Raw genomic sequence first — 71,600 nt, 5'->3', positions numbered from 1 at the left:
TTGTTTGTTTGCTTTTAACGCAGTCCGCTGTGGGGCTGGGAGGGAGGCGCGGGCCGGGGAGCATCCGGTACCCCGGGCTTTTGGCGAGGGCGGCCGGGCGATCGCCAGCCCCGTCGCTCGGGCCGTGCGGGCGGGCAGGCGGGTTACCGGTGAGCCGGACCCCCCGATGATGTCAGATGTCACATTCGCTGTCGCTGGAGGTGATGGAGATGGCGGAGGTGGCCGCTTTGCTGGAGAGGCTGGCGGCGGGGCTGGCGGCCGCCCCCCCCGCCTCCCCGCCGCTCTCCTCCTCCGTTTGCAGCGATCGCACCGAGCCCTGCGTTAGGACCTGCTGCTGTAGCCTGCAAGGAACCGGCACACACAGCATCACCGCCCGGCCCTCCGCCCCCCGGGGACCCCCTTACCCCCACCCCGGGGACTCCTCCGACGGCATCCCCATCTCCAGCTCACACCAGTTATCCCAGTCTGGCGGCTCTGCCTCAGAAACTTGATGCCCACCCCAGGCTGGGAGGGGGCCAGCTGTGTCCCCCCGACCCCTCAGCCTGTCCCCTCAGCCTGTCATTCCCCGCAGCATCTCCCGGGCGCGGGCGAGGTCCCCTTCCAGCAGGCCTCACACCCCTCGGCCCATGGAAAAGGAGCTGCGGAGGCAGCACCCATTTCCCGGGCGTGCGGCTGGTAGGGCTGCAGGGGGACGAGTGAAACCCCCCCCAACACCCCTCCGTGGGCCCAGGGACAGGACATAATCGGGGGACCCTGCTCCCTTCCCCGCTTCCCGGAGGGTTCTGCTTGTGCCACGGCTGGCGGGGTGACACCGCGCACTCGGAGCCGTGATTTTGATGTCTAAGATTTAAAAAAAAAAAAAAAAAAAAAAGGAGGAGCAAACAAATAAGAAAATGATCCCAAGGAAGGTTCCCGGCTGGAGGTTTAGGGCGAGGCAGAGGCGCAGGGCCCGCAGAGGGGCATCGCCGGGCGGACATATAGGAAATAGGTTTCTGTATGTCCGGGAAAAACTTTGAAGGGGGTGGGGAGTGGGTTTCTCTCCACTTTTTGCCGCCCGGGTCACGGCAGCTTCGCTTTTCTCTCCCGCTCCCCCAAAAGCGGCCAAGGGGGAGCCCGGGCAGGGACCGACCCCCCTCCAAAATTAAAAATAATTGATTTTTTTTTTTTTTTTAAGCCCAAAGATTTTCTCTCCGCGTTTTACCCCGGCCTCCTTTCTCCGTCCCCCGACGGGGCGGGCAGCACCTTACCTGTTTTTAGCAGCCGCTGCCCTGTCCCTTTGCCGGCGGTTTTTGAACCAGTTGCCCACTTGCGTGGGGGTAAGTCCCGTGGCCTGAGCCAGTTCCCGCTTTTTGCTGGGGTTGGGGTAAGGGTCCTGCAGGTACCACTCCCGCAGCAAATGCCTCGTCCGCTCCTTGAAGCAATGCGTCTTCTGCTCGCCGTCCCAGATGGTGCGGGGCAGCGGGAACTTCTTCCTCACCCGGTACTTGTCCACCGGTCCCAGGGGTCGACCCCGCAGCTTTTCCGCCTCCTGGTAGTGGGCTTCCAGCCAGAGGGCTTGCAGTTTGGCGTGGGATTCCTTGGTGAACTTATGATTTTCCAGGATGTGGTAGAGCTCCCGGTAGTTTCCCGTGTGGAAAGCCACGATGGCCCGGGCTCTCAGCACCGATTCGTTTTTGTTCAGGGCTTCGCAGGCGGCGGGGGCCACGGGCAGGGACCAAAGGAAACGTCCCAAGCGCTCGATGTCCCCGCTTTCCTCCAGGGTCTCGCATACCCCGGCCACTTGCTGCGGGCTAAAATTGAGGATGGGCAGCTGGAACATGGAGGCGGCTCCGCTCAGTTCCCCCCACCCACCCACCCCCCCAAAAAAAAACCTCCCCGATGCCCGCCCGCCGCCGCCGCCGCGCACACCCCCGTGGAGGGGTAAGCGGGCAGCGGGCCCGGCGGCCGCCCCTCGCTCCCGCTTCTGCCTCCTCCGGTACCGGCGGAGCTGCCCTGGGAGGGGAGGGAGGGAGGAGAGGCGATGGGGAGCGCTCGGCGGCTCCGGCGACTGGGGGGCGGTGGGCAGGGGAGAGGAGGAGGAGGATGGAGAGGAGGAGGGGAGGGTGGGCGGAGGGGTGGGGGGGAGGGAAGGGAGGAAAAAAAAAGGAGGAAAAAAAAAAAAAAAAGGAGGGGGAAAAAAAAAGAGGAAAGGCACAAGCCCAGCTCCGCGCCGCCGCCGCGCTGCTGCGGGAGCGGCTGATTCGCTGCCGGGCTCGGCAGATTGGCTGCTGGGTTTCCATGGCGGGGCTGCCACTCACTGTCACCCGCTGCCAATCACGGCGGAAGGCCCGATGCTCCCCCCCCTCCGCCGCCAGCACCGCCCCGCCCCGGCCACCCCCCATCCCCGCTTCCAGCCCCGGTCCCGGCCCGCACCCCCCGGGGGCCGCCACCCCGCACCGGGAGCCGCAGGCTATGCAGAGGGGGAGAAAGGGGCGGGGAGGGGGGCACCGGCTGCGGCTTGCTGCCGGGAATTTGGGATGGCCGGGACCCCCCTGCACCCTCCCCGGTAAAGCGGTGGGGTCCGGCCCGGTGCTGCAAACACGGAGCTCGGCGCGACCGGGCTGCGAAACCGGATAAAAAAACCCGGCTGCGTAACAGTGACAGTGACGCTGGGAGCGACAGTGACAATGGATGCAGCGGGAGGACCGCAAGAAGAGCCGAGGTTTAGGGAAAAACTCTCCCCCTTCCACCCACAGGTGCCTTCCCGCCTCTCTTAAGACGAGGAATTAACTGCAAAGAGCCCAGCGCCCTTCTCCGTTCAACTGAAGCTGTATAAATACTTTTTTTTTTTTTTTTTAACATTTTAAACCTTATTGTTTTCGGCTGAATGGCCCTGAACAGACGCCGAGAATAGTCGCAGGGAGTGAGAAGTCATTTACAGGTCAGGACAGCGACTTAAAGCAGATTTCAGGAATCTTTTGAAATATTGATCACCTACTAGTAATCAGTCCCTGCGGGTTTTTTCTCGCCCGTTCGAGCGGCTGACCGTGGGGTTCGTGGGGCTGCCTCCTTCGAAGGAGCGGGGCAACCTGCAGCCGTCTTGGGGCAGGGGTGAAATCACTTTCGGGGCTGTGAGGATAAGCATTTCTGGACAGAAGAGGGGGAAAAAAGAATAAAATCAAAAAGCCACTCTTTATTCTACATTGCTCGGTGGCATTTTCTTCCCGGGAACATTAGGGACCACGCTCGGGAAGGCAGCATATATTTTGAATTAAGCTCAAGATGTTCTCTTCCTCTGCTCTTTGCAACGCTTTTTTTTTTTTTCCTAGAACGCTAGTCAAAGAAATGCCTTCTTAATTTGATATCTTGTTGTTATATCTTTCTCCCTTCTCTTTCTTCTTTGATTTTTTCTTATTGTTTTTTATTTTCCTTTCTTCCTTTCTTTAAGAAAGCTCCTTCGCTAGTTGCCCGTAGACCGAAATTAAACAGATTTACATTTTCTCCAATCATTTCTCTGCAGAAATGGAGCCGGACCGGGGCTCGCCGTCTTTTCTTTAGTATCAAGTACAATTTGTCTTTTGCTTGTGAAGATTTGGTAAATCAGAAGGCAGATAGATAGCGCAGATGGTCGGAGGTGTCGGGTCAGATTATGGTACGCCTCAGTACAGTGCTAAGCTCATTCTGACGGAAACCCCTGATATTATTTTCACAGATCTACACAGTTCACTTGAAAAAAACCCTTCGAGCCATTTACATCATTTATGTGAGGCTCACAGCTAGCGGGATGGAAAAGCTTTCAATACTGCTCATTTTCATAAAACCCGACAGAGCTGGGGAGGCATAAAAGCACAGACAAACCTCACGAGTTCAGAGAGACTCCACAGAAACTTATAAAAGAGGAGACCCCTCGGCTTCACCTTACAGACCCAGGTTTGATTTGCCGATCCGCTTACGGGGGGGAAATAGGGGGGAAGAAAAAAAATGACAGAAGAGGAAAATATCATCTGTAAATACTGCTATCCCCTTCTACAGCATCCCTGTCCTTCCTCTCCGTCAGGGAAAACCAGGAATTTGAGCAGCACAGTGAAAGATCCCAAATAACCACTTCGGATAGGGATTAAAAAAAAAAAAAAAAAACAAAAAAAAAAACCAACCCCAAACCTCCTCGGTGTGAGCATTCGGCTGCCCCGGCGAGGGGGTGAGGAGGCAGCGACCTGACCCGAAATCATCCCGGGATGGGGGCTGATGGAGAAGCCCCCTTGCTTTTGGTGGAGGAGAGAAGTGGAAGGGTGGAAAGCTTGTGTGAATGGGTAGCTAATTTACACTGGCCAGATGATGATGATTACTAATATTACCGTGGGTCTTTCTTTTTCTTTTTCTTTTTCTTTTATTTATTTTTTTTTAAAGCATGCACATGATCTGGCGAGGGAGTTGGGCTGCAGCCTAATGACCACGAACAGAGTGAGCCAGGCTCCATAATGAGAACCAGGACTGGGGGCTAAAGAAACGAATCCTCATTAGGAGCAGCGAGAGCAGCTCGTAGCGGCGAGGGGCTGCCCCCCAGCTCCCCAGCCTTTGTTCCCCACAAACCGGCCCGGATGGGGAAGATGCTGGCAGCTCTGCTGGAAGAGAAAGAAAAGGCAACACCGAATGGACCCGGGAACCCCGTGTGAACAATTTAAAGGGTGACCCGAAGGGGGAAAACCAGCCCGGCCCCAGCAGCTCCGCGCCCTCTCTATTTGGGAGGTGGCAGATCTGGCCCAGGGTGGGGACCGGCCTGTCCCTGCCTGGGGAAGGACCCGGGGGCTCCTTGCTCTGTGCCACCAGCACCGAGAGAGAGGGCTCGGCTCCAATGGGGTCCCACCGCCCCTTTTCCACTCCCTCGGGTGTTTTCTCTGCGGCCAAGACCCCGGCACGGTTACCCCCTGCCCCATCGCTCTGGGCCGGGCATTGCCTCCGCAGCGCGACCGGGGCCCCCAGGAGCGACCCCCCCATCCTCCTGGGACCCGGGGCCGAGCCGGGAAGAGGGGTCCCCGGGCGAGCACGGGGCCCTGGGGTGCTCAGGCTCAGCCCCCGGGTCCCAGCAGAGCCACCTACGAGCCTGGGTGTGCGCTCGGGAGCGCCCGCTTCGTTTCTGCTTCCACCCCCCTCTTTTTCTTCTTCGTTTATTTTTTTTTTTTTTTCCCAGATAACAGGGGCACCACTCGTGACATGAACAGCTGGTAATGGTAACTACCTTAATTTAGGCCACGGCTTTGCCCCTCGCTACAGGTAGCGTTCATCCCTGCAGAGATGAACCCACTGGAGAACGAGGAATAAACCAGCACAGAAACAAAAAAAAAAAAAAAATCCACATCCTCCCGACGGCCTGCTGGCACCCTCCCCCCCACTTAAAGGAAAATTTTTTCCTTAAAGCAAAAAAATGCTGAGCAACATATCTGTTCATCCTCATATCAGCAGTTATCCGCTACCCTGGGGCTCAGGATCGCAGTCCCTGGGGATTATTTATTCAGATGGGGTTTTAAAAGGCAGAAGCGCGAATACATTTTCTTTTAAACCTTTGATTGGCGTTAAGTATCGCATTAAAAAAAACAAACAAACAAACCACCCCCGGGAACGAGAAGACCCGCTTTAAAGGTCTCGGTCGGACTGCGGGAGATGTGGAGAGGGGTTCGTGAAGTGATGCTGACCGAGTCCGCGGCGTGGGCGGCGGTACCCGGGAAATCAGCCGGGATTTAAAAAAAAAAAAAAAAAAATTATATTTTTTTCTTTTTTCTTTTTTTGCCCGCGGATGGGCATCGGCAGGACCCGGGCTGGTGCCAGGGGAGCGCTGCGGGTCGGGCAGGGCTGGAGGGGGCACTGGGGACCCTGCCTTCAGCCCGGCTGGCTTTTACCAGGCTTTTTCTCCCACCCCTGGGAAGTGGGAGAGGGATGCTCAGCCGGAGGAGAATCCCCCCTCTCCCTTATAGAAAAGGTTCCCGAAAATGTCAGCCCCTCCGGGGACCGGGTCCGGGGTTTTCGGGAGCGTTTCCCACCCGGGAGCTTCGGTGGAGGGAGGACCTCAGGCTCAGGATGATGCGGTGGGGGACGCGTGGCAGGGAAAAGAGCCGTGTTCCGATGCGGTTTGCCTGCTTGCCCTTTTCTGTATAAAGAGGGCCATAATGGTTGAAACAGCAGCTATCCATCGCTCCCTTTCTTCCTAAAAAAAGGAGTTAAAGCTGCAGTCCGCTTAACATTAGGGAGAGTGTGCAGATTGGATCCCCGCTTAAATTCCTGATAACCGTCGAAAACACCGGAGAGTCCCTAAAATGCTGTCGGACCGACAGATATGTTTACGCACTTTCCACTCTCAGACCACGTATTTATGAAATATTTGTCCTTCGGCGTATTATTTTGGTCACCTGTAACACGAAGCACTAAAAATTAAAAAAAAAAACCTTGTTATTATTTTGAGACTATAGTAAAGAAAGACCTTCCTTGTACAGGGTCTTGGTAAAGGCCAGGGCTGCAGGCAGACAGGATCTACCGCCCCAGATTTATCTTTAATTTTCTTTAGGGTGTACCTTTGGGTCTTGTTCTAAAGCCTCGATCCATCGGGATTTGTTTGGCTGCTGCCTTTACCTGCAGGTAAATACGCACAGCACCAAATCTCCTTTTTAACCGGGATGTGCTCACAGAAGATCTTCACTCTGTTTAAAATCCTTGGGTTCCACTGAAAATTCCAACAAGAGCAATCAAACAAAAAACTCAAAGTATTCAAATAAATCTGGAAGTTTTGGACCATTCAGGTGAGTTTTTTTTTTTTTTTCCCCAATAAGTCCTTCTTTCTTTTCTTTTTTGCTTTTTTTTTACTTCCCCCCCCCCCCCCCCCCCCCCCCTGGGAAGCCGTCCTTTGGGAAGAGAAGGCATTTTTGAGGCTCCCTTCCCGTGGGAGGCAGGGAGCTGAGAGCAGCAGTTGTACGGAAAACTATTGTGTGTCTATGGAAACGGAAAAAAAAAATCCTTCAAATAATACACTTTCTCCCAGGATGGGGATGCGAACTGTCACAAAAACACTTATTTAGCAGAAACCTGGAATGGGGACAATTTGGGTATTTGGGGAAGGGTGAAGAACCAGGATTAGATATTCTGAGATAGTTTACTGTCTAAATGCTTCTGGGGCTGAATAAGTGGGGCTGAGCTCGGCAGAAATAATGTGTCACGGCCAGTCTGGGCACTGGCACCGGACCCCAGCCCTTACTGGAGGTTGCTTGCTGCAGATGAAGGCTGCTGGGGAACTGGGGTCCCTGGTTTTTGGTGTGGGAGCTCCTGCGCAGCTTTGGGTACCCGGTGGGAGTCAGCAGCATCGCACCCAGGCCAGTCCAGCTCCTGGTCCAGCTTCCTGGCATCACCTCGGCTTGGAAACAGGGTCGGGGTCACATCTGTCTGGGCTCCAGCACTCACGGCACCCACTTTCTTCTGGGGGGATTTGGCAGGGGTGTCCCTTGAGATCTTCCCACACTGGTTCATGGGTGCGGCGGGGGGCACAGGGTGCCCTGTCCTCACCGTAGAGGGGGAAGATCCTGGGGTTTCTTTACCCTCTCCATCAGATGGAGGAGGTGGTGAGGGCTGAGGGGAGCGGGTTTGGGAGCCCTTTCTGAGCCCGGAATTGACCATATCTCTTTTTGGAGAAACGCAAACCCATTCATCACTGATTAGAGATGATATTATGAAAGAGTCCTTCCTGCCTGCCAGTAGTGAAAGTAGTTGTTTATGACTTTGGAGTAGTGGGTTGGTTTTTGTTTTATGGGTTTTGTTTTGTTTTGGTTTTGTTTTGCTTTTTTTTTTTTTTTTTTTTTTTTTTTAAGAGGGATCCTATTGGGAAGCAAGGCAAAACAAACAAGGCTGGACCAGCAGAACACAAAGCTCTCCTTTCTGCAGCTGCAGAAACCTTTTTTTTGGTAGGTGCAGAGCGATAACCTCTGGCTGGGAGTCCTTGGAATAAACTGATGGCCTCAAGGAGCTCTCGGGCCCGGAAAAGCCCCAGTGGGGTCTAGTTCTGGGCAGAGGGAATTAACCGGGAAGTCCCCGCTGCTTTATCCAAAGCCTGTTGAAATGACTGACAACCTTCCGGGTGAGCTCGGGTCCCTGCATCTGTAGGAAGCCCAGCTTCCCCTGACACCGCTGCTTGAATCACTGAGAGGTGTTCATGAGCATCTTTGCAGTGATCTGCTACTCCGCTATGAAACTCCTATTTCTAGAAGTTTGTGGGGTCTTTAAGAGAATTGCTTAAGGGAGGCTAAAGCTTTTAAGCCATTTCTCCTCGGGTTTTCCTTAAAAATTTGGGAAGAGGGGTTGCAAACCAGCAACTGCAGAGGCTCTAAGGGCATTTAGGAATTAAAGTGTCCCTGGGCAGTTGGGCAGGGAGATGCTCTTGGAAAGGACAGAGCCCTGGCACCAGCCAGGTGCACGGAGCAGAGGCTACAGGCATGTGGCTTCCAAAAGAACATGCCGTTTTCCACTTCTCTCTTTCTCTTTTCTTTTCCCTCCTTCATTTCTGACCTGAAGCCAGGTAGGTCAGCTATTTCTCTTTGAAGCTGCATTTGTTGGTTGAATGGACCCTTCTGAAAGCTGCGCCGAATCTGACTGACACCCGAGCAGAAATAGTTTTCTGCTCCTCTCTCCCGTCCTGTTTCTATTTTCCCTGTCCTTTCTCCTTTCATCGGCCACCCTGATGTCCTGTCCTCCCCCCCTCCACCCTGTACCCCCCAATCTAATTTATTTCCCTTTGCTTATTGAGACTTTTAAATCCATCCTCTGCCTCAGTAATCCCAACAGGGAGGACTCTGAACCTGCCAGAGGGCTGGGCCGCACCTTTAGACGTGAGGTGCGGATGGAAGGCGGCTTTTTGCAACCGCCACACCATTCCCCCTTCTCCCAAGCCGGGCCAGCAACACGAGTGGGACCCGGAGGGCGGATAAAGCAAGTTCCACGCTGCAGCCTCATATTTTGGCGTGACATCCCGGTGGGCGGGTGGGTGCTTAGCCCCCCCCGCCCCAGCACGTCCCCAGGAGATGCCCGGTTTCAGCGGCGCTGCCTCCTCTCCCCGGCTCCCGCCCGCTCTCCCCGGTAGATGGAGCATCCTCATCGCTTTTCACCCGCGGCCGGCGCTGCTGCCTCGGCCGTCCGACCCGGAGCCCTCGGAAAGGTTCATCTTTTCCTCCTGACTCTCACTGTTAAGGCAAACGGGTGGGATTTTTAGGGGGGACGTGCACCCCGTTGATGTACCCCCGAAGGAGCGGACCCCGAAGGCTGTGGCCGCCGGCGGGGGCTGCTGGCTGACCTGCTCGCAAAATGCCCTCGGCCTCCTCTCCCGGCAGGTGAACCTGCTCCAGGTTTCGCAGGGGAAAGCACCCTCCAGCCGGCTCCTCGCCGCCTCTCCTCTCCGCCCCGCTCCCCTCCGCCCGCCCAGGGACGCGGAGGGCTACCCGGCCATTTTCTCCGGCCGCCGGCAGTGAGGGAGGGCGGCGAGGCGGTGCTCGGCCCGCACCCGGCCTGGAACGCGCCCTTCGCCGGCGTGCGGGACTCCTCCCGGGGTAGGTTGGCGGCCGCTCTGGGCTGCCCATGTTCCCTCCGGGGCGGCGGGGACGAAGCTGAGGGAGCGGGGCGGTGGCTATGCTCCAGCCCCCTCCACCTGACAGCCCTGGGTGAGGCCCTGGACGGCTTTCATGCCTCTCTTCGTCCTTCCCCTTCTGTCAGAACCTCAGACGGTGCAGAGCCAGCACGTCCTGGTCACTTTTCAAGTGTTGGTGGCCCCCCAAAGTGCAGAGGGGCCACCTGGCCTCCCCAGCCCTGTCACCCCTCTCTGCCGGGAAGGACCCACACCCTTCCTCTAGCGCCGCCATTTTGCGGCGCTCATTGCAGCCCCTATGGTATCCCCCAGGATGTTTTTTTTTTTCCCTACCATTTTGACAAAAATCAGCTTAATTTTTAAATTCCAAGAATTTAGGGAATAATCTGCAGCAATATCCTTTTGTTTGGTATGTGGCCGACGAAGTAAAATGTGGCAATCCAGAAGATGTTTGACTTTCTGAGGACTTGACAGACATGTCTGTAGCTAGTAATGAAGGCACAGTGGCAATGCATTTTAAAACATAAGTGTTGGAAACAGGGACTTCATAAATGAAGAGCCCTACAATTATGTTAACTCAGATGTAATAACTAGAATTGTCACTGGTCAGGAAAGGGCTTCGATGTTGTTAGAAACAGTGACAACTGTTTTGAAAAAGATGGCACGTCCTCGCCTTGAATGCAGGGTTCAAGTCTCCTCGCAGGGTTCCTAAAATGGTGTTGCAGAAGAGGGGTCAGAGGATGATAAACAGTACAACGAGAGGCACAGGCTTTTTTAGCAGAGATAAAAAGTTAGTCTAGAACTGTGAACTGTTTTAAATCTCAGGAAGAATCAAATAACCAGTCACTTCAGAGAGTCTTAAACAGTAATGGATAGCACAGGAGAGAAATACAGCTTGCTCTCAAAAGAGCCCTGCTGGAATGAAAATTATTTATATAAAGCCAACAGAAATTAATACTGTTGGATAGCTGACAATGGATAGAATTGAGTGTTTGATTTTAAGGAAGAAATTTACCTCACAGAATATGGGTATTTTTCACCTTTTAATGAAAAACCTAGAAACCCCGTATCGATGGGATGTGAAGCTCCTGCTGTAGCTCTGCTGTGAGAAGTGGCATGTTAGTATTATGATAACTCCATCAGACAGCTTGTTTGTGGTTTCTGCACTTAATGCATTCTTGTAATACATGGAACTTTATTGCCACAATTGATTTCCATATAATTACATTTATTAATGCATTGCAAAAATGCAAGATGCGTAGTACTATTTTTCTTTTGGCAGCGTTCTGAATAGCATCATTAGAAACGATACATGCCATTTGGAGCTCTTTTACCTGTTGCTGTATATTACATATTTATCTTTAATATTACAGTACAGAAAAATGACAAATGCTTTCCTGCCAAAGCGATCAATTTAATTACAACAACCTGTGAAATATATTACATCAGCTACAAGTTTTGATTTACAATTTGTTTGGAAAATAAACATCACAACATATCATAACCAGTACTTGATTTTTGCAGTAGCACAAGCTGATGGAGCCGTCCTCCTGCTCTGTAGTGCTTACTTAAGAAAAATAACAGCCCCATATGAGAACATGCTCTGAATTTGTCATCCAGAGTTGGCTAATGATTCCATGCTACTTTTCTCCAGTAGGACCAAGAATTAGTCTTTACCACAGTCATATCCTGGAGGTCATCAGTTGTCCAAAATATAGATGTCTCTTGTTTCAGGCTGGTGTTAACCACTGCTTTTAAAATCTACAGGCATCCTGTAGGTGCAGTTGAATGTCTCAGCCCTTTCTACCAGTGACACATGTATCCTCTTAATTCACAGAACAGCATCTGTCATTTGCAGTTACCTTACTTGATTTTCATGGTATCCAGAATAGCAGATATTTTAGATATGCATGCTTTCAGAAGCAATATTTTCTGCAACTTTATGCTTTAGATAAACTGTATTTTAAAATTACAGAAGTTAAACATGACTGTTTCTGTCTCTCTGTTTTATAAAAGCATTCAAAAGGTAAAATTAATAACTGTCTCAGTGACTAGATGATAGGATAGTGTGTATCTTAATAATAAGCAGCTGTACAAGGTGCACCTTCTTTGTACATCTCAATGTGTTGTGGTTTTGATGGGAACTGCCAGGGAAGCAACTACCAAATGTTGTGAAACTCTTTCTAGAGAACACATTTTTAATGTATGCTCCAAACTAATTTTAGCATCCGAAGGAAAAAAAAAAAAGTTCTGCATTGACCTGTGGCTTGAGGTAGTATTTTTCTTAGTATTTTCAGAAAATGTTTGTTTGCTATCTTAAGTGTTTCCAAGCACTGGTAACCAGGATTTTAAATACGTTTGGTAAAACTATTATTTCTTTCTCAGAGTTTTTATCACAGCCTATACTAATCCAGTCACTTGGATTAGGTATTCTGATCCTCACTTAAGTGAGGCAATTTAATTTCTGTCAAACATCCAGCATTTTACATGCTACCCTCTCCCTCTCCCGCTTCGATAGTCTCAGTGCTGCAGTATGTCGCCCTAATGCCACTTCGGTTAAATTCTGCAGTTGTTTTCTATTCCATTTTATCCTGGATTAGGATCTCATCCTCATCACAAATTTGTTAGTTTTACTTTTTATACAGTACTGAGGGTACGGCAAAGCCGTTGTGGAACCGTTAAGTATCAGACAACTTTGCTTTATTTTAAATATATCTCAGCTAGCTACCTGTATTTAGTATGTTCTGATAAAATGGTCATTGCATCTTTTTTAGAAGGCTACATGACTCCCAAACTGTTTAAAAACTCAGAACTGAATTTCTGTGCATAGCAGCACTATCCAAACAAAATAATGGATTTATAATGATCTGCTTTCCATTGTATGTGAGTTCTGTCTTTAATCACACATATATACTTTGTGATTTAAATGTACTTTACAATTACTTCTGGAGGAGTGGATGGAACGGATAAGTAGCTTTTCCATTACCGGTGTTGCAGTCGATAGGCTTAGTAAACCAGCTGGTGTAGAGGCTACACATTTTGTACACAAGCATCTTTTCTTGCTTTGTTCATGCCTTCTGAGAACATTAAGCCTCTCAAAGATAGAACTGCTCCAGAAACAAAGCTTTACCTAAATGATACGCCTCCTTTTTTTCCTAACTGTGATTTAAGACTTTCAATGAGTCTATTACTGCTATCAGTGAGAAATTTGATTCCACTACAGTGGTTTAGATACTAATTCAAATGCAGTTAAAACTTTTATTCTCTCTTTTTATCTTAACATGCATGATATTGTCTTGCAATTTTGACTTGTTTATTGTATCAGTAAAGCTTGTGACTGTAAATCCTTGAACTGCGTTTTTCTTTTGTAGCTTACACAATGAGTGACAGGCTTTTGAACAACTTAGACAAACTTATGCTTGAATTTGGTAGGTCATTATATGATATGTTTTTAAACTAATAATTACTAATGCAGTACATATAGTGATGTTTTCTACTTTAAACAGTTATATTAACTTTCAATAAATTTATAATATTAAGGTTTTGATGTTTATCTGCATAATGTTTTGCTAGCTGGGAGGTTATGGAGGGGGATACTAACAGCTATTTAACAGTAAAATTGCTATTTAGATATTTTGTTAAAATATTTGTTAATCGGTGTTTGTGCAATTAATGCTGCACAACATACATTTGTTTCACAGCTCAACACGTATATATGTATATATATGAAAAAGAGTTTATTTTCTTCTTAGTTTTCCAGCTAAAACAAACTTGTTATGCTAAGGAACATGTGAATCAACAGATAAATTGTGAGTAGCAATAAATTATCGTTTTATTAGAGATTGAACACACTGCTTTTGTTTAATGAGTCCTGGTACACGTTCTGTTTTTCAGGGACGGAAGCAAGCCTAATAACGAAAGCTGTCCCGTGTCCTGCTCTCACCCTGCCTCATCTTTTGCCATCAATACTTGCTCATTCTCCCTAGCAGACTTTGCTTTTGCTTGTGACTTTTAGCTAATGCTGTTCAGCTGTCTCATGGACAGCCAGTTTCATGCTGCGCCATTTCCTGCTCTTACTCTGTGGCTCCTCAGTCACTGGCAGTTCTTTGATTCAGCTGTGCTTGCTCAATACATCTGCCACTTGCCTCTCTTTCTTTCTTCATGCTTTTTGTTCTTTCCAGATTTGGACCTCTGCCTCACTGCTGCTTCTCTCTTTCTGTTTTCTTAGAATAATGAAAGTTCTCTCAGTTGCTACTACCTGCTCAAGCCTGGTACTTCTTTCCTGCAGTCACGCAGCTGATAATGTTACTTGAAATTCAAAACAGTAAACCCAATGAGAAAGTCCTGCTCCACATCAAATTCTTTTTCCCCAGGACTAACAGACAGCATAATATTACAGACTTAAGTCTGGACTGATTTTTTTTTTAGCATGCTACTGTGGGGTATCACTCATGAGAATAGTTGTGGTAGAGAGACTAGACAATCTGAGGACATCTGTGCTCATTCCTGGTACTTTACAGGTAGAAATTAAAGCTTATTGCCCTTAGGAAAAAGAACAAGAGAGAGTTCTGGTCTAATTGTTGTGCCTCTCAGTGGCAACACTTCTAATAATCTTGCCTGATACATCCAAGCGAGTACTTATTCATTAAGAAGATTATAAATATTAAATTGATACATCTTAAACATTAGAACATCTGCAACAGTAAATCTGGTGCACCTAGAATTCTGTTTTAACTCTTCAGTCACATAATTGAACCTTAGAGCTGAGTTTTTTCTTAGCATTTGTGCAAGCTTAAGGTAAATGACCATGCTTTTAGGGAAAAGCCAAAGGCTGTGTAGTAACATGGCATAGCTATTTGTGTGTTCAGTTCAGAGATACCTGAACATGCGTGAACTCACAACCAAGACTCAGACTTTAAAAAGTTTGGGTTAAATCTTTCCAAAACTTACCCGAAAATAGTTCCACTGATGTATTTTTTTTCTCTGTGTATTACTTGGCAGTGGAACAGTTGTAGCATTCAGCCTCAGACTTCTAGCGTGAGATTCATCACGCTTTTTGGCTACAGTCCCTTTATACCCAGTGGAGGGAAATAGGCACTTGTAGGGTGTGATTTGTCTCGTCTTGAAGAAAGAGTTTAAAGTAGGTTAAATAAAGTAAGCTTGAAAAATGTCCTCTTGTCTCTGCCGAGTGTGGCTGGAGCCATAAGTATCTAGTTTTGAAGCAGGTGCCGGCATTGTAAAGTTGGGTGAGATGGATCTCATCCACAAGGTCCTTGCGAAAGCAAAGGGTGAGTAGAACAAGTCACACTTGTCTCAGAAGTGCTTATCTATAGATAATACTAAATGAAATATTAAGTGTATAGCTTTGCTTATGTAATAGATATTTTGTTAATACAGTTATCTTATGTCTTGATAAATCTCAAAATGTCAACTGCAGGATACTTCCAAATACACCTCTGTTTTTTTTTTTAATAGAAATGAAGCTTATGTCACTTGTCCAATAGTTATGCTTCACGCTAGGCAAAGGCGAGTTACTGACTTAGGATACCGAAAATACTCAGGATAACTCAGGATATTAAAATCCGTTGAGAATCTTTTACTTTTTACTGACTGATGTTTCTCTCTGAGAAGTGTTTTTTTTTTTTTTTTATTGGTATAAATGCAGCTGGCATTGAAAGTGAATATATAGCAGGTGCTGCAAAACCAGACACAAACATCGTGATGACCTGAAGTTTTGAAGCAGTAATTTAAACAACTCAAGACACCTCTTGCATAACTAAGATGCCCTTCCTGGTTAAGTAGATGAGAAAGGCAGGATGTCTGAGGTTGACTTCTGTTTAGGGCCACCACTAACTTCGGCATGCAGCACATCAGGGCAGCAGTGATGGCAAGGGATGATTTGCCACTAAGAAGTCTGAAACCTTGTATGAAAAAATAAGAAATAAACAGCACAGAGAAAGAAATGTGCACCTGGTTGTGCTCGTTGCATTGCAATATGAGCATGCTTGATAACTCTCAAAGCTTTTACTCTTGAAAGAGAACACTGATCATGTTCGACAACATGGATTCTCTACTAACCACTCATTCACTTTTATATAGACTGAGATACACAACCAGCACAAATATTTTTTTTTCTTCTAAAGTCAGTTGTAGAATATTAGATGATAATTAAGGTACTTGCAACACAGCTGAAACTCCCTAAGTTTTTGACTCACTTTGTTGTTGGTTTGCTTAATTGCAGGCTATCCGCTCTTCTGGCGCTATTGAGATTAAGTATTTTGGAAGAATTTTTAAGTAATTCTGAATGTAGACTTTTCATTTCATGGAAATGTTGAAAAAAGATATGCTTACTTTTTATTTTTAATTTCAGTGTATACTGCAAAAATCGCGGAAAAAAAGAATGAAATCGCTAGGCTACATGAAAATATAAATAACAGCAGTGATGCAATTGCTGATTTGCACAAGCAAAATGAGAGCAGTAAGGCGAGCTGTAATGCGTAAGTATAACATAGCCTGAACTTTGAGTTATAGATGGCATTAAGAAAATCAGTGAGGAAGTAGTATAAAAATACATATGTGTGTGTTCAGACAGGAGTGGTGTTAAAGAAAACTTCAGGATTCTCCTATTTTTTCAAGCTAAAATCTTCAGGTACAAAAATTGCAGTATTACCCATCCCCTGAATAAGTAAATTATAGAAAAACAGACTACATTTAAGTTTGTTTTAATTTTTTATTAGAATCAACAGTTTTCGGAGATCACAGGTACTGTTTTTGCAGCATGCTAAAGTATTCAAGTAGTAAGGTAATAGAAACGTATTTTTTTCTATATTTGGATGCACCTGAGTTCTGTCAAATTTGACCATTATTAAAAATACTCTTAAAAAAAAGTTAATTTTTTAAACTAAAAAAAGTTAATAACTATCGATGACAATAAGGCTCCATTTTGATGTTCTTTGTTTAATTCTGAATTAGGCTTCCTGAAATTGAAGCACATTTCTGTTCTTTGTTCACAACATGTTTCATGTTACTTTTGTTCTATACATATTCTCTCCTAAGATGTCTCATAACTGCCTCTACATACAGAAACGTGTGTCTACTAGCAGATTTCAGGATAATTTTTGCTGCAGACTGCAAAATTGTTCCTGTAGGCATACTGTTTTCCTGAGTGCAATGGGCTACAGTTCAATTTTCTTCATAGACATTTTTCTATCAGATTATTAGTTTTAAATGCAGAACGTTTTTGAGTCTTAGTAATTAGAAGTTTCTCAAGCAAGAATTTGGCTACAAGGAGTTTTTTCTTGCTGACATGAAATGTCTAATTTTTAAAAATGAAAATCTCAGGTGTTTTCAAGGATAGCTAAAAAGACAGTTCTGTATTTGACAATACAGCGAGTTTGGCCCATATGATACAACCTTGCCTTTTTATTGCAGCGTTCATCTGTCCACAATCTGTCTAGTTCCTTGGCCGTGAAGTGATGATTTGTTAGCAAATTCTATCTTTTTTGTTTCCTTGCAATTCTATACCTAAAGTTAAGTACTTGAATAAAAATCCTTATAACATATATTGGAAATTTTTTTTTAGGATGTGAATGGAGAACGTGGGTGTTTCTCAGAATACAAAGAGAAGTAAAGATAGCATCAGAGTCCTTTCTAGGTTTATTTTGAACTATCTGAATGGAATAATTAATGAATTAAGTGGGTACAGTGGCTAGCTGTTTGAATTAAGTGCCATACCATACTGATTTGTAGCTTTATCATGAAAAGAGTTAGGAAAAGATTTGACCTTGACAAGAAAATTCCAGTTTTCCTTTATATTAAATTCTTGCCTCCAATGCAGTGTAAAATGAACACTTTTATAAGTTTCTGAAGCCATTCACACTACTTCCTTAGATATCTTTTGAAGTTGCGAATCTGTTTGCAAACCACAAACTGTTAAGTGATGCAAGTAAGGAAATAAAATATTAAGGATAGAACTAATGATCTGATCTAAATTTTAATCATTGGATTCAATGGGTTTTGGCTCTGGTCCTACAAAGAATAATTAATGGCATTAGTGTAAAGAGGCTGAAAATGAGAAGTGACTCATTAATGAATACATGTATTCATAGAAGGACAATGCTTGCAGAAGAGTAGAGACTTTGTGTCTTAAATTATTGAAAATGTCATTTAACGACATACTGGAAACTGTGATAAACAAGCCCTAGCTCTAAGATCAGACGATTGGGGTTACGTAGTAGAATCATCTTAAACTTCTAAAATTTATTCTAGCTGATACTCCATATATACTGGACATGATTCTAATGTTGATTTTGTGAACTCAAATATTGTTTTGGAGTCACAGTCAACCTCATAGCTGACTAATTGCCAGTAATGCTCAATACAGCTCTCAAAGAAACAAGTTTTTGTCTGGATTATTAGACATCGTAAGTATATTGAAGCATGTTTGAAGACTGAACAAAATACAGGATTCTTATATTCAACAAGTCTACAGAAAACATGATTTATGAGACAGATGTGTCAAGATAACTACTCTGTTTTCTAAAGAAATCCATATTGGTCTCTACAACAAAGAACTGAAGGCACAAAATGACAAAAAAAAAATTTTTAGACAAGTGATGACATTTTTCTAATATTTAGTTTCTTGAATGATTCAAACTGGACATGTTGATCCCAGAACAATAAGAAGTGGCAAAATACTGCTGATGGAACTTATTCCAATTCTGTTGTTTCTCTTCTGTTTTCTAAATTTGGGTTCAAGGATGGTGAGATTTCATGGAAATAGAAAAAAAAAGCTAGGTGAACTCAGAATGTTGCTCATTTGGAAAATAAATTGTTGTCTTGTCCCACTAGCTAAACTACAGGATATTTTTATTGCTTTCTGATTAGTGTGGATAAAGATTTGTTTGTACCATAGCTGATCAAAGTACGGACAGATAAGTGTGATGGCTACCCAGAACCTCTGTGAAACAGTAAAGCATTTAGCAAACTGGTAGATGAGCTACTGGAATCCTATATACCTTATTCTGTTACAAACAGCGTTCTTGTACTATGTGTTTTTTGCGTGTCTGCAGTATAGATGTGAACACAAAATGTAGCGCACAACATGGTTTGTACTTTGATTAATAGAAGATACATGACTTTTCATTGCTGCTTTTTTTTTTTTTTTCCCTCCAATGAAAGGCGTGGAGTTTTCTGAGCAGAAGATCACAGTGTTTGTGTGCCACTACATTTTTGTATAAGTACTGTTGGTTTCTACTTTAAAATATCTGATTCTTTAAAAATTAAGCTTTCTGCTGAATTGCAGTTGATATGGTAAAGTAGCATTTTATAATTACATTTTTAATCACTAGTACTGTCAAACAGTTTGTGCCAATGGTACTAAATTTCTTGAATGGATGCTACAATTTCTCATTCAACTTTGTTGACAAACTTTGCTGCTACTATAATTGTTGATTATATGTTGTATTCTCTCACCACCTGGAGTACATAATTTTTTTGTTCAAGGTTATTGGACTTCAGCAAAGTAATTGTTAAGTCTTTGTTCTTTATTTATTTTGTTCATGAAAATTACATTAAATTAGCTGTTAATGAAGCCTCTGTTTTATTCCACTTTTGGAGTGATTATCCAAAGTACATTCATGATTTGTGCGATTGCGTGCTACAGACCTTCCAGTTTTGATCCATAGGGCATACTCACATCCAGAAAAAATGCCCTTTACTTACCCTACTCATGAATATGAAAAGTGAACCTTACATCCTCAGTTGCTCACACCTGTCCAGTAAAGAATAAATAGATTTTTTCAGTTGCAATCTTGTTCTGTATTGCCGTTTCTCCCCTCCTCCTTATTGATGGAACTCTTTAAATGTAACTATCTCTGCTCTTCCAGACTCACTTAGTCTCTTCAGTCCTTACGGATTTTTCCTTCTTCTATTTCTTCAATGTTTAGCTTTGATAGTGTCCATGTGTGTGTTCCTAAAATTGGGGTTTTTGTGTACGTCTTCTAAGAGAGATAGTTTTGCTCAAACTTCATTGTAGGTCTTTGTGTTGCCTTAAGGTAGCTTTTATTCTGGACCAAAGCTGAATTTATAAATAACTTTAAGCCCTGACTAGAGAGACGGTGTGCCAATTTTTACTACTGAAGGTTCTCTTGGAGGGACCGTGTGATTTTTTTTCTTCAGAAATAGGATCTCTGTCCTACTCTAGCCCAGCCTGTTCAGCGGATTTGGCCATTATCTGAATCTCGGCTCCCAGCATCTCAGAAGTTGACTGTTGACAACCTGTCATTGCAGAGGTTATTCTCTCTGAATGAGCGGAGTATTTGTCAGTAGCACATATGCCTGTTCAGCTCAGTAGACTTAAGTAATTTTTCTGTTCCTTCCCTCACTTTACAAGACTTTGGTATGTGTTAAGTCCTATTAAGGTATTACTTGCTGTTTGGAGGCTCCATGCACCAGGGGTTTCTGAATTTGTTTCGTACCATCTTTAACTGAGCAACATCCCGACCATTTGTTCAGTGACATCTTTCTGTGAAAGTGTCTTTTCTCATAGCTCTTACCTCGGATGGGAGGGTAGGAGACATCCAGACCTGGATGGCTCACGTTCCTTATACCGTCTTTTTTTCAGAAACACACTATGTGCCTTTCCTAAAGATCACAGCTGAATTTCACTTGAATCAGAGAGTTTATCTGCCTGTTTGTCTCTAGTTCCTACATCCAAGGAAGAGTCATCTCTAATACCTGAACGTTGAGAAAGTGCTATAAGTTTACTAGTTGTAAGTCCTTCATGTATTCCCTGAATTTGCTGTGCTTTCAGTAAAATCTACAGCATCGTGCTGTAAGAAAATCAATTTGATGGTCTGCATCATAGCTCTTACGTTAAAGGATGGAAAAGAATGTTTCTTGACAGCCACTGAAGTTCAGTTCTCGTCTGCCATTAATTTATTATTAACTATTAGCTGGCATGTTTTCCTGTAGGGGCAGAATTTGAGTTCAGATCTAGTCAGTGAGAGGTGGTATGTGGACCTATGGCTCAAAACTGCCAGGTCGGTGCTCCTAGTGTCTGGGCTATCGTACTGAAATACAGCATCTCTTTCTGGCTGTTTTCTGAGCAGGACTTGCTTAGCAAATTGAGGAAATTCTGAGTTTGTGTCTGCTGCCTGCATTTACGTTTGAGAAAGGTGCTGGTGGTATTGATGAGAACGAAGCTGTGTGCATCTCCAGGAGGATCATACATATCTAAAGGATGTACTCATGGCACTGTTCTGAGTATCTAATATGTGGATTTAGATCCCTAATTGCTTAGCATTAGGCTCCAAAAACTTGTGAAGCTTCCTCTATTTGTTCCTTAAAAGTGCTAAATAATCTCTGTTAATTCCCTCTCTCTCTATTTTCTTGAATTTGCAGCTGTAAAATCTTAAGAAATGAAATGTATGCATATAAAAGCTTTCTCTACTAAACCCATTGATATTTGACTTTCAAAACACTAAGTAAATTATTTGTTCTAGTAAGCTAGCTGAAGTAGCTTGATGTCTTCATTTCTGAATGGCTTTTTATTAGGATAGATCACTTAGATGCTTTCTTTTTGTTTACTTTCTCCGCAGCTGGAAGCCCACTTATGCAATTCTTAGCAAGCATGAAGAATATTTGAAAAATGAACTTGAAGCATTACAAGAAGCCACAGAAAATGAGAGGTAACTGTGATCATGGGAGATGAGGTTTCTAGCAGTAGTACTTCTTAACCTGTCTAAACTGATCAGCAAAGATAGTGCAGTCTGTGTCAAAAAGTTGTTGTAAACTTTTCAGGATAATATAAGTGACTGAGTAATTAAAAGAATTTTTGAGTTATGTGGTCATATGTTATTTTGTAGTTACTAATGGAATAGGACAAAATATGGCTTCTTCAAATTCAATTGCTTCCAAAATCCTATTATAATTTTTCAGAACATTGTTCAATTGCCTACGATTTCCGGAAAAGCCTTCTGAATTAAAGGTAATTAATGTTTCAGCTTTGGCAGAAATATGAAATACCAGAGCGTATTTGCAAAAGCATACATAAGTTTTATCCACAAATGATTTTTTTTTTTTTTGCCATTATTATGACATGTCTTCAGGTATAGTGTAATTGCAGCAGTTTCAGATACTCAGGTATGAGAAGGCTTTTTTTGAAAATACTCAGGTTTTATGGTTTTCTTTTTGACGCATCATTTAATTGAACCTAAGCTGTTAAATTAATATGTGGACCAAGTAAGATAAAAAGTAGAGATATTTAGATAATGTTGTGCTTTTCTTTATTTGTGAATATGAATGGCATATTATTATTAGAATATAAAAATCAAGTTTTTGTATACTGCTGTATAGTCTTAAAAATAACCACAAAGCATGCAAATTCAGTATTAGATCCTGAAAAAATAGGGAGGGTGGCTCAGGAAAGCCTACTCTAAAACCATTTTAAGACCAGTTGTGGTTAAGATTCTAGTCAGTATTAATTGCAAATCAGTTCTGTTCAGTAAGTGGCATTTCAGTTGTTTCAGCTTAATTAATTGCATTCTGCATTTTAAAGACATGATTAGCTGTGGAATGTAGTTGCCTACATTCAGTGGAATAAAGAACAGTCCCTGAAGATTTTCAGTGAAAGGTTCAAAATGTGGTGTGCCAAGTAAAATCTGTAGTTCTATGTAACACTCAGATAAAACTGATCTTCATTTTAGAGAGGGTGCTCACCTTTACAGATCTGCTTGTGAAGGGGAAGAGATTGGTTAGCCCTAGGGTGAAAAAATCATGGCAGATCCATCTGGATATCTAAATACCAACTTTAGGTAATTGCAAATGTTGGCTTTGGTTATTTTGTAAGTGTTCTTTTTGACAGTTGTCCAAGACAACAGAAATAGCATGCCTGATAGTCTTTAATTAACTCAGTAGCTTATCTGTCTTCTTCCTGTTCAGAGCTCTAAATTTGGTGAAAAATAAGGCTAAATTGGCTTTCTATGAGTATATGATTAAGCCATTTTGGCTTTCACTAATTTGAGCTGACAAGCCAAAGAAGCATTACTTTTAAATTGCTTTCTTAGATAACTAGCTTCAATTCCAAAATGGAAGTGTTTGATCTGTTTTCCTGAGCTTAATTATAAGACATCATGACTATAAATCATGGAATAAATTTAATTTGTGTATTTTACAAAAGCAGTCTTCTCAAATATAATTCCTCTGTACCGAAGCATTTGATGATATATTCAAATTAGCAAGATGTGTATTCAGAGAATTCTAAATATTTAAATTAGGAGGAACAATAAGTACATTTAGAACTTTATGCGCTGAATGTGCTTTTTAACCTGACATTTGGGGGCACTGAGAACATACTGCTTTAGATGGGAAGATGTTTTAAAAAGATGGGCAGGTCAGTTTGTATTTAATTAGGCACTTATGGAGGTTTGAAAAAGGTTCCACATTTTTTCATTATTATTGGTTTCAAGAATATGTAAGAACTCTTAGTACTGGAAGTTCACCCTGAAAATAAGTGATATGAAGAAGGAAAGAGGAACACATCTCCACATAATGTTCAGGGGTTTTGTGGTTGCTATCCTATTCCCATTGTCATTAGATAAAACCTTTTTCTAATTACTTTGATGTGAACAGTGCTGAACTCTAAATAGCATATGTTTAACTACGTGAGCTGGAGGATGTGAATTACTTATTAAAAAGTTTCTCAAGACTACTGTACTCTATATGGCCATAAATAATGATCTGTGGAAAATACATTTTGGGAGAAGAATATAAAGTTGGAAGGTTATTTTCAGAAGCTTAAAATGTACCTGCTACAACAAGTTACTTACTTACATTTAAAAAAAATTATTTGTAATACATTCTTAATTGCATATCAGCAAATTTCTTTGTTGCTCAGTTATTGTTTGTGGCACCTATTGAATTAAATAGAACTGAGTATTTTCCATCTTTCATACCTGGGAAATTTTGTGCAGTATACAGAAATAGTCAGTAAATTAAGAAACCTAGATTCCTGAGACCCCTTGTGTAGAAAAACAAATAGATTCATGTAATTTTCTGCATGAAGTTTGGGAAGTGTCAGTTCCTTGGTTTCACAGCATTGATCTACAGCTTTGCCCTAAACAGGTATATTGAAATTCAGTCAATATAACAGGAACTAGTGCCTGGAGTGTAGTTTTATTTTAAAATTAAGACCTTACTTTATTTTTTTTCCTGTGACTTTTGTTTTCCTTTTGTAAGAGCAGAAGCTTCTGCTGTTGAATTTGAACATCAATTTTTCTCTCTTTGTGGGCTAGCCAGTGGGCAGCCAGGAGTGCTCTGCCTTTCAGTCAATGCTGCATTGAAATGATTAATAGCAGTTTGAGATAAAGTATGTTCTTTAAAGAGGAATACTGTATGCTTCAGCAGCAGTGAGAGCTGTTCCTTAATGCAGGCTTTGTTCATGCTACAGGTAAACAGGTGTGGCTTTGGTTGCTATTACGCGCCATAATGTGTTTCATAAAGGAATTTCTGGCCAATCTACAGGTGTATTAATAACTTAATATTTTAAAATTTCTCTCTCTCTATTGTTCACATAACCTTTTCCTAGAGAATGTAATTTGCTTCGCCTTCGGTGATTTTATGTCAGCATATTCTAATATCAAACAACTTTGCGTAGTATTTCTTTCTCAGTTAAGTGACCAGTCTGCGTTAATGGATGGATGCTGGATGTCTGTATCTGTGATGTCTCTGTATAAACATGCGCCATCTGCATAAATGTTCACCATCAAACTCATTATGTATTTTGCATATGCCTAAATATACATATGCCTTTTTTTTTCAGGAATAAGGAGCATAGAATATCAACATTGGAAAAAAATGACATATTTTATTTTCATTTTAAGCAATTATTAAGCTTTCTTTCGAATGCAGAGAGAGATGTAGTTACGGGGCACTGGTTGTTATTATTCATTATTTTAAAAACTACTAATAGTTAACTCTTGTCTGTGTGGGAAATACAGACTTCCTGCAGATTACCTGTGTGTGATGTTAAGAACCAGAACCAGTTCCTTGATTGCACTGTTAATTATTCACCTTTCCCAAAAGATACTGCTTTTGTACTGGAAATAACCTGTAGTAAAAGATATGCTTAGCAGCATTATTGGTGTAATAAGAGACTCATCCCAATGAGATCATTAAATATTTGATCTGTCATTATCAATCTATCCTGTACATTCCTTGTCTGAGTGAAAAAAAAAAAAAAAGTTTTTTCCAATGTAGTCACAGTCATTGATTTAACACAAGAGAATGGCCGCTGTGTGCAGCAGTTCTTTTCTTTCTCTCTTTCCAAACATAATACTGATCAATTTTCAGCTTTATGTGGTGAGTTACATCCTATTACTTGTTATGGTATTTGTTTTTATAGTATAATTTTTTTCAAAAGCCTAATTAAAGTTTTAAAAATGTCATGAGCGTTAATTGATGCTACCTACTTTAATAATTTGTAGCTACTCACATGATGTCTGTAAAATTATATTAGCGTAACGTTAATTTAGAGGGCAGTCCTACAAGAAGTTGAGCGTTCTGGCTCTTTGCCAGTTAAACATTTAAGTGTTTGCTTAACCTTAAGCATGAACAGTCCTATTTTAGTGCGACTGATATGTGTGTTTAAGGCTTCCCTGAGTTAGACACAGATTACTCAGCATCTCCTTGCAGGCAGCTCTTAGTTGGTTCATGCATTAGGCTGCTCTAAGTGTGGGATGCCAGGCCAAATTCTCTTTTAGTGTGAGTTTGATAAGTTACACTGAAACCGGTGGAGTTGTTCCAATATACACAGACGGATAATTCAGTGTGCTGTGAGTTTCATGATAATTACACAGGTGAAAAAAGCATTTGGCATCTGCCAGGCTGCCTTTTAGTATGGTACGGTCTACCTTCCTTTCAGAACGATGTGGTTTGACTGGTTTTTACATCGTGAGTGTGTTCTTTGTTATGTACAGGATAGTATTCCTTGAAAATAGCTGGAAGAGAGAAAAACAGAGCCAAATAGTGGTATATTAAATATAATCCAACTTATTTTCCAGAACAGCAGCAAGTCTAATAGAGCTGATGCCATAAATTCCTGACCTTATTTTTTTTTGACTTATAAACAATGGCTTAATGTGAAAAAAAAAAAGTCACATGTATTTTTGTAGGAAAATGTATGAGGATTACATAACCCAGTATAAAGAGATTTTGAAGCAACACCGTGAAAAATATGCGGAAACGGCACTTGCACAGGAGTATTACAAAAAAAAGAAAGAGTTTGAAGAAATCCAGAACAGAGTTTTGAAACACGCTGAAAAATACAAATTGAAAGACGATGCTTGCTTGGATATTCTGGGTACTACTATTATCAGTTCTTTTACGGTAGAGCCTATTGGTAGTGCACTGCACATTAAAAAGTTCTGTATAGAAATCCTCTAAATAATTTTCCACTGTTTCTCTTAAGCTAATAAAAAAGTCTTCATTTTGAAAAATGGTGTAACAATCTAAGACTTTGAACAAGAATTTAGAGTATAGATACTAATTTTAATTCCTCCAACCCATTAATATAATGAGGAGAGGTTTTTCCTTGGGCTTCTTGGAGTAAAAAAATCTTAAAATTACTTCAGAACAAGCCTCTCAAAATTAAATTTATTTTTCATATATTTTTTAGTGCTGTTTTTAATGACATGACTTCCTGTTACACTGCTGTTTCTGTTATGTATACTAAGTAAAGATAAGTGCTCCTGATCTATTAATTTATCTTTATCTAAATAAAATTAGATTTGTGAATTAATGATCTGAAATGAAATTTTATTTCTGCAGAGCCTATTCCTTTTAAATCCCTGAATGACTGGGTTTTAAAGATGTATCCTTGATTTGTAGTCTTTCTGCAGATGACAGGGAAGAAAGTTTATATTTACCTTTTCACAACTTTCTGTTTGAAAGTTTATGTATTTGTGTTTAGCGGGGCAACATTGGCATTTCTCTGTGAGAAAATTGAAGGTCAAATCATACTTTTCAGTTTAAATTTATGGGAGCATTTTGAGGAAAGGAAATAAAATTTCACTTAATGACATATCCATCAAAAAACTTAATTAAGGAGGAGAAGCCTAACTGAAGTTAGAAGACTTGTCTAGGAAATGTGGATTTGTCAGAGCTTTCTACAGGTCCAGCAGTTGGTGCTTTTGGCATAGAAGGGTCAGGGATCTGATAGTGTCCCTTGCTTGGAAGAAGTAATGTTATATATTCCAAGTATATTCCGTAACATGAAAGCGCTTCTTCGAGGCAAAAAACACAGGAGATGTTAAAGCTTGCTGCAGTTGCTACGCAAGAATCCGTTGAACTACAAGAGGAAGCAGAAGAATTAGAAAGGAAAATTAATTATTTAAAAAAGGTAACTGTATTATAATTATATTTTATATAAATACATTTTATATATGTAGTATATATACCACCATTATATTTTCTGAAGCATAAAAAAAGTGTATTTTCAAGCACACAGACCCAACAGGATGATTGCAGTATTAGTAAGTATGTTTTTGTAGCATCACATATTTTCTTAGGGAAGAGGAGTCCATGAATGTAAAGGCTCTTAAAGCTTGCTTTCTATTGACCTCAGTTTACACTGTAATTTTTGTCAAGGCTCTGTGTCACGGTGACTTTCTTGCTAGCTCAAGAGGGCCAGAGAATGCACTTCAAAATATAGCAGGGCCGTTCCTTAGTGAGCCCCAGGGCCTGAGTATACTGCCTTCACAGGTGCTACTGGTTTTTAAGGTTTTGTTTATATGAATGTGTTTAACTAAATATGCTTTAGAATAAGAATAATGTGAATGATATTTTTTTTTCTCCCTAAATAAATGTGTGGGTATGTAATACTCAGAGGTAAAACTGGCTGATTTTAGACAGGAGATCAGTACAATTCCATTGACTGGAAGAAGCGCTGATTCCAAAGGGATAGTCTTCAAAAAAAAGGGCTTTGTCAGGGCAGCATTTTGACCCACTCTTCTGCTAGGAGGTAAAAGGTCTCTCCTAAGTCTGAATAGTGCAGTAGGCCAATCTTGTAAAGAATTTGGTAAGTTTTTATAGTATTGCATCTGGATACCTTTACTTCTCTGGACCACATGATCGCGGACTCCATTTACTGCTGTGTCAGTCGTGTCCACTTCAGCCAGCCTTGTGGTCACAGAAGCATATTGTGCACAGGTGGTATTTTCTATTTATGTTTGACATTCATAGTTACAGACTAAAGTTCCCAATGTAGTATGTGCTCTGTAAACATACGGTAAGAAGGGATGTGGTGAATTTATTTATAACTATGAAGGAGACCATGTAAGGAGCTCCTTGTTCTAAATAGATGTGTAGAGTCTGTGCTCAAAACCTTCTGTATTTATTACAGTTGTTACAGTCAGTCCAACTAAAAATATTGCCTCTAACCTTGTTTTGCTTATTTCTTCAGATGGTCTTGGCTACAAAAACTCCACTACTGTGCACTGATTCATCAAGTTTAGAAAACATTTGCAGCGCATAGCTGTAATTTTTCAAGTTTTTTTTTTTTGTTTTTTATCTTTTCAGACATTTGAAGAGACTGCAGAAGATCAAGCTAGTTCTGAAATGACTGAAGGAAAAAATCAGAAAAGTCTAGAGAAGCCAAAGGAGTTTAAAGAAAGGTACATCTAAAAATGGTTTATTTCTCTTGCTGTCATCCAGAGTACTATCTCAGTATTTACTCAAGACTGCCACAAAACACAAATTGTTGCTGAATAATGACAGGCAAGCTTCCTAACCCTGGTCATGTGATTTAATTATGTAATTTTAAAAGTTTTATATTTCTTGGGGTTAAGATGGTGCTGAATTTTGCTTCTTGGGAGCTAAATGTATCTGGAAATATGCTGTTCAAAAGTATTTTATAGAAACCTTTGCTCCTCACAGCTACTGCTGATAGATCTATGTGAATAGTTTTATGAGTTTTGAATGCAACTCCAGTGACTCTACTAAATGTGTATTTGGAGAAAAAGAGTCAGGGTTCCACATGTCATCTGTCTTCAGCTCTGAACTACTTAAGAAGTTTAACTCTTAATTTAGTTCTTAAAACAAGCATGAGTGAAAGTTTCATAGACAGGATTAATGGCTTAGTAAATTAGGCAGTGGTCATTTACAACTGGGACTCACTTTAGTTTGAGCTCAGTTACAATGACTGAAAATCACCATCAGGACTGTCTTGCATTTATGGAGACTCCATGTGAATTCTGAAACATTACCCTTACAGCTGGTGCTTTTAGACCAATATCCATTTTAAACTGAAAATACGTCCAAAAGACTTTGCCCAAGTGATTTTACATTATGGTATGCTTAAAAAAGAAGCTTTTTAGGGCTTTAAATAGAAAGTTAGTGAACTATATCTATATTTTAATAATCCCTAAGATCCTTTCCACAGGGGCATTTTAGGTCTTTAATATCTTCTTACGGACCAATGAATTATTCAGATGATTTTTTTTTTTTTTTTGTCGTTTAAGCCCTTACACCCATTCTACCTTTTTGTATAAGATTTTTGTAACTGGCAAGACCTCAGAAACATAGAAAAGAAAGAAATCCACTTAGTTTTAAGACTAGGTTAAAAAAAAGATGGGAAGCACTCCTTTTGAATTTGCAAAGAAACCCATGGATGTGCAGTCTGCAGAAAGGAAAATGCCAGTTAAAGACCTATTATAGAAAGCAGAGATGTGTGCTTTGCGTGTGAAGGCGCTCGATCAGGCTCCTCGTGGAAAGGAATTGATAGGGTGCATTGCTAGCCCTGCCAGTTGTATGTTTAAGTCCGTGTCATGGAGTCTTCAGGTGCTAGTACCTTCACCTGAAGTTGTGTCTTGATTCCATACAAGTAGATCTTTTTAGTGCTCTTACTGAACCAATAATTCTGTGACTTGCATCCTGGTTATAAGATATTGTAAGCATTTTACACTATCTTAACTCACATTGCCTTTTAAGCTCAATGTATGCATTTATGTGATACAGCATATGGTATCAGACCATAACCTGCTGTTAAATTTTAAAGCTTATTTAGGTAAATCATACCCATAACATAAACACTTGTAGAAAATGCTATTAAAATTGTTTTAAAAATCTCTATTTGGCATTAGTGTATTAAAAAAAGAGAGTCTTTGCTAGAAAGCGTAGAAGTATTTGACTAAGTAACTACTGATGTTAGAAATAGTTGTATTATGAATCTGTGATTACAATCACTGTGAAAAAAACCACAAGCAGAAAATGTGCTAAGGTAAGGAGTCATATGAATTAAAACCTTTGCAGACTCAATGCAATGTACAAAAATATACCGGGAGAATATAGGTACCAAAGGCAGCAGCCTCTTGTGAGCTGTTCTGCAGTCACTACAAGGTTACTACTGAGCAAAGAGACCTTTGTGAAGAAAAATGAGATAACTTCATCTTCTGCCACAAAAGAAGAAAAAAGAGTTGTACTGTGAATCTCCATGAACTGATGCAGAGCAGTGTGAAGAAAAACCAGCAGTATCAAGGGAAAGAACTAAACAGAGCAATGAAAGCACTGAGAAGAACAATGTACAGATTAATACCCATGAAATGCTTTAGAGAGCCACGAGGCAAGAAACCAACTTGCAAATTAATGAATAGGTGCTGATATACATGTTCTCCTTTGGGCAGGAGGATGGCAGTTGTCACTGTTCTTTTAAAAGGCTTGGAATATTTTAGTTTGAATGACTTATTGGTGGTCAGCTAGTTGTTGATTAGACTGACTGCAAAACGCAGATTCCTCTTCTCATACCAGCTGTTGTCTCTGATTAGTGGGTTTTCATAGTTCACCAGTTACACAGATGAGTATCATAGTTAAAATTTCCAAATCAAGAGTTGACCTCAGTCACCAAGTAGGTCTCAAGTCTTTTGAAGCCCTAGCCTTGCTTTCTCAATTAGAGATTATATTTATTACACAGAAAGGCTGACATCTGGAACTGTGGTTTGGCATATGTCATGTTCATTCTCTGTGCTTTTGTAAAATGTTTGACAGAGCTTTAATTCCATTATTCTGTATTTTTTTTTTCAATTAGATTATGTATTAATTCCGCCTCTGAATATCGTAGGTTTGAAGTGAGAGATTTTTGCTAAAACTTCTTGTGAAGGATATTCCATGGCGGATCATTGTAGTTCTTTCAGTATCTTTGCATTACATGTGATTAGCTTTTACTGACCAAAGAAAAAACTTTGTAATGTAACTATTGGAAAAATACTTACAAAGCTGTTTCTGGACTTCTAAATGTCAGCATATATGAAGAGTCAACCCTGTGCTGACCACAACCTGACATGCAATTATTAGTTAGTGTGGCAGCTAGTTATTAAAAGTCCTGCTTCCAAAAGGAGTTGCTGGCATGTGCCTGATTAGAATACTGAGCATGGCTTCAACAGAGTCCCGGTAAACACCAGACTAGCCAGTGTGATTCTTCTTATGTACAATCAAATACACTTGATTCCTGTAGTGAAGATAAAGTCATATTCATCTTTGGGCTTCATTATGCTGTGAAGAAGAAACTACTGCTAAGGAAATGTGATTTTATTTTAACTTAAGAATATCTATTTTTTTCTTTGAATTTTAGTAAAAAAATGTTATCTATTTCGCAGTGTGAATCAAGATAAAGATTTTTTATCTACACAGACATCTGCTAACAGTGAAGTAGAGAAAGAAGACAAATGGTCTTTCTTGTTACTACAATTTGGACTATTTTGAGCTTCAGTATGCAGTTTGATTTTTCTTTCAATGGTATTAATTATATCACAGAAGATGCATGTGGGTTTTTTTTTCAATAGTGTTTTTGGGGAGGGAAGAGAGCAGGTGTAATGCATGTGTATAAAGTTTAACTGCAGGCTCTTTTGGAAGGTTTTGTTCCAAATACATGTCTTCTCAATCCTGTTTGTAACTCTGCCATCATTACATTCTTCTTAATAGATATGCATTGTAAAAAAATGCTTTATTTCGTGGAGAGTGAATTTTTAGAAATATGAGTTGTTTGCTAGGCTCTACAGAAGCACGTGGAATCTGACTCCAGGAACTTTTAAAACCACAATTTGGCATCCTAAGTTCTTTAAAAAAAAAAGGTTTATGGCAATCTAACTCATGACCTCAGCAGCAGCAGCCTTGCTGGATTTATTTTTGAGTGATTATTGTGGTAAAGTGGCCAAATAAGCCATTTTGAACAAAGTGAAGCAGTTTTAGCCAGTGTTCTGTGCCTAGCTTTGTTTTTGTCTCCTTGTTTTTGCGCTCCCCGTATCTGAATTTAAAGATACACCAGCCATATATACATCTTATTTCCTGTAGTACTCATTCTTGGCACAGGTAATACCTATATTTACTGTAAATGAAAGAAATAACAGATTTTAAAAATGTATTTTATTATTCCTATTTTTTTTAATTGATGTTTTGGGTGGTATATGGTTTATATGGTTTGTTAGCTCTCAATCCAGCACAGCACTAGATGTGTATGTAACTTTACAGGTGAAGATTGTCCTTTTCATCAGAGTTACTTTTATGTGAGCACAGTTGTGCATGTGTATTAGTTTAATGTATTGTTAGGTCCATATATCTTAAACAGTGCTTCTAGTCTGGTATTTTTAAATCAGTGTTGCTAGTTTTACTCCATGCTACCTTGTAAAGTGTGTCCTACATTTTATCTCATTTTTTATTCATGGAAAATTCCAAGAAGAACAAAAAACTGCCTCAATTCTTCATTTGTTCTGAATAGCATTGTTTAGTCAGCTATAAACCAGATGTTGTAGCTAGAAGCAGAGAGGCGCTAAGCAGGAATGCCAGAGAGAAAATAAAATAGAACTCATTATTTTTAAAAATGGTAAATGTTCCTGTGCCAAATAGCCACTTTACCCTGCATTGTTCTGCTAACCCTTGTCTTTTTGCACTGTAAAAGGCTATTTACCCTACACAGATAATTAGCCCACAAGTGAAAACACTTGCTGCAGTTTTCTCTTTTGTGTGTGTATAGTGTGAGTATTCCAGACTATCTCAGAGAGAGAAAAAGTGTTTTTAAATGTGAAAATGTGATTTCAGAACTACAAGAATGAAGTACTTTGATAAAAATGTAAAACTCCAAACTACTAATACTTGTATTTGATACTGACAAAATTTAAGCCTGCAATGTTCTTATGATTGCCTTATTACTACTTTGTATTGTCTTCTTTCAGTTATATTCTCTGTCTGATATTATTTAAAGAAATACTCAATTTTTATCAACTTCTGGAGTTGAAAGAGGTAGAACCTCCCTGGCAGCATGCATTTCCCTTGAAAACTCCACGTATTTGAAGCAGTTGTATTTTATAATTTCCTTTCTTTTGCAGCTGTTAACTTAATTTTTTTTTTTTTTTTTTTAGGATATTTGACGAGAGTGAACATCCATCTTTGCTAAATGAGAAACATCAACTGTATAAACCTTTACATGTCCCAAGCATTCCTTGCAAATTAGTCCCGTCTGTACAGAGCACTAGATTCTCAATGCAACGAACAGAAACAGGTGCAGTGTGTTTAATGATCTTTCTGTGAGGATTTTGCATGGTTTTTGTGTAAATGAATTGAAACCATGATAACAGATCTACTGAACTGCTCCTGGTGTGGTAGTTGAAGCCAGGCTTTCAATGGAAGCTGGGTACTACCTGTCTTTGTGTTCTGAAAATCTACGTCCAGTTCCTCTCTTATCTGTGCAACACGTAAAGTAACGTGACAGGTGTACATGATGCCTAGTGCCAGAAAAGTCTGAAACAAACCTTTAGCACTGTTTGCCTAAATACAGTAAATATTAACCAGTAGTGGCAGTAAATTGAATGATACTTTCATAGTTTGTGACAATTTTCTTTTAGCTATCTATTAACAGGAAAATTTATAAGCTTTGTTCCTGAAGTCAGTTTAACAATGCCATGCTTTGGAAACTAATCCTATTGACAATATTAAGTAATATGTGTTAATTTAGGGAGAGAAGAGAAAGAAAAACCTGTGGAACTTTCAGTGGCCACTAGCAGTTCCTCCAGCCTTGCAGAAAGTTCATCACAGGTATGCAGCTCTCCCGCTGGTGAAAACATGAGATTATATAATCTGTTTTATGCTTTTGATTAAATTTAAAACACTTCAAATATACCTTGTGCTATCATGTTTTATATAAAACTTGTTAACACTGGAACCAGGACACTCATCTTGGTAATCTGCTATTACTTGGTAATCATAATAAAAATCTTTCTTTGATGCCATTTCTAATTCAGCTGGAAATACATATATTCTTACAAAGTGCAACTGGTAGCCAAACTGGAGGTGGACCATCTGTCCAAATAATTTTGTATAATAGTTTTTAAAATTTAGAATAACCTTTGTAGATTCACTTGGTTATATGTAGCAAATTTTTTGAATTCTAAAGGAGGAACATAATCTACTATTACTGATTAGTCATCAGTCATCTACTGTGTAATGAAAGATTTCATAAGGACTAAATGTGCAGGATGCTATACAGGACTGCCTACAGTTAACAGCTCAGTTCTGAAGTTTAACGAGAAATAAAAATCTGGGCTGAGAGGAATAAAACCACAAGGAGCATTGCTTTGTACACTTGAGAAGTCCGCAACTACATTTTCCATCTCTCACCCTGTAAACAAATAATTCCTATGGCACTTTTTTGAAAAGGTGAAGTGTATTGCAGCTTAATATTTTAAATATACAAACAAAATAAAACAATCCAGAAACAAGGTGAAGGAACAACTTGCAGAGTTATGAAGACCACTAATAAAATCTCCTTAACTGCAAGAAGATTCATAGGACCATTAATAACATTGTTAAAGTATAAAAGGAGTACTCAGATAAGGTAAGGCCACAGGAGATGAAATGAAGTTTGCAACTGTGTTTGGTGTGCAGAAGTTTGGGGAAGTTTCTATACCAAAACTTTTCATTGTAAATGACATCTCACTGGACCTATTTAAAACCAAATTGTAATGAACAACAAAAACTGTCAAGTAAAAAAGTAACAGAACCAGTTGTGATTTTCTTAAGAATTTCAAGAAAACTTGAAGGGTGAAGTGAGTGAATCACTAAATGGTTTAGGATGGAACCTGTGGTAGAAGAAGAAGCCATTGTAACATAAGACAACATGAAGGGCTATGGCGAGACTGAGTGGAACAAGACCAGAAGAAATTTCAAGCAATTCTGATTTGTGAGTGGCTGAGGGAGTTGAATATGATGAGGATGATGGAGGAGCTGTTGCCAGGGTAATCCAGAGGCAAAGATGGGAATCTGGGACCTAGAATTGCACTTAGAGAGTAGTGGGAAGCAGGAAGTCAAGGTAAGGGAACTTTAAGAAAGATTCTTACTGATGGCAACAAGGAAAAGAAGATAGAGTCTGAGGAAAAGGGAAAAAGATTGGAGGGAAGGAGATTTCTGTGCTTTGGAAAATGAGTGCTGTAAACCAAGGAGTTGAGTGGCAGGCAGATTCTGCATAACCAGCCCTTTTGTCCCCCACCTCAAATTGAATTAAATTTTATGTATTTTGCAAATTAAAACCAAACCAGAACCAGCAGCTCCCTGTGAAATAATGTGTTATCTGATGCTGAGGCGTAGGTTTCTAGTGCTACTCTGCCCTTAAGACACAAATACATGCTACACATAAGAGTTAGGGCTTCTCATCTGATGAAAGTCTGCGAGGTGGGAGTATTTCCATGTTTTCTGCAGTTTTTAAATCCACCCAGGAGACATATTCACTGATGTGCATACTCACTTTGGCCTTTGGAGGTGGAGACAGGTCTGGCTCCAACCGTTTCTGTATTGTCAAGCAGGAGCAACCTGACTGCAGTAGTAGAAAACGTGGATGAAGTTTGTAAATTATGTAATGTTATCTGTGCAACAGAAAAAATAATTCTTCACCTCTAGTTATAAGTGCCATGAATGAGACTTTATAAAGAATTACAGAAATTGTTTTAGGTAGCATGCTGTTAAAATGTAGGTGAAACAAAGATAGGCAGAAAAGCTTTTATGTTGCCTAACCCCTAAAGAGAGGTTAAAAGAAGGGATTTCCACAGTCTAAGGAGAAATCAGAGTGTTATTGTTGAAGCAACAATTTCATATGCTGCCTCATTTGAAATTTTGCTGTGTTTTAGATGGTTATTGACACTGCAGTGACTGATAACCCACAAATTGCCCAAGTTCCAACAACAACAAGCTTACAAAACCAAATGCAATTCAGGTAACTTTTCTTTAGTAAAGTAGTTTTCATTCTTGAGATTAAGCTTTGTGGAAATAATCTATATTCAGACAAACATTAATTTTTATCTTTTAGACTGCTAATTCCTCCAAAGCAGATGACTTCTAATCAACAGTTTGAGAGTGAAAATACAGTAATAGGTAAAGCACCACTGTCATTTTTTTTTGATAGGATGTGCAGTTACTGTGTGCTGGATCACATAATTATAAAAGAGAAAATTTTCAGGGCCAAATTTTCATTCTGATATTAAGTAGGCTACCATTTATATTCCTTCTCCTTGATTATTTAGTTCAAAATTCAACTATAGCAGTCAGGGAGAGTTCTAATTTCAGTAGAGAGTGCTGTGCTTGGTAGTGTGTGATTCCTTCTGCGTTGACCATTGCTAATGAAAGGAATCTTCCAGCATCTCCTGTAAATCCATGCTCTAGTCTCAAATTACTTGGGTAAAATGAAATCCAGTCTGAAAACCTTCCCAGAAGGTATGGAAAATGCAAAGAGATATAATAAACTCAGAAATTTAGGAATCTTGAAGCATCAGATTAAGATTATTAAAAATGAAAATCAACTTGAGAAATACATACAGAATACTTACAGAAACAAAAAATGGTAGTTACAAATACACTCATAGTTTTTGAAATCACAAGGCACAGAGCTTCTATTTAAATATTTTTTTTTCTAATTATACTGCCAATTTAGACACATGACAAAATTATAGTCTATTTTTAAAAAAAATAGGATCTTAATTATGTATCCTGGAACACAGGATCTTAATCCACAGTGCCTGAAGTGTTTCACGGCCGGAAGCTTAGAGCAGAAAGTCTGATAACATTCTTCTCATTGTCATCCTGGCTTTTGCTCAGTTCTTTAGGATACACTTCATCAGTGTCATATGAATGTGCTTTTTATATTGTTTCCACCTGGTTTCTGTTGACTGCTATTAGCACTCTCGGAGGGCAATAGCTGGATTAGACAAACATAGCACTCTCAGAGAACAATAGCTGGGTTTGAAGAACACGTATGAATCAGCCTAAGCATTGCTTTAACGATAGCAAGTAAGTGTTAGAATGAGAGGTGACTATTCTGGATGTAGCCACGAAGTGGATTATTATGAAACTACAGTCAGAACACGTTCTTACCAATAGCAATGCCAAGTTAGTAAACCTTTTTCAAGGATTATTTCCTGCAACGTAGTTTTTATTTATCCATCTTAAATGCTGTTATAAAACAAGCAGTGCTGTCTTTTTTGTATAGCAAACCAAGAGGCCAAATTTGGTGATAAAGAAGTAGAAGATGAACCAAAGGATTCTTCGTTTATACCTCAAGTAAAGCATTTCTTTTGTCATAAATAATTATTTTATTTAGAATAGTCAGAATATCTTGAAATGTTTGAATCTGTTGGCAAGAGGTAAGTCTCAGAAATTGGGAAAGTGACTCCTTATAAGGCACCCAACAGGTGAGAAGCCCATCAGTGCCTTCTGAAGACTAGTGAAGTGACCATTGCTCTTGATCACGTCAGTGTTCTGTGGGTTTTTATGCTACCTTAACAATAGGCTATTTAGGATGACTATCCTGTGCACATCATAGTTTTTCTATAAATTGGTGCATCTAATTTTCATCAGTGTGAGCTGATCAAACATTAAAAAAAAAAGTTTGCATTTGAAACTCATTGCTTCCACAAAGCTATAGCTTATAGGCTCTGTGCTGGCTACTGGGTCTGTATGATTCCGTTGGCACTACTTTTTCTAGCTGTGCCTGAATGTGAGATCAAGCACACCGTGCTGTAATATTCAAACCAGTTGTGTGTACAGGTTGCATATATATGTGATATCGAGATGTGGTTTAACACTGGCAAGCAGCTAAGCACCACACAGCTGCTTGCTCACTCCCTCCACAGTGGGATGGGGAAGAGAATAAGAACGGCAAAAGTGCAAAAAGTTCTGGGTTTAGATAAAGACAATTTAATAGGTACAGTAAAAGCTGTGCACACTAGCAAAACGAAATAAGGAATTAATTCATTATGTCTCATCTACAGGCAGTTGTTTAGCCATTTCCGTCACATGTAACTGTTACTTGGGAAGACAGATGCTGTACCTCCAAACATCCCCACCTTGCTTCCTCTTCCTCACAGCTTTTATTGCTGAGCACTTCATGTGGTCTGGAGTACCTCTTTGGTCAGTTTGGGTTAGCTGTCCCAGCTGTGTCCCTAGCTTCTTCTGCACCCCCAGCCTACTCACTGGTGGGGCAACATGAAAAGGAGAAAAGACCTTGACATTGTGTAAGCACTGTTCAGCAATAACTGAAACATCCCTGCATTATCAATGCTGTTTCATCACAAATCTAAAATATAGCAGCATACAAGCTATGAACTCTCAGCCAAAAACAATGCACAAGGTCAAGTCTGAGATACCCCTCATCTTCTAGTTGGCTCACTACAGGATAGTGCCTGCAGGTAGCTGGTGGAAAAGGATGTCTTTAAACAAAATTGACTCTGGTGGAAATTACTGCACAGAATCCAAGTGTACATTCCCATTTAACATTTTCTGAGGAAGCAGAAATATGTCAGTCAACTGAAATATATTTTGGTGGTGACGTTCTTCTGTTTCACTAAGAAGTATCAAGAGGAAATCCAGTGTAACTTTATGTATTATGCTAAGACATACTTTAGAGTTAAATAGTTCTTTCATTCAAAATAAGTGTTTTCAGTCAGTTCATGAGTTTCTTTATTTTTTGAATGAAAATTTTCATAGATAGTTTGATACACAAGAAGTGCATTTTAAATTAGATAAATTACAGTTACAATTTTAAGTATGGTGAATATGTTGCTGTGAGCATTTTATTTAAAACTTTTTATTTTTTTTGTGAAAATAAAAATAACTAACCCTAAAACATGTAATGAATATATTTATAAGTAAATGGAGTAATGACATTTTTGGAAATTTTGTATGCTATAAATATTATTTTATATTTATTTTTAATAGGACACAAACACATGTTTTAAGTCAAGTGAAGATAATTGTGACACAGCAGAAGAAAGTGAAGAACATTTTCTAAGAGCACCTGAAACACCTGAGTTTGTAGGAACGCCTGACTCAAAGGGGAAGAGACCCCAGTTCTCTAAAACACCTCCATTTGACTTGTATGATTTCAGATTTTACTTTGATTTTGAGCAAAGTTGTGTTGATATTTATTGTATAAGCATTTCCACTGTTTTTGAAAGATACTATAGAAAGACTTCTCTAGAAAGCTTTTCTGAAAGTATTAACTTTTTTTTTTTCTGGGTTATGCTAGGTAATTTATTAGATTTTCCTCTTACAGTATCATTTCCATGTGAAGCTGTTTTGAAAGAGGGGGAGTCTGCTTAGAAATATGAGACGCAGGTTCTTTGTAGCTCCTTTGCTAAAATGGTTGTCTTTTCCTGCAGTAATATTTGTTACACCAGTTTCTGTCTTTAAAGAGGTTTTTTTTTGGTAAAAGGGTAGAGAATTGGTAAGAACAGCACCTCACTTTGCTTTAAAGAGCTGTGTTGCCTGTTCTTTGTTGATGGAAGCTATGGGAATCTAAAAAAGTGACAAAACAGAAGTAGAACAAAAAGCCATTTACACTACTTAAAAAACTATTAACGTAGTTTCTTCCTTTCTGACTTTACAGCATTCAGAGTTTAGGTTGTGAAGAAGGAACATCAAAATCTCCTGCTTTCTTTTCTCTCATGAACTTCTCCCAGAAGTCATCTGGCTTTAATTTATTTGAGTCTTCTGTGTTTGGGGCAGAAAATTCATCTGATGAGGTAAGAATGAGTACTTGAGAATATTAGCTGTCCACAAAGCAAAATCTGCTAAGAAAACAGCATTGATAGTGAATGAGGTTTTTCAGACTGGTTATCTTGTAGAAAATATTTTTTTTACTAGCTTGCTTAATTTTACATTTGATATCCTTTGAAATGCTTATCGCGTTTCCTGATCATCCCCCTGTGATGACTTCTGATCAAGTATGAATCTTTCCCATATGAACAAGATTGGATCTTGTACAAATGTACAGGTGACTAGATTCACAAAAAGGCTTCTGGTTCAAAAAGGCTTCTGTTGCAACACAAAACTTTAGGTACCCTAGCAGAATTCACAACTCACATGCCTATCTTGTGTAGTTTTGTCTTGCTGAAGTAGGCAATCAGGTACTTAATTTTTTTTTTCCTGTCAATTTTTTACAAAATGCAGAACACTGAGAAAAGGAAGAAAGGAATATCTGTTAGGAATATTGAAGAGCAAATACAGACTAGCTATACTTAAATGGAGGAGATAGGCAGGCAACCAATTGGAACAGGGAATGGAATTCAGGTGTTTCTTTTCCTTTGCAAGTTCCCTAACTGCAGTGCTCTAGAGTGATTTTTACTCTCCTGGGCTAATAGATAATTGGGTATTCAGGAGAGATGTGTGTCAGTGCATAGTGCAGTGGTTAGGTATCACTCGCTGGCAGTGTAGATTCATGCAAATAAGGTATTTGAACCCAGGTATCTCCTATTTCAGTTGGTGCGGTCAGTCTTGAGGTTATTAGATAAAAGGGGAAGAGGGAAAACGCTATTTTATTTTGTGTTTGGCAAGATACGTGTTGTTGATATCTTCTAGCATAAGCTGTGCGTAGGGGAGAATATGCTGGTGAGTAGTTTGTGAATTGTTTAGGAATGGGGTAGGTGATAAGTCACTTAGTGCTGTCAGAACCCACATTATTTTGTGCCTGCTCAGTGGCAGAAACCAGGAATTTAGCAGCCTGCAGCAGTCATGTGGGATTCTCTGAAGTTAGATGTGAGTTTTGAAGGACTTAAGTGTCTATTATAAATCTAGCATAAGGACTCTTCTCAAGAGTGATGAGTGGTTTTCTGCTACTCTATCTGGCAAAATCAGGTCCTACTCAGTAGGCAGTGATTATGTCGTTGGTTAGAGGTTTTCTAAAGTGTCACAGAATGAAATAATTTTGAATCTTTTCAGTTAAAAAAAAAACAGCAGTAAAACAGATCAGATTTTGGTCTATTTTCAATCTGATGGTTTTTTTTTTCCAGAAGAATGGAGGGAGTGTGTTTGCAGATGAGAGCCAATATAATGAAATCTATCTCATCGGAGTATACCTTGCAGCTTTGGGGATTGATACATACATTTGAATGCAGATTTTGTGAATGCTGCTAACATTCACTGGGACAGTGTCTGTCTCACCAAAAGCAAATGAGCTTATTACATATCAGCATTAGAACTTACCTTTTGTCTTTCTCGTTTGTTAACTAAAATGGCTGTTTACATTTCAGACAGAGGAAGGTTATTCTGTGGGAAACGTGAACCCTCTGTCCCCACAGAAGGATATCGGTAAGTCTGAAGCTCAGATGTACCTGTGTGTACCAGCTGTCTTCTGCCTGTGCTTATGGGACTGACAGGCTCATGATCCCGTTTAACAACGCACTTTTGGTTGTCTCAAAGGATGTTCAGTTGTGATAATTGTCGTCCAGTGGTTTATTGTAGTCATTTGTGTATTGACTAGCTTAAATCTTTCTCTGCATGTTTGACTTCAAATGTCTGAGAAGTCATGAAAAAAGAGATGTGAGAAAGAAATAGGGATTGTGTTAGGTAGGTTTGAAGCAAACTGAGAGGAGCTGCAAGGGAGAAGAAAAATTTAAATGTCAAAGCTTTTTCACTGATAAGAGTTCTTTTAATGTAAAAAGCTATAGTACTTGGTAAATACTTTTAAACTTGAGGCTTAAGTACTTTTTAACTTAACGCTACTAACGTAGTAGGTCTGGTGGACTTTTTCCTCCCTCAGCTGAAATGAAAGTGAAGTTTGCATTTGGTTAAAGAAGTCTCAATAGTAAATTGACTTCTGTCAGTTTAAACTGTTGGAAGTACACAATGCAAAACCAGCACAAGTGAGAGAGAGGAGACTCAGACTTAATAAACAGTATCTTCTACTCATACTAAGTGAGCCATACACATTTATGCATTCTTTGTGAAATCCTGGCTTTACTGAAATTAAAAGTCAATTTTTTTGTTATATCAATGGGCTCGAAACTTGTTCTTGATTAAACACTTCTCTGGAGGGAACTGTAGTCTACTCTTTTTGTTTTTGAGGCACTGCAAGTGCAAAGCTACTTTTTTGAAATGGGTGAATATAAGGTGGTATGCATATAGAGCAGTTGTAGAGAAAAGTGTGTGAATTTTGTGTTACTAAATATAAAACTGAGGTGTTTTTCTGTCTGTAGCTTTGTTTCTACAAGTATTTCAGTACTTGATCATGTTCTTCTTTCTTCAGAGAAGAAAGAATCTGCAAAAATACATGGATTTACGAAGACCTTTGTTGCTTAGTATTTAAAATATTTCACCCAGTATATAATGCAGAAGTGTTTTGTTGTTCTAAATCATTCAAGTATTTCGCACTTCATGCTTTGTAGATTCTAATAATGTCCTCCTTGAAGTATCATTTCTAGTGCAGAAATAAACACACAATGGTAAGCTGATACTCAGCAGGATGTTGGGAGTACAATATTATTAAAGAAACATATTATGCTGAATGCAGTATTCTTCCATGAAGATTTAATCTAATTATAAATATAATATATATTCCATATAGGAAGCTTGTTTGGGAAATCGGACAGTGAGGAGGCATTTGCCTTTCCCTTCCCCTCGGAATCGACTTCTCATGCGTTTGGAGATGGAAAAGATGACTTTAGTTTTCCATTTGCATTTGGACAGGATCAGAGATCATCAGAGTCTCCTTCTGTGAAAGGTTTTCATTCTTCCTTACAAAATACAAAGCCATTTACATTCTTTTGAATACCTTTGACTTGCTTTTAAATTCTTTTCCTACTTAGCCTTGACAAATGTTTTCAGTTTCTTAAGTTAAAGTACAAAGCATTTAATCTTCTCCTTTCATTTCATATAAGAATACATTATTGCGATTGCTGCAAGAGCCTGTGTATGTTCATCAAGCATGCATACTTGGAGATGCAGCTGTTGTTTTTCTTATTTATTATCTAAATATGTTGTTTTCATAAAATGTTATGATACACTTGTGGTAAATTGACACTTACAAGCAGTAGAAATATCATTTTACAGTCGTCTTTTGAGTTAATTCAGTGTCTGTGAGAGACCATCTTAACTTCTAGATGAGTACCTTCAGCCTCTGCTATAAACTAAATAACTTGTATAGAAAGTGTTAGTAACTGTTTATTGTAGCAGTAAAAGCTGAGTTTGAGTTAAAGACAATGTTCTTAAATTAGCTGTTATACACAGAATATTTATAAAATTTTGAAATAAACATTTTTGTTAATTTTATGTAAAGTTTTGTAGGTATTTTTTAATATCTGACGCCAAATAATATTGCAATTATAATATTTAACATTTCGACTTCTATCTTTCTAACTTGAAACACTGAAAGCAAATTTCTTCCTCTTTAACTAGTATATTTCAAAAAAGATACAAAAGCACGCAGTTCCCGAAGTATAACCATGGTCAGTACAACTGTGTCCACCAGTTTTCCACAAATGGCATGCTGACTGTTCTGAGCCATCACAGCGCTGTGGCCTGTGAATCCCTCAGAACCATTTCCTCTAGAACCAGCAGTTTCATATTTATAGCCTTTGAAGGAAATACCAGATCATTTTTGAGTTATTTTTTTTTCTGTTACGTGTGAAACCTAGTCACTTACTATGAAGTAAATAGCTTGCCTGACAGCAGGCAAGCAAAATGCTGAAATGGAAGCAAAGCAAATGGAGGGGAGACCACATCATTCAGCAGACTTCCCAGAAGACGTTCCAGAATGCACAATGTCAGAAGGGTACATGGACTGAGTGGAACAAGTTGACAAAAAGCATCCTACCAGTATAGTCTGCACAGTCTTCAATAAAATATCAACAAAGTCCGAAGGGCAGTAGAGTCCTCTTCCCTCTGCTGGCTGCAAAGCCCTAAATGTCCAAAAGCCTGGTTATCTATGCCACTACTTCTTTTCTGCAAAACTCTTAAATGCCTTAGGACTACTTTTGTGCAGCCCAGCTTCTCCTTAAGTACCTGTGTCTAAGGATTGGTGAAAGTTGGGTATTTTTTACTGGAGAGGAATTCAGGAAGTTTAAGTGAAGTGCTGCTGAGATCCAGTTAATAAGAAGTGAGACACATGGATTTGGTGGACTTTATGCTCTCCAAATGTGGGTTTCCATGTTAATCTCTTTTAAACAGTTTTTCTACTCTACTGCATACCTCACAATCTGAAAAAGCATAAGCGAGAGGCAAGTTTGAGAGCCCATCTATGCTGTTTGGGGTAGTGTTTTAGGATATGCTACTGGCAGATATCTGTGATCATTTAGAAAGCCAGGAAGTACAATTTTGTTTACTCGGTTATTCCATAACTGAAGCTTGCTTTCCTGTCTTCTGATGAACGCTGTCATCCATCTCTCTGACATTACAGTCTGGTAGTCAAGGCTGCTGGCTGAAGTGGGAGAAACCATAGTTCTCGGAACTGCTGGATGTTTACTTACACAAATTGGATAGGCTGGGTTAATAACATAGAAGAGAAAGTGACTTCAGAAAGGGCAACCACTTAGTATTTGGGATACTTGTCTGAGATCTAAGAGCATGAACTGCTTGCAGACATGCACTGAGATTTTTCATTAGTGTCAGTCAAACTATGCCCCAAAATGATCCCTTGTTATTATGCCTATAAAATCAATAGCAGTCATAGAATCATAGAATGAATAGAGTTGGAAGGGACCTTCAAAGGCCATCCAGTCCAACTCCCCTGCAAGGAGCAGAGACATCTCCAACCAGATCAGGTTGCTCAGAGCCTCATCCAGCCTGATGAATGTTTCCAGTGATGGGGCATCCACCACCTCTCTGGGCAACCTGGGCCAGTGTTCTGCAACCCTCAGTGTAAAAAATTTTTTCCTAATATCCAATGTAAATCTACCTCCCTCTATCTTAAAACCATTACCCCTCGTCCTATCACAACAGGCCCTGCTAAGGAGTTTCTCCCTGTCTTTCCTGCAGGCCCCCTTTAGGCAGTGGAAGACCGCTATCAGGTCTCCCCGGAGCCTCCTCTTCTCCAGGCTGAACAGCCCCAACTCTCTCAGCCTGTCCTCACAGGAGAGGTGCTCCAGCCCTCTCATCATCTTCGTGGCCTCCTCTGGACCCTCTCCAGCTGGTCCATGTCCTTCTTAAGTTGCTGGATTGCTGAGACTAGCATGTATCTCACTGACCAATGTAATTTGGTTTTGTCCTTTACGTACCTGCCTGACCATGTTCAGCTCTGCTCTGAAAGTGTAGACAGAGATCCTCTTGTCGATGTAGCGGGGGCTGTTTGAGAGCAAAGTGTGATTTGCTCATTACCACTTGTCATGAGCCGTTGTTGCCCCCATGGCGCAGGTACAGTAAATGGACAACGTAGTGTTCCTCATTCCTCAATGCAGAGTTAGTAAGTTTAATTTATATCACCGTTGAAAGTCTGGAAAGCTAACTTAGCTGACTCTGTACTCCAGTGTATGAGGAACAGGTATTACACACATGACTACAACTTAGCTGGAGACCAGTAACCTCCAGCAGCGGGATAGCAATGGCAGCTGGGAACTGTAATCTCTCAAAAGCAGTGCAGCTGTGTGCAAAGTGGTAATATAGTTATAGTGTATACTTCTACGCAGTATCCTTGGAGGTGGGGGTTGCCTTTTTGTTCTGTCCTTGTATTGCATCTAGAAAAATAGTGTTCAGGTTCACGACTGAGCCCTAAGGTAATAGCAATGAAAAACCTCTCATAAATAAGCAAAGCAGGGATTTGACTTTGAGTCTTATATGAGTATCCTAACTGGAGGGCAAAGGTTTATTTAAGGCCCTGATATCTTTACTGTTCCATTTAAGTTTTTAATGACGTTTTTGACAGGAAACCATTTATCTTGAAAATTCCTTGTAAAAGCTAGTGTACCACCCAGCATTAGGTCAGTGCTGGTTAAATATGCTGTGTCACAAAAATGGTAGGAAATATCATGACATCTGAATAAATAAATTTTTGAATTAGTTGAGTACAATTTTTGAACAGTGAAGAATGAAATTTACACTCTTAACCTGCTGCTACCAGGAGGAAGACACTGCTGCCTCATTTTTCTTTCTCCCAGGGAAATAATACCTGTACGGAGATGTCATTTTTTTCTGATCAGAAATAACACAAAGAACATTTCTACACATTTGCCTTGTTGTGCAAAGTGATCTTCCAGTAAAAAAAAAATTGTTATAATTTGTAAGATCATATAACACTTTGACTGGAGCCCCATCTACTATTTTACTCTTAATTTTACTGATGTGTGAGTGTAAAACATGTTTATAAACAGTCCAGGATATTTGACTGAAAAATAAGCAACAGCTGGACAGGTTTGATGCTAAAAAAGAATTTAGAAACTAGGAGGTAAGGACTAATGGAGTGACTTCCAGCAGTTGCGGGATATAGCATTTATTTTTATGTAGTGCTGTTTTATGGCTTCACACGCCACCTTTGATAGAAAATTAGACATTCGTCAAACTGTTCCCACTCAAAAATCAGGTTTCTAGTTAAGAGAAATCTATTAATTTTTGTAACTTCAGTCTAAGTCTATCAATATAAAACATATATACACAGCATAACATTCTTTAGGACAAATTTAATCGTGCTGTTCTATATATTGATTAAGGTGATAAAAGCACAAAAGTTCCTTAATTTTATGTCAGAAAAACTGTTCAAGTATGAATGGGGCACGTGACAGTGTTAAAATTGGTTCCTTACCATATTATATTTTCAATGATAACATTGTGTGAATGCTTGGAGGAAAAAAAAAAGGATATAGCATCACACTGTAGACTCATCTCATGTAATTGGTCACTCATTTTATGTGTAATATATCAAGAGCAACCAGAGTTCTGGGTTGGAAAAATTGCAGTGTTAAAAGTGGTACAACACTGTGTTCCAACTTGCAGTGCTGATTAGAGAATTTTAAATGTAAGTAGTGGCTCTATTTCTAGCTACCTGTTAAGATTAATAGTAAGGTGCAACAAATATCACCTGGTTCTTTAAACATCAAACAATTAATTAAAGCCCTGGTTTGAGATGGAACTGTTTACAGTCAGAGTCACAGTCGTTCCACGCAATTCAAGAAAATTACTGCACTGAACCCCACTGAAATTCTGTACATGACTGCCTGCCCAGTTTGTGCCCTATACAGAGAAAAAATTTCTATTTTTTTTTTAAATTTCAAGACTATGAACATAATTAAAACTTAATGTTGTAAGTAAAGGGGTGTCACTGCATATATGTTGGTAAATGCAAACTTTGGGGGCAGGGTTAGAAGAATCATTGCATCATAAGAAAACAATCTTACCCTATAGCATTAATACGCTTAAGCATTTCAAGGAAAGAAGCTTTAAGTGCTACTTATTGTAACAGATTGGAATGTGTAGACTTACAGTATTAGATAGCAGTAATCTCCCCAGTGCAAGGCTGATTGCATGGGTAGCAAGAGTTGGCTAATCCTTTTCGGCCAATGGCATAAAACAAGGATTAGTTTTTCATTTACCGCAACTGAGTGGGTCATTAGGATCCAAAGACACTAATGAGCCTGAACAGGCAATTGGATTCTGGTTTCAAAGTTATGGGCTAGTTTAAAAGGAGATGATTGTGTCTTTTAATGATCTAAAATGTGATGTTTCAATGACCTTTTCCAGAAAAAAAAAAAAAAGAACGGAAGATATAACCGTGGAACACAAACCTGGAATGTTGACTTTTTCTCTTGGAACTTGAGGTTTTTTTTTTGCCAGATTTGTTGCCTTAGAGGCTGAATGGCTCATTTAGAAATATCTCTGTTGCCTTGCTTTTGTGTTCTGCTCTTGATGTCTCCAGAGTTGACACAAGTCACATGCAATCAAGTCTACATTCCTGGTGGACAGGCACTGTCCTAATATTCTCTGACTCAGACCCAGGTTGTTTGCAGCTCAGCAGTTCTGCTTCCAGACACATCGCTTTGTGCTCTGATGCTAACATCTTGCTGAGAATTTGCCTCTTGGCACGTTATTTCTTGAACCCTCTATCTTGCTTGATTTGATGTGAAGATGATGCTCTTTTTAGCACTTGCAACACGTTACCTTTGGAAAGGTAAATTTTTCCCTTCCACCCTGCTACATCCAAATGTTCTTCTTTTCAGTAATCACTTGAATTCAGCAATAATAGATAGCTTGTATTTGGTTTCATTCAAATCAAAAGATGCTACCAAAAGGGCATAAAAGAAAATATCAAAAGGTTGACATTTCCAAGTTAATAGAATGTTTAAACATGTACCACAGGCAAATACTCTGACTGTTATGATTCCTTGGGAGAAATAATGTCAAGTGTTTTAATAACGTGAACCTAATTTTCTATATTGTGCTACAATCCACAAAGCAGCCACGAAATTATTTCACACAGCACAGGACTTACTCCATAGTCCTTTGAGATTCGGGTTGTAAAAAAGTTCTCTCTAGTGGGGAACCAGCTGTTATGACTGGTGGGAAGCTTGGTAGTTGACAGTCCATAGTGAAACTCAGTTTGGAGCTTGTGGTTCTTGTCTGCTCCCTTCTGCTGTACCAGGACTGCCTTGAGCTAAGTGTGGTGTCCTGCTGGTTTTTTTTCTTTTTCTTGAGGCACGTGTTTCGCTAGTTTTATTATTTCCACAAAATGCATGATGCTGTGATCAGTGGTGTTGCTTACTGCCACAGCTGTAAAGGGCTCATGTCCAGAAGCTGTGGGTATCAAAAGTGATTAAAAATGTTTCTTAACAGTTATCCACAGAATCCTTTGTAAGCAATGCTTCCATTACGTTTCAGGGAGGTGCCGAGCCTTTGAAGCGCTCTAGCTGTTACCCAAACAGGACTGGTGCGCACCACAATTTCAAATCATGCCACATGGCCTGACAAATGACCCTAGGTATGATACATACTTCAAGGTGATTTTTTTTTGCCTTGGGAATCTTGCCCCAAACACTTGACCAGTCATGTTTCTCACTGCTACATATATTGAAGGAGTTATCATATGCAGCTGCCTGTTTCTTTTTCTCCCTCACAGCTGGAAGAGGTTCTCAGAAATATGCCAGTCGTTACCAATGTGATCTTAGAGGTGAGATGTTAAACTGAGGCCCTGACCACCGGTCCTCATTGCAGACTCATTACTTGCCACTGCTCTTGTTTTGTTATAAGAAGAGTGATACAAAACATGGCTTCGTAGATTTTTTTTTTCCATCTTGAACTAATACTTGTGACTCATCATCGGAGACCAAAGAGCACTAGAGTTCTGATAAAAAAGATGTAAATCACAGATCATGTGGAAAACTTAACACTGAACTTCAGAGGTGCTTTTACACCCATGTTGGCCACCCATCCAGAGCACTTAAAAGAAGCTGGTTCTTTGAAGAAGGTCATGACTTCAAGTAAACTTCCACTTTACCTTGAATTGTGCACTTAGCAGGTTTAAAAAAAATAGGGGTTTTTTTTTTTTGCTCGCACAGGAGAAGTATTCTGATCACAAAACCAGTGAGATAACTGTTGGTTAGATTTTTCTACTTTGGGCTAACTTCATAGACCTGAGAGCTGCGAGAGTGGGGTTTGGGGTTGATGTTGTTGCCGCATAGGCTTGTAATCCTTGTTTGCCAATTACAAATTAATATCGTATAGTTGTGACAAAAAATTACAAATCTACTGAGTGCCCATTGCCACATGCAGTAAGAATGTACTGTTACTGTCACTTGTAGACACAGTTGTATCAAAATGACCAATTGTAGTGACAATTTTTAAAAGAATTGTTTAAAAAAGACAAAAATTTGATGGACATAAGAGATTACTTGTCCAGATCGCTCTTTTAAATAGTTCTGAGATATTCTTGGTGCTTATCAGTAAGATGCTTCGATTACTTGTCTTGTGTTGCACTGAAACTATAGATCTGCCTTAGGTGATTATTTTGTCACATGATGACAGTCACTGAGCATCTCTCAATCCCCAGGAACATAATGAGGAACTGAGTTTGAGGTTGGATTGTTGAGGAACGTTGGTTTGTGGTAGACTTCCCACAGGTTCACAAGCAGGATCACAAGCAGAAATATTAGCGCAGATCTTCAGAATCTTTTACTGCTGCCAGAACTGCTGGACACCTGTGGGTACGTAAAGGACATTGATCTCCATGGCTGTCAACAGTGACATTCCCAACAGCTACACATTCACATAAAAGAATTAAAAGTATTAATGGTAGGCAAGAGATTTTTGTGCTAGCATCAAGGGACTGTAAGAGTTTTTCTTCTGAAGACTGAGAAACATTGTGTCAGAATTACGAGATACAGATCAGCTCCCTTTGTACATAAGGCGTCTGGATTTAGCCGAAAGTCTGTGCGCTGCCTGTGTCACTACGATAACCAGGGTTTGCTGGGATACGTAGGAGTCACACGTACCGTCTGCTCGTGTCCCTGTGCTGATTTTGTGGAAGAAGGAAGGCACAGATGATCTAAAACAGAAGAATTCCTGTGTTGCCAAAATTGCTTTAGTCTTACCTTGGGCACCTCTGTGATACACAGCCAAAAAAAGCAAAGGGTTGAGGCGCAAGTCATTTCTCAGTGTGTAAATCACACACTCACAGCAGCGTGTGGCTGGCAGCATGTGCTGCTTTGCGTGTTTATCGCAGCTAGCTCACATATTGCAGTGTCAATATCTTAACCCAGAACATTTTACATCACAAAAAGAAGAAAAAAATAATAGTGCTCCAGTGGACACTGTGTGTATTTCAGTTCCCTTTGCTGAGTTTTATCTGAGCTGACACTACTGGAATAAAGTAGATTGTCAAAGGCTGGGCAGAGTGCTTTTATCATTTGCAAATATTGGCATAAAGTAAAATAATGATGTGAATTTCTGTTTTCTGTCTTTCGTGGCTTACATTGTCAGTTACGGTGATGTTTTTGACAAGGGAGTGCTGCTGGGTTAGTGGTTTCTTCCAGAGCTTCAGAAATAGTTAAGTTATCTGTTGTTACCATCATATGAAGACTGACAGTTGATGGTCAGTGCTTATATATTGTCTTTGTAAATTACAAAATGAAGTTAGGAGCAGTAAATGCATTGCTCCACTTTTATAGGGTTAATTCCATGGGATTATTTGGCATGTACCTGTATTCAGACTTGATAAAATTCGTGGTACTTGTGAAGTTGTGCAGAACAACTTCAGAGAACAGGGTTTTTTTTTTTTTTTTCTGTGATAAAGCAGGGAAAAGAAAAATACTATTCTAAGCAAGTCTCTTGAAAACTTCCAGTGCTTTGGAAGTATTTCTATCTGTCCTGATTTCAGCTAGGACAGAGTTAGTTTTCACCTGCCCTGGGAGAGGAACTGGAGCTGGTGGCCCCTGTGGCTGGGGGACACATCTGGGATAGGTTACTAATCAGCCAACAGCGGGGAGAGTTTGGCCAAATTGGCCAAAGGGCTGTTCCATCCCATGGGACATCATGCTCAGTGTATGAAGTGAGGACGGTGCTGAGGGGTAAGTTCTTGCTACTCAGGAGGGAGCTGGGCATCAGGATTCACTGTGAGCTATGCACTGTATATTATGTGCTGAAGTATATTTTCTGTTATTGTTTTGTTTTCCATTTTTGTTTTCTTTTCCTCTTTTGTTCTCTTAAACTGTTTTTACCTCAACCCACGAGTTCCTCTTCTCTTTCCTGATTCTCATCCCCATCCCATTGCAGTGAGGGTGGAGTGAGTGAGCGACTGTGTGGTATTTTAGCTGCTGAGTGGGGCTAAACCATGACAATATCTCTGCAAGTTACTGAGTGGAAGTTGTTATTAGAACAATGTTTCTATTAGAGCAAATGTGTGCTTCTGTGAGTTGGTTTTGTTAGGTATTACAGTGCAGTCACTCTAATGCTGTTGGAGTTTAATAAGCTAATGATCCACACAGGCACTGTTTAACTATATGTTAAATTTCCCTAACTGAAGTCCTTACAATTAGAAAGTTTTATCATTGAGTCTTGTAATACGAATGCAGTTCAATTAATGTACCTGCATATAAAAAAAAAACCTGACCAAAATCGGAGGGAGTGTCAAAATTTATATATCAAAGTCACTCTTCACTCATATGAATAAATGATAATTAAATATTGAGACGTATGCCTGCATTGTGCTGTAATTGCAACGCAGATATGGGGAGTTCTAAAGTATAACCAGTGTGACCATGGTATTGACAAAAGAAAACAGTAATCGCTGCTAAGTATCTTTTATAATATGCCTGAGATTTCAGGAACTGTGTAATATTGGACCAAACCTGAGTTCTGTGCTATCAGCTACTCCTAAATAAAAACTAGGTTGACTTTCTTATGCACTGTAGTCCAAGCCTTAAATGTTTTACGACTTAAAAAGGTTGGACAGACAATGGTGGACTGGATCATAAAATGCTGAGTGCTGCCCACAAGTGCTGAGCGTGTTTGGTTTCCAGTGAAGCCGATGGGAGTTAATGTTGCTTAGCACCTCTCAGTACCAGTCAGTCTGCTCCATCAAGCCTGTAGGACTCGTTGAAAAGAAAATATCAACTAAAATAATAAATAATAAGCAATTCCCACTAGATTCATAATATTTCTGGGGACGAAGGGGTGGGGGAAGCGGGGAGGGGAAAGACTTAAAAGAAGTACTAGGCATTTGGAGAATGTGACAGTTGGAAATAAAACAGAATTCGTCTCGTTGGCCAGTTTTTGTTAGGATGTCTCTGGAAGGCATCGTGCTCCAAATTCAAACCGGGCCATTTCCACTAGATCAATGTTACTGACAAGCCATGCTCTGAGCAGAGTTGTCATCAAGAACTTAAGCTGGGAGAAACTTATAAAATCTGAAAAACAGCAGCTTTCAAAGTGTTGAATGTCCTTTCAAGTGCATGTCAGTCTAGAAAGATGCTGAAAGAGCAAATCTGATGAGGGAAAGAGAGGCAAATAGCAAGAAGGAAGAAGTCACAGAAAAGATCCTTGGTGTTGAGGACTGACAACTCGTTCCAGAGATACAACACCCTTCCTCCTTCTTACCCCCACGTTGTACTGTAGACTGTAGGTAAGATTAATCAGCGTCTGCGTGCTCCAGTGCTTTCAGAGCTGGATTTAAGCGGTGTAAGGCAGATCTGCGGCACAGCTGTGCACAGCCCAGCGTTTAGCGTGTTTCGTTATTTCCCAGCGGTGCAGCAGTTGTCAGGCCAACGTCAGTCAGTGTAAAGATGCTGCAGTCAACAGCAATATGTCAGGTAAGCGGCCTGGGAAGCTGCCCTTATTCTTCCTGTAGTAAATACAGGCTCTGTTGGGGTTATTTTTATCGCCATTACTACAGTCAGCGTTACAGCTTCTGGCAGCTGTTGTGGGAGGCGAAAAGAAGGCCGTCCATATGGTGCTGCGTGTCGTATCAAAAGCGCCCGGCGGTTGGGAAAATTCTTACAAATGTCAACGGTGGGTCAGTTAAGGCCTGATTTTTATCTCGGCAAAGTCAATGGGGATTTTGGCGTTTATTAGTAGGAGCAGAAACAAAACCTTAATCCCTGGCAATTTGCTGTGTATTACGTTATACAGAGCGACACAGATGCGCACAGTACACTGTGAAAAACATGGGGTCGTAGGTGCCGTCGCCTGCTCTCCCCCAACAGTGGGACTGACGCCAGGGTGGACTCTGCACACAGCTTGGGCTGCTGTTTCAGGCCACCATTTTCATTTTTTTCCGTCTCCTGTGAGAGAAAATAAGTTTTGGGGAAGTAGATGTGATTCACTAACCTTTTTATGCCACCCTCAGTCTCTCTGCTGGTGAACTGTCAAGATGCTGAGAGTATCACTTGGCCGGATGCGATGTTAGCTACTGCACGTGTCATGAGATCTGGAGCAGAGTGACAGGCAAGACCAAGAAAAGGAAAGGGAGGGCATTTAAACAGAGTTTGAAGCAGGGGAGAACAAGCAGGAAAATGGATAGAAATAAGCAAAAAGCAGGATATTGCAAAAAGAACAGGATCACGAAGCATGAAGAAGGAGCACTGGATGGGAACACAGATCCCAAAATGGGTCCTGTTAATTCCAGCTGAGTCACTTTGACCCAAATGCTTTACCTTCTCCTTGTCTCCTCCCCGCTGTGCGTTGGCTCCAGGGAGTGCTGGGCACTACTTTGAGGATGTGGCCAACTACTGCTGGGCAAGGACCTTTCTTTACTGGTTTTATAGCTTTGATTAGGGCCTCGATGGCCAATTACGTCAGCTGAGAGGGACCAGTAATCTGAGGACATGCTGAGGTAAAGATTTAGCGAGTAAAACCGTTGCTGAGATGGGCAGTAGCAAAAAAGTTTGGAAATCCTGATGCAGAAATGCCCGTCTCTGCGCTCCCGCTTATGTAAGTCCCCTGTTGTACAAAGTGCCAGCCCTGGCACCCAAAGCTGCCGCACCGGCCTGGTTTCACCACAACATAAAGTATCTTTTCATTTGGTGTTTGCTTACAACGCGCCTCATTGTTCCACAGTGTTGACCTGAACATGCCAAAGCAGCTGCTCTTTGTTTGTGAAGTGGGCTGCACTTAATCTAGGCGCTGTTCCAGCCCAACAGACCCTGCTAAAATTGATTTCTGTGTCTGAGCTGCTTGCACGCTGCTAGAACAGGACTTGTGTCTGACCAGCTCCTTGGATGTACTGTCAGGAGTGGAAGAACGCTCAGAGCATCACGGATGGAGGATACCTGCGTCACTGGGGTGAGATTTTTTTTTTTGTGATGGATGGAGCCAGTCCCCTGAACTCAGAGCTCACTTTCTTCTCCATCTCCTTGTGACAGCTAGAGGTACCAGCTGATTTCAGCAACTGAGTATGACAGAGTTGCCCCAAAGTGGTAATATTTATCATATGATGAATTTGTTTCATGTGATGAGTTTGTTTAACAAGGAGCCAAGTGTTAACCGAGTCTGGTTACATTCCTGATCCTTTCTCAGAGCTTTGGAAAGTAGACCAAGGACAAAGCGTGTGCTGCTTTTCAGCTTTGTTCCTCTTGCCGGTACTTATAGCCTGCTATAAGTACCACTCACGCTCCTGTGGCTGGCAGACCTGGCTGTTCACGCAGTCATCTTCAGCAAAACACTATCTCTGTAAACTGAATATGTGCCAGCGCGGGCGCGTGCACACAAACAAACAGCAGCGCGGTCCCCGTTCCGCACGCACTTCGGTTGTCAGCCTCTTCCTTCCCGGAGCACGTGTGGATGTAGGAAGGCGCAGGGTCTAAACAAACTGCTGAATATTCACACATCCTTGCATATCAGTGCCATTAAATACGTTGCTAATTGGAACAACTATAGATGCAGTGTCACCATGTCTAGGGCTGGTCCTGTTTTATCAGGGTCAGTGGCCAAGCTCCAAATTTGTTTCATTTAACCTCTGGAGAGCTGGGTCTGTCCCTGGGTGAATTGCTAGTGTTCCTGTATGTCTGTTCTCAATAGGTAAAAATTAACATGTTAATGATATCATCATTAATTTTACTTGTTACAAGGTCTGTAAGAAGAGATAATGTCTTTTATTAGACTGAACAATTGGCAAAAAAAGCTAACTTGCTTAATTTGACTTGGCTTCAGTTGTGGTGGTGCAACTTTTGGTTGTTTAGACTGCAAATTGAACAGGACGTGATTAATCTCTTACGGGGAGTGAGCTGAGTGCCTCTTACACAAAGGTTTTAGTCTTTGAACGTGCAGTCGTGACTCCAGTAAAGCTGAATGATGATCTTAGTAATATGTAAGCACAACTCATCCCAGGATTTCCGGTGAAAACAGACCCATACGCCACCACCCTGCTTCTCCACTGCTGCGTCCAGCCTGTCTCATTGACTTTGTCTCTTTGCATTCCCTCCTTTCACGTGTTGGCAGCTCCAGCTCCTTCATAAAGGTTGAACTTGTAATTTGCAAAATTAGTTCCTGTGTCTGGCATCAGGGAGGGATTTCGTAAATGCCTCTGCATGCTTCTTTTCAAGGTCTCGTCTGAAGACATCTTCTCTCCTCATGAATAACGTGTGCCGTTTGGCAGTGCTGTTGACAGAGATTGTTCCACCTGACTCTAAGGTGAAGAAGTCTGGGGTTGTAGCACGAGAGGGGAGCACCCAGGGCATGGACTCTGCTGCTGCCACCTAAGCCTGTGATTAAAGCTGTGCAGGAGATGCAAGGTTTCATGGCAGATGTTGACATTGTGAAATATCGCCTTCTGTGTTGCAGGAGAGGAGTAGTTTTCCATGAGGCAATGGTTTATGGATGTCTAGGGTCAGCTGAAACGTTTTTGTTTAAAGTACTTAAACTAGGTTTCTTTACAGGTTACAATAAAAGCTGAAATGACAATCTGAGAGCTAAGTTCTGTGACTCTGGATGGATCTGGTAAGCCTTTCAGTGTTGATGGAAACCAAAATATTCCAGCTTATGTTGACTCTATTCATATCTCGCTGCTCAGCTTTGCTTGCAAAGTATTGTGAAAATATTTTGATTTCTTGCCAGAATTAGAATTTGTCCAAAGTGTATGTACCCTTCGGTTGGCATGAAGCCTGCTCTGAGCTGTCTGCTCTGGGTCCTGCTCCCATTTGTTCTCCAGGAAAGGAACAGTGTCTTCTGACCGCGGCTGAGTATTTGCTGCAGAGGTAGCAGGGGAACAGCTATGGATATGGAAATGCAGATCCCCATCAGTGTAGAACATCTTAAACTTATTCATGACAACAAATGCTTCTTATTGCCAAAATTGAGTTGCTATGACCATAAAGATAAATTTTTCCATCCCTGAAATATCGCAAAGCTGTGCTGAGCTTTTAGCTCCAAGAACTACGGGTGGAAACCTGGTGAAAGCGATTCTGAGCTTTGATTGAGACAATATTTTGAGGTTTTTATTCACTGGGGACATAGTCATTCTTTCCCAGGGAAAGACACGATCCTTCTAAAGCTTACTGCAGGAAAAGCCAACGCTGCTCAGCTGGATGTTTGACCAAAGGTATACGTGCTGGAGCCCTAACCTGCCTGAGCACAACTGTCACCTCTCCGGTGTATTTGGACCTGTTGTGGGTACCGTGGGTCACATCAGCCTTTCTTACTACACTAGGCTGCCAGAAAGGGTCCCCTCTCTCCCTAAAAAAGTTAAATAAACTCCAATATATAGAATACATTAAAGATCATAGAATCATAGAATGGTTAGGGTTGGAAGGGACCTTTAAAGGTCATCCAGTCCAACCCCCCTGCAAGGAGCAGGGACATCCCTGACTAGATCAGGTTGCTCAGAGCCTCATCCAGCCTGGCCTTGAACGTTTCCAGAGATGGGGCCTCCACCACCTTTCTGGGCAACCTGTTCCAGTGTTCTATAACTCACATCGTAAAAAATTTTTTCCTAATTTCTAATCTAAATCTACCCCCCTCTATTTTAAAACCATTACCTCTCGTCCTATCGCAACAGGCCCTACTAAACAACCTTTCCCCATCTTTCTTGTAGGCCCCCTTGAGGTACTGGAAGACCGCTATCAGGTCTCCCTGGAGCCCCCTCTTCTCCAGGCTGAACAGCCCCAACTCTCTCAGCCTGTGAGATGTGCTGATAGATGATAATGTGCTGATAGATTGTACCTCTGTGTCTGTCTGTACTGCTTTATTTAATCAGAGAAGGTATTCTACTAACAGTGGGGGTGTATTTGAACAATGCATCTTTCTATACATCAGTGGAAGATGATGTATAGAAGATGATGATATTGTCTTCTCAACTGGGAGAAGCAGGAAAAAAACCCAAAACAGTTGCCAGCACTTCCGCCAATTAAGATACAAGATTTATTGACTATTTCCTCTTATATCATCACAACAATCTTCCGTTCCACCAGAACATCTCCTGAAACTGGTCATTTTTAGACTGTGTGCATCAACCCATTGACATAGTTTCCAGGATCAGCTCACCTCATACATGTGCAAGACAAACCAGATTTTGATCTACTTTCATTATGTTTTGTGAGTGTGCACATGACATAATTTAAATAAGCTTATCCTACTCAGAAAGGAAAAAAAAACCCAAACATTCCTACCACAGTTTAGGTAAACCAAGCAATTATTCTGTTACTAAGTGTAATTAATGCCTAATGATTTGCTTTGATTAATAGGACAATCAGCATCTGCTCCTAGAAATAGGGATTAGTAACCCAAGCCGACTCTGATGTTAGAAGGTAGGGAGTTCTTTTGTACTAAACTCTATTTTTCCACATTCATCTCAAAGCAAAAAACCAGCCCCGTGGTGTATTAAAAAAGCAGAATAATGGGCAGGTAGTATATTTTTGAAAGAATATAGAGAAAGCTTTATAATGTCTTCATGAATTTGTGGTTTAGAGTGAAATCCATGCTTCTCCATCATTTAAGAAAGCAATAATTTTGATGTAATTCTCTGACAATTTTTACAGGCAAAGTCACAGCCAAAACATTTAAGATTCTGCATCTTCTAGGGGGTAGAGGCGTCTCCTGGAACAGAAAGTTGAACTAAATAAGAATCTAAATTTGATATTTCTGTGTTGCTGATTGCTGCTAAATATTCCCTCAGTTTAGGAGACAATGGAATGGCATTTTTTAGAGGTAATAGTTATTTTTCTAAATCCCCTGATTAGTTTCTCTATTATTTTTTTTTTCTGAAGAATTACAAGGTACAATGAAATTGCAAGGCTAATCATTCTTTATCATCTTCTATTGATCCTAAAGATAGAGATGGAGAGCAGTTAGATGCAAACACTAATCCAATCGTATAACAGACATTGCCATATGGTTAGTAACCAGCTTTGCTTTAAGCCAATCAATAATCACTTTGACGAAGAAAAATAAATTTGTGGGTTTTTTTTTTGGTTTTTTTTTTGGTGAAAGGCTAGTTGTCAGTCATTTGGGCTCTGAGTGCTGCATCTACCAAGTGATATCCAATTATTATGGACTTGTTGGTCACTTCAGCGTCAAGTGAAAAATAGTGCTTGCAATGGCTGGTAGATAACCAAATAAATGGTTCTTATTACTGGGATTACTGCAGAGCCAAGGACAGAATTAACTTGAGCCACACACCTTGCTTCAAAAAGCCTTTAAAAGAGACTAAACCCTTCATAAATTAGTTGGGCCTTCATTGTAATATAAACAAAAAATGTCCCTGAAGAAACAATGTCTGTAGGAGCCATTGAACACAGGAGACGTGTGATGTAGGCTCACCTGGAGGCTTTTATTCTCCAGTTTGTGGTTGAACGTTGCAAGAATGGAGAGTGAGTCCCTAGTAGACGTCTGGTAAGCACTTGGTTTGTTCTGTTCATGGATGCTTTCACAGAAATGTTCATCTGCTGTGATATGCGCAGTGCTGAATACAGTGAGGAGACACCAGAAATGCCGACATTTCACATGGCTCTGCTTTACCCCTCTCTGAGTTTGGTTGGTTGAGGGTTGACTCCTGTGTCTGGTCTCAGGCCGTGCATTTGCCCTCTGTACCAGTTTCTGTGTGTCCAGAAACTGTATTGCGAATTCTCTTGCATAGGAATTCACGCTGCAATTGCAGAGGGACTCTGGCAGGTCAGGACTGATGAAGTGTTATAACTTGATGATTAAACATCCACTCTATGTTCAGTTTAATCCAGTGAATAATTCTCCAATATCTAATACTCAATATTCACAACAAACTGCCGTTAACCAGATGGGAGCTCCAACAAAGACATTGCAATAAACTTTAAAAATAATGTCCAATACCTGAACGCATAAAGGAAGTAAGACATGCTGTGAGATGCCACAACTACCATGTATTTATTAAATACACTGAAAATTATCTCTTCACTTTGCTTTGTTTCCTCTTGGCTTGTCTCTGTATTCAGATCGACTATTTCATAGACCTGCATCAGTAACAAGCTTGAGATCTTTCAATTACCTTCATATTCTTCTCTTTTTTTCCTCCTTGGAAGGCTTTACCACGCCTTTCAGATGTGCATTTCTGAATCAAAGCTCCCCTGTCATCTTCTTTTGTACTTAGGGAGGCCCAGAGACACGATGACTGTGGCAGGACTTTTACTCTCGTACCCTCCGTTAGAACCAAATTCTGTCTTCGTGGTCTGTCTGTAATATTTTAAAATTAAAGGATGAGTAACCAGATCCTCTTCGCTGTTGCACAAATCCCAGTGCGAAGCGTTGTATTTTGTATCCCACATTTAGGGACTTCCAGCAGGATGGAGACAGAGCTGCGCAAGCACGGTGCCTGCACTGAGGAGCGTGGCCAGGTCTGTTGGCCAGACCCTCTCCATCTACATTGCTTGCACAGAACCTACGTGCAGGAGTGCTTTATCTGCAGGCTGGATAATCTGCCAGGGGATAACGGCAAGGAAACAGAGTGCTCAGAGTACGTAACAACACATCAACGTTTCTAGGTATGTTCCCTCAGCAAGTCTTTAAAATAGAGAATCTAAACGCTAACTGGTACCAAGCACTCCAGGTGCCAGAATTTATTGGTGGAAGTTATTTGGAAGCCAGTATACGTACTGCACGCAAAGTAGGAACCCAGCAAAAACCACCTGCCTAAAAGATGCTCAAAATCCAGATCCTGGACGAAGTCTTTCTCTAGCTGGAGGATGAGGACTGTTTTGGTATACGTTCTCCAATAACCCCCTGCATTTCTTATTGCGCTGTGGTGCATTTTTTTTACCTCTGCTTGTAATTAGAGCTGCTTTTTGATTGGTCTTGACAGCAATTTGAAGTGGGTTTTTTGTTCGGCAATGTCATCAGGAAGTATATTAATGGAGAGATGCTGAAGGTATTAAAAGCTACGGAGTCCCACGTTACAATGGAGATATATCCTTGTGTATATTCCAGTGCAATCTTTGTGATATAAAAGCAGAGACAAAACATCTCCTGTGTTTCTTTCCTCCCTTTAATTCCATCTTTCACCACCCTTTGCAGATTGGTGAGCGGTGGTTGCTAAATATATGCATAATAGTGAAAACCACTACATAATACGCTGCATTGAAATAGAGTCCTGCCAGGCTTCTAGGTCAAGGGAAGGAATATCTCTTTCTTTCCTCGTTAGCTTATCTTCCCATTTGTCTCCTTTCTCTTTATGAAAGAGCTGATGGGGAAGGTCTCCAGTTGAAGGAGCTATTCAGAAAAAGACCTGACATTTTGAATCAAAATTCAGGCTGCCTCCAAACGTCGTGTCGCCGGTGCTATTAAACAATAATCAGAGCATAATGAAATTCATATTTACTCTGCAAGCAAAATGCATACAGGTATTTGAGTAAAGAAAACCCAGATAATTGCCTTAGAAAAGAAATCTGTGACAGAAGCGTGTGAAATGGATAGTTTAGGTAGAGTGTGAAAATGTAATGCTTGAATCTATGGGAGGAACAAACAGGAGGCAGAAACACAGATGCTTCCATTCTTATTCTAGAGAGGAATGTGTAGATACATGGGGACAAAGACTTGGAAAGGGCCCCCCATTTCATCAGAGTCCGCCTCTGGCATCGCGAGCCGTTTGGTGATAGACGTCAGGCTCGGAGAGGCTCCCAGCACAGCACACGTGCTGTTGTGACATGTCCCTGTGTGCCTCCCTTACATCAATAGCAAGTTTTAACACCTCTAGTGTGTTAAATTAGCACCTTCAGTGTGTTTAACACCTTTGTTCTCTGTCAGTGAGAACTTGAAGGAGCTAGGAAGAAGGAGCTAGAGAGAAGATTTTTACCCCACACGATGGGTAAAGGCAAAAAATTGTAGCCCTAAACCAATGGCACATGTCCATCTGATTTACAGCACAAATTCCTTCTTGGCCCCAAGCCTGTCATGTTTAACCCTGTCTTTGTGATAAATCACCCACTGCTTGAGATGTTTCACGGGATCAGCAGAAGCACCAATTTAACTCACATGAAAATCCATCCATATGTGGGTGTTTCAGAAGAGGCTTGGAGAAAAGCAACCCAAACCCCCAAATTTGGCATTAAAGGTGAAAAAAAAAATCCTCTCAGAGTCTTGTGAATGGTCAGAACTAGCCACAAAGAGCTTTTAAAACAGAAAAGTGCTTTGGTATTTGGATGAGGGCACTGCAACTGAAATGTTGAGGAACGTAGGTGAGCAGCGTGCCCCTGCCCCACCCTTGCCTGTCTGAAGCTCCAGCGAGGCGGACAAGGCAGATCAAGAAGAGTGAGGAGTTGGGTGCTTGGGTTAAAAGGTTTTTTTTTGTGGCTTCTGGACCTGCAGATGAAGTGGTTTTGTCTGACTTGCTGATTTCATCGCCTCCTTCAGATGTTACACAGTCCTGACGTGGACTCTGCTGCCATGGAAATTGTCACAGACCAAGCTCTGTCCCACTCCCCCAACTCCGTGGACAGAGCATCTGCGTAACGTCTTTTTTTGGGTGACTTCTCTGTCGCCGTTCCTTGAAGTTGCTCTTTGTAAGATGATTCCTGAGCTGCAAACTGACGCCGTTGCAGCAGCCAGGTGGGAATTACTGGCGTGTGCTCGGGATTCCCAGGCAGCTGTGTCAGGATGTGGCATTGCTTATCCTGCCAGTCATGGATGGATTACCAGAGGGTAATGAAATAACAGAGCATAAAACCAAGAAGGTGAAAAGGTACGTACTGTTTGCTGCCTTTAATCTGTCCGTAAAGAGACGGCCACCCTGCAGCTATTAGGAGCTGGAACTCCAATGAGGACCAGGAGAGAAGCATTTGGGTGAAGATGCCCAGTTTGCAAAGGCCTATACGTGTCCCACACAAGTTCACACTGTTTGCTGCAACCAGCAGCCTCGTGTCTTACGGGGATAATACATCTCCAAGCAGAGTAATTCAGCAAGGGTGACAGCCACCAAGGGTTGTTCCACTGCGAGGTGCTCCCTGGCCCACCACCTACCAGCGTCCCTAAGGCTTCGCAGCACTGCAGCGGGGGTGAGCAGGGCTGCCCAGAGGGGAACCATTGCCGCGGATATGAGATCTCCAGACCATTGCTGAGGCAGGTTAGTTCCAGACTGGTGCTAGCTTGTACGTGACCAGTGAGGATTCTGTAGACCGTTGCTCAAAAGCGATGATCTACTGGATTTCTACTGTTAAATCCTTGTGTAAGGGTTTTGCTGAGTATCCGGATCCAAAAGCTGTACCGTGCTCTCAGGGATGTGTACGCACAGCTCCCATCAATACCCATTCATGTTGAATGCATTTGCCTCTTGCCTGGCACCAGGACATCCCAAGGTGGTTGAGCAGCGCAGGAAGGTTCATGTTCTTCAGAGGCGAGATAACAAATGTTACTGAGCTAAAGAAAACACCAGCATGGTTAGAACTACCTGCTGCGCTTCACGACGGAGCTGACTCCGTCAGTCCTTGCCCCTTCCCTGCCTCTCAGCTACAGGTTTAAAAAACCCCAGCGACACACGTAGCTTCAAAGCGTCCAGGGGGAAAACTTTCCTCTGCAGCCTTCATCGCATCTGTCAGTCTCATATTCACAAGCACAGAAATTCACTATATAATCCCTACCCGCTCAGCACAAAGATCATTCTTGACACCAGAGGAAAAGTTAATGTATGAAGAAATAAAAGAATATGTAATTGAGATTTCCCCAGAGCAGAAAGGAGTGCAGAAATCTGCCACTGCGTATCATGCATCTCGCTAACAGATACATATTCATCCTGCTTAAATGTATTCTGGTAGCTCTTATGTATTCCTTGTAGTTCCTAACAATTATCTCTGATCTCTTTGTTAGGGACAGAAAATGTAGACTTAATAAGATGTCAGCAGGCAAGGAGTATAAAGTAATTGCCCATTACGCTATAAATGTGTTATACTCGTTCGCCAAAGGGAAACAAAGTCTAATTGAATGAAAACTCTTGATGGTTTCATTATGCTCCTGTTAAGAGGCAGTCAGCCCTCCTGATCCGAATACAAGGCTCGACGCTTCTTGCATTTACATCTGTAGAAAATCTGAGGCAACTGCAAGGCTACCGGTGGATTTGCAGTCACGCAGAGCTGGAGTAAGAGAGATCAGAGCGGGTCCTGAGCATTTCTGAGCCAGGATGAAATGAAAACATTTACCATGTGTGTGGTTGAGGAAGAAAAATTCAATACAAATGAAAGTGGAGCTGAATAAAATGCCAGAGCTCTTTCCAGCAATGGCAGGAATCAAAACCTGCATGCAGGGAGAAAGCAAAGTGAAAGGCTAAATTCTGCCTTTCAAATTGCACGGCTAAAAATCCAAGCTAATTATTTGCTTATTAGTTATTAAATAAAACTTCCTTTTCTCCGTCCTCCCTGTCGCCCAGGCAGAACACAGCTGTTGAAATCCCTTTCTCTCTTTGCCAAGATCAGCCCAGCCTTTTTCAATCAGTCCCTACTCCCCCTTTCTCTACTGCATCTTGTTCAAGCTCCTTGTCCTTGCCTTTGTGCCCTGCATAATTCCAGTTCCTCCCCACTCCGCGTGCTACCCCCCGCGCATCCTCCGTGCCCTACGTACCAACTTCAGCATCCTGTGCATCTGCGTCTCTGCACATCTCCTGGCATTTTCCCCTCCTGCGACTATTCACAGCCTTCCTGAGGTGCTTCATGAAGTCATCCCCCCTCACCTACTTTCAATGCTATTTGAAGAACCTTTTCTTCCATGACCTTAAATAAACACAACTCCTGGTGGCTTCATCCACTTACCGCACGACAACGGGGGTTGTCGCTCCTCCTCTGCATTAGCCTCACTGAATATGTAGCTCCGGTGCCGGTGCGTTTGTGGGCGCTTCCCCAGCCCGTCCATCTTGGAGGCTGCTGTGGTTTGTGAGCTCCGTGGGACGGGAGCAGCGAGTTGCTGTGGGGTCCCACCTGCGCTGTGAGGAACGGCACGTAGATTTTGGTGCCTTCGTGATACGGGTGGGAGGGTGGCTCTGGCTTTGTAGCTGTGGCTCCTGCAGAAGGGGAATGATGTGTGAGAGGTGGTGGGGCTGGGAAAGGGGGAGAGGTAGTGTCGTGGTTTTGTTAGTGGGGGGGGGCCTAAGGTGGCAGCTTCTGTAGGAAACTGCTAGAAGTCGCTCCCCTTTGTTCAGGGGACTTGGCCAGGCCTAGGGCGGACCCACTGCTGGCCAAGGCCGAGCCAATTGGTAGCAGAATGTCCCGTGAGAACGCCTCTGCGATAACGTATTTAAGAATGGGAAAACAGAAAAAAAAAAAGAGAGAAGAGAAGATGTGAAGAAGCTGAGCAGGGGAAGAGGTGCAGAGGGGGAGGCGCAGGCCTCATGGGCCTTGCAGGCCTCACCCTCTGGCCTCTCGCCAGGCAGCCGACTGGGCCCGACTCGGTCCGGCCTGGCTGCAAGAAGTGTAGAGGAGATGAGAAGTGAATAAGATGTAAAAAAAGATCCTGAGAGACATCTACCAGCCTGTTCTGAGGAGCGGCTCCAGACGCCAAAGTCAGTTCAGAAGGAGGGGGAGGAGTAATGCGGCTCCTGGCCAAGATTCCCCTGCAGCCTGTGGTGACGACCATGGTGGAGCAGGTTGTCCCCCTGCAGCCCATGGAGGTCCACGGAGGAGCAGAGATCCACTTGGAGCCCGTGAAGGACCCCGTACCGGGGGAGGTGGATGCCTGAAGGCAGCTGTGGCCCGTGGAGGGCCCGCTGGGACAGCTGTTCTGAAGGGACTGCACCCGTGGAAGAGATGACCCACGCCGGAGCAGTTCCACGAAGGACTGTGGCCCGTGGGAGGGACCCCACGATGGAGCAGGGGAGGAATGCGAGGAGTTCTTCCCCCGACCATGAAGCAGCGGCGTAAAACAACGTATGATGAACTGACTGCAACCCCCATTCCCTCTTCCACACCCTGTGCCGCTCGGGGGGAGGGGAAGGTAGTAGAGATAATGTTAAGCTTGGGAAGAGGGAGGGGTGGATGGAGGTTATCTTGTTCTCTGTCTCATTATCCTGCTATTTGTAGTAATAAATGAGTAGTTTTCCCCAAGTCGAGTCTGTTTTGCCCGTGACAGTAACTTTAAGGATTTCTCCCTGTCCTTATCTCAAACCTCGAGCCGTTTTTCTTATATTTTCTCTCCCTGTTCTCTCGGAGGGTGGGGGGAGTGAGAGAGAGACTGCGTAGTCTCGTCCTGATCGGGGCTGAACTACGACAGGTAGCCAGGGTTTTGGGACAGTTGCTGGTCCCCTGCCCACAGTGGGAAGCCCTCGCTGTGTCCATCAGCCCCGCCTGCCCACAAACCTCCGTGGGGCAGGGTCTGTGCCTGGTGAGGCCTGTCCACAAAAGGATTTGGGGATGTGGCTCATAGGGTCAGACAGCATGGACACTCCTAAGCTATGGTGTCTCAGCTCTTTTTTGACTGATAAATGTCTAATTTTTTTTTCTAGGGGTAGAAAGCACCAATATACCATGCCTTCTAAGGGCTGACTTTTCTCAATTGTCCTCCATGGGTCTCTGAATCATCTCACACAACTCCCTGAGGATCTGCAGACCACTGGTGGGGAAGCGTTTACCACTCATTGGCTTCCTCTGATCAGATGAATTATTAAAGCAACCCGAGCAGCGGTATTTGTGCTAGCTGAGGGCCGAGGATGTGCTCTGGAGGTAGCGAAGAGCAGCGATCCATTCTGCACGGGGAGCTTAAAGTGGTTGGAAAGCCAAACAGCTGCTTCTTACGCTGGCTTGTGCGTATGCAAGATACTGTGGAAGATTTAAGACAATGAAAAATCACACTGATGCCGTTCCTGCTGGGGAGGGGGTGGCAGCTGGGGCTTCTGGAGTTGGGAGAAATCTGGGGGACAACGAGCACATACCCACTGTAACTGAGGCTGCGCTGCTTCGTGTTGAAGTACTACTTCATCACTCTGCATCACATTTTCGTCTTCATTTAACTGGCTTGTTCATTTAGATGGAGGAGCCATTGCATAATTCTCGAATTGTGAACATTTCAGTTAATTCTTCTGCCTCTTTTTGGCTAGGGCAAAGGCACCTGCCTGTTAATTTGTCCTGCCTCCTTGGAGAGGGTTATCCCCGTGTCTTGTCAGATCGGCTGAATGACTCCTCTCTGTTTGGAAAGGCGCTTGCTTGTGTGAAGGTGTCTTGTGCCGGTTGTAGTGATTTACTTTCAGTGACACCCATCTCCTGAGCTCATCATAAGATGATATTTCGAAATGTTTGCTTTCAAAATATTTACTGAGAAACAACCCTCTCATCTCAGGTGATCGCTGAGAGTCGTACTTCTGCGTGCGCTCCTCGACTTCAGCATTGAATGGTTTTGTCGTGCGTCGGATTCAGACTCTGAAAGGAAAATTGCTGGTGGAGCTGTATCTGCAAGTGGAGATGTTTCCCTTCAGACAGAGCCTGGTCCAGAGCTACCTGGAATTAATGGCTTTCCCCCTGCATCCAAGATTTCTGAACACTGTGGATTAAATCTAACTGCAATGAGCTCGTTTATAAACAGAGGAGCTTTCTCTATTTTTAGATTGCCTTTCCCTGAGCAGATGAGTGGTATTGATGATAAACATAGGGTTTCTTGTACATAGCACTGGGATTATTCATATCTCTGCTGTTTTATACAGATATAGATACTCTCTGTTCAGGAAAACCCAACGGAAGAAATGTAGCTGAAATGCTGAATTGTGTGCAGCCCAGTGTGCTAACAGGCACTGGGCTGCTTTATCTTTACACTGTTTGGGGCAAAACCCAAATAGATTGAGATGATGAACAAAAACTGGTATAAAAGCTAAACAAGGATCACTAAACCCATGTTGTTTAAAAATTAAATATCACTCTTGGTTTTAACATTACAAAACCAAGTCAGTTCCAAAATACCAGAATTACTTTATCACTTTTGGCCTATATCTCGGTAGTTCTAATATTTTATTTTGGTGTAGCACAGTCAAGGCAAGGGATATAAAGGTGTTAGTATAAACTACGAGTAATTCTGCTGACATCTTTAGACAAAATTTTCAGCCTGGACATGGAAAAATAGACTGTTAGGGGTTTTTTTTTCAGAAAATCTGACTTTTAGTAAGAATTAACCATTATCTTTCCTCCTCTGGCAAATCCCCTCCAAATGATAGTTGCGCTCTGATTTCAAAAGCATCCTATATTTTAAATGTTTCTCCTTTTACCTTGGAATTGCAGTTGTTCTGAGAGGAGAAAATCCAACTATATTTTGGAGGCATATCCAACAGGATAGGAGACTAATTTTAGACACCTGGGCTTGAAGTTCTGACCAGTGGAATTACATGGGTATGAACAACAGCAAAGCCCCAAATCTGGGAAAAATAACAAAGCAGAAAGATCTTCTCAAAGAAGGACAATCCAACTCTTGCAAAAGCTGCCAAGGATTACTGTAGGGCAATAATTAATGACCGTTGCTGCTGGGTCTCTAACTGATGCAGGGAGAATATTGATATAATCCTATTAGTGTGTTGCTCTCATTAATGTACTTACGTCAATTAGCTGAGCATTTTAGCAGAAAGGTGAATTTATGAAATGTAGGGGTTTTTTTTTAATCCAACATGGATTTCCAGTGCAAAAATCAATTTTGAACAACCACCAAAGATCAAGGTCCGTTAATGAATCTTATCTGACACTAATGTTGTCTAATTACATTAAAATGTCACAACTAATTTAATGGCATCAGAGCTCCCTGCTCCACAAACAAACACAAGTTTTGTTACATTTCTAAATAATTTCATTTTCAAACAAGAAAAAGGTGAATGGACATTCTGGTTTTGATAATTTTCTACATTTCTGTCATTTTTGTGTATTTGGAAAAAAAGGGTAAGAGAAAACAGGGCTCAACAGAACATTCACCAGCATCTCAACAGAGCTTTTTGGGGAGCATTGAGAAAAATTTATTTTTAAAATAGAAGGAGGTAGATTCAGATTAGATATTAAGAAAATTTATTTTACAATGAGTGTGGTAGAACACTGGCCCAGATTGCCCAGAGAGGTGGTGGATGCCCCATCCCTGGAAACATTCAAGGCCAGGTTGGCCGGGGCTCTGAGCAACCTGATCTGGTTGGAGATGTCCCTGCTGCTTGCAGGGAGGTTGGACTGGATGGTCTTTAAAGGTCCCTTCCAACCCAAACCATTCTGTGATTCTATGATTCTACAAGAACTGAATTATCTTTGCTCCTTTCCTTCATTAAATTCTAAGAAAACCCTAGAAAACTGGCCGAGCTGCTCTCTGTGAGCCTGTTTCTGCGTCTGCTTGCATCTTGGGGCGGTTGTGTGGGTGCAGAGCTGAGATCAGACGATGCCATCCTGACTTCAGCGCTGGACATCCTTGTGTGTGCATGGCTGGGGCTCGCTCCGTGGCTCACCCTCATTGATGCTCCCAATCTGTGCGACCCAGCGCCCTGCTCTGCCCCCCGGCGCCCACGTCCCACAGTCAGGGAGTGAATCCCGTTGTAAGTGGGTGGAAAGGAAGAGGGAGCGGAAGCTGCAGTGAAGATGCAGTGAGGGTTTTCATCACTCCAACACTCTGGAGCCTTGAAAAATGAGTTAAAATAGGACACTGAACCAACAACTCTTCAAATGGCTGATAACTGGGGCAAAGAGAGGAGACCTTAACCTAATTCCCACTGGGTTTTTTTTCTTTAACAAAATAGAACAGCAGCCTCTTTCACAGTCGCCAGAGCTGGAGCCTTAGTAAGAGGCTATGAGAGATGCAGCCAGGGACTGAGTTCAGATACAATAGCATTTCTGATTGTTTTCCTGCAAGATGAAATTCTGTTATAAAACCTCCTACTCTTTTTCCATTGAAAGCGTAATTTGGGAAACTGTCTGTCTTTGTGCTCTAACTGGGCAGCAGATGCCTCCAGTTAAGTTTTTCTTGGTCCTATTGATTTCACCAAAGGGATTTCATTTTATTTCTCAGCAGAGCAGATTAAAATATGGGAGATGCTTTATAGGCTTCTGAAATGGCAGAAACCTGCCCCCCGAGAAGTTACGGCATCAGTCCATCACCAAAAGCACCTCTTTCCCTTGTGTCAGCGCAGAGACATCCGCTCCCTCACCAGGGTCTCCTGTAGCAGCATTTGGATCCAGGGAATGGTGTTGGCAGACCCACTGCAAAACACAGACAGTGAGCAGACAAAGGAGAAACGAGTGACTCTGAGGAAAAGACGTGTGATGTGATATATTTTTTTTTAAAGCCCGTCCCCAGCGTGTGCTTAATAAATAATTAATTGCTGTTATTTCCAAGCTCAGATCCATTTTCACACAAATGCACTTTCAACTCCAGTGATAAGAAAAAAAGGATGCTTTTTTGTTGAGTCTTCTGCAGTGCAGCCCTGAAGCAATAAGCCAAATTGACTGCTAAATTTAGACAAGAATACAGTCTGGCCGAGTCATCTCAGAGTCCATAAATTTATTAATAAGGGAGATCAAGACGAGTCAGGAAAGAATCCCTGAGATGCAGAGCTGCTTCTCCTTTTAGTGGGTCAAGGATAGTTTGGGATATGAAACACATATTATGTTCTCCACTTTACATCTCTAAGTCTAGGTTTATACTTTTAACTATGAAAAAAACCTGCAGTGAGGAAGAGCAACTGGCTGGACAGCCCTGAGCAGGACTTCCCCGTGTCAAGGGGCTGCTTGTTTCAGCCCCACGACTCCACACTTCTTCCTCTACCCTTGGGATTCCTGCCCTTTTCAGTGGTGTGTGGGCAACACGCTCCTTTGTAAGCAGTATTTCCTATGTGTTACCTAGCAAAGGAGTCCCCGCGAGTCTATTTGAAGCCCTAGCTGGTGCCTGCGTAGTTTTTGCAAAGCAGACGTGATGACTGATGCTCAGCCCTATTCCTCACACAGTACCTAACCTTTTGTCTCAGACTTTGTATGGAGGCAGGTGGATATTTCACAAGTTTTTCCATGTGAGAAAACAAATCCTTAGCAAGGAAAAGTGATCTGTCTCCAGAGGGTATAGCCAAGTAGAAGATCCATTGCATGGCAAGGTAGGAAAAGAAAGAGGTGGGATAGCAGAAGAGAAGGCTCCAGGGAGACCTTATAGTGGCCTTCCAGTACCTAAAGGGGGCCTACAGGAAAGATGGAGAGAAACTCTTTAGCAAGGCCTGTTGTGATAGGATGAGGGGTAATGCTTTTAAAATAGAGGGAGGTAGATTCAGACTGCATATCAGGAAAAAATTTGCTACAATGAGGGTGGTGGAACACTGGCCCAGGTTTCCCAGAGAGGTGGTGGATGCCCCATCCCTGGAAACATTCAAGGCCAGGTTGGATGAGGCTCTGAGCAACCTCCCTTGCAGGAGGGTTGAACTAGATGGTCTTGAAAGGTCCCCTCCAACCCAAACCATTCTATGAGTCTATGAATTGGGAATTGGTTTCCTTCACTGGAGGAAGGGACTGAATCCCATCTTTCTTAGGGAGAAGAGCAGACAAGCAGGTGTCACCTCAGAGTAGTTAATGGCATAGTCTGTCTTACTGCCCTTCTTCATGTCATTGTACTTCACAGGCATGGCATGGTGTGGCAAGAACTTCCCTCCTGAAGAAGCTTCTCCAGGCACTAGGCACTAGACCTGGCCTTGAGAGACGTCTCCCACTTCCTTCATGACCTTCCTGCCCCATACAATGAATCTCTTCTGCAAGGGCAACACAGGTACAGCCAGTAGGGTCATAGGTTTTATCATAGTTTCATGTGTAACGTGGGAAAACAGCCCCATATGGGGTAGACCTTGGGCCCAGAAACTGGTCAGTGTTGGATGAGGGACCAAGGCATTTGCTAAGAGCTACCTCAATCTGTCATTGTCTCTTCCTGGCCATGCTGTCTCCTC

General features: G+C 41.5%; 2 protein-coding genes across 2 annotated transcripts; one reads left to right on the top strand and one right to left on the bottom strand.

Annotated features, from left to right (window-relative positions):
- Window positions 1-172: 172 nt before the first annotated feature.
- SIX6 (SIX homeobox 6) lies at window positions 173-1,819 on the bottom strand. The gene is made up of 2 exons (XM_086749064.1): window positions 1,248-1,819; window positions 173-341 (listed from the first exon to the last, which is right to left on the bottom strand). Exons 1-2 carry the CDS (start codon window positions 1,817-1,819, stop codon window positions 173-175), a joined length of 741 nt encoding a protein of 246 aa, XP_086605190.1.
- Window positions 1,820-12,968: 11,149 nt separating this feature from the next.
- On the top strand, window positions 12,969-42,661 carry C5H14orf39 (chromosome 5 C14orf39 homolog). The gene is made up of 17 exons (XM_010115970.2): window positions 12,969-13,017; window positions 13,342-13,398; window positions 15,960-16,086; window positions 21,190-21,279; window positions 25,762-25,949; window positions 26,417-26,459; window positions 26,867-26,987; window positions 28,166-28,260; window positions 32,995-33,134; window positions 33,588-33,667; window positions 35,752-35,837; window positions 35,931-35,995; window positions 37,107-37,177; window positions 38,834-38,991; window positions 39,504-39,639; window positions 41,146-41,203; window positions 42,459-42,661. Exons 1-17 carry the CDS (start codon window positions 12,969-12,971, stop codon window positions 42,659-42,661), a joined length of 1,767 nt encoding a protein of 588 aa, XP_010114272.2.
- The last annotated feature ends 28,939 nt before the right edge of the window (window positions 42,662-71,600 follow it).

The sequence above is a fragment of the Chlamydotis macqueenii genome, chromosome 5, assembly GCF_036417535.1.
Source record: "Chlamydotis macqueenii isolate bChlMac1 chromosome 5, bChlMac1.mat, whole genome shotgun sequence".
NCBI lineage: Eukaryota > Metazoa > Chordata > Aves > Otidiformes > Otididae > Chlamydotis > Chlamydotis macqueenii.
Note: the sequence above shows the minus strand (reverse complement) of the source record. Positions and strands in the feature narration are given on the sequence as shown.

Excerpts from the sequence above, each read along its gene's own strand:
- C5H14orf39 (XM_010115970.2), top strand. The coding sequence starts at position 12,969 with ATGAGTGACAGGCTTTTGAACAACTTAGACAAACTTATGCTTGAATTT. Across the intron at positions 28,261-32,994 it reads CCAAAGGAGTTTAAAGAAAG|GATATTTGACGAGAGTGAAC; the intron begins GTACATCTAAAA and ends TTTTTTTTTTAG. Across the intron at positions 35,838-35,930 it reads CAAAACCAAATGCAATTCAG|ACTGCTAATTCCTCCAAAGC; the intron begins GTAACTTTTCTT and ends TTTATCTTTTAG.
- SIX6 (XM_086749064.1), bottom strand. The coding sequence starts at position 1,819 with ATGTTCCAGCTGCCCATCCTCAATTTTAGCCCGCAGCAAGTGGCCGGG. Across the intron at positions 342-1,247 it reads GCAGCGGCTGCTAAAAACAG|GCTACAGCAGCAGGTCCTAA; the intron begins GTAAGGTGCTGC and ends GGTTCCTTGCAG.